Source organism: Schistocerca piceifrons, chromosome 5 (genome assembly GCF_021461385.2).
Source record: "Schistocerca piceifrons isolate TAMUIC-IGC-003096 chromosome 5, iqSchPice1.1, whole genome shotgun sequence".
Lineage (NCBI taxonomy): Eukaryota > Metazoa > Arthropoda > Insecta > Orthoptera > Acrididae > Schistocerca > Schistocerca piceifrons.
Window position 1 is genome coordinate 195,004,295 of NC_060142.1, and position 72,089 is coordinate 195,076,383.

Genomic DNA, 72,089 nt, shown 5'->3' on the forward strand with positions numbered 1-72,089 from the left:
CAATAATTTACAATCATGAAAATATATCAGACTGATTAATAGCCCACGGATTAATACAATGATAAAAGTGTATCAGTACAATAAAAGTTCTACAAATTCTTCTTGGAAAGAAACTTTTAGATGTCCAATCCAAAATTGAAGTATACCCAGGAAATAAGCACCATATAAGAAAATCTTTGTAATACCATATAGCGGAGCTTCCCGAGGCAAGCTAGAAATGTAGCCCGAAAAAGTGATGTTAAATACTCCATCCTCAATGGTAAAAGAGTCAGTGAGAAAATGAAATTAACAGGTCTTAAATCTCCAACTATTTGGCCTGTTCAAAAACCAACAGTACATACAAGGAGTAGCATTAATAACTATTCAGTCGGCCGAGCCATACTTACGTGAAAACGTTTAAGTAAATAAATCTAGTAACTACTATGTTGCCAAATTAGTCGGTATATATTTCAAAGATTTGCATAAACTAGAAATAAAGTAAATTTAAAAGATAGTTTCAGTAGGCGCCCAAAAATTAAGACACAAATAATTATAAATATATCGACGTGCTGTTCAGCCCTTTGTCGGTAAGGTAAAGTGCTGCAGGACCGGACCACCTGCACAAGGCTGGCCTTTCCGTCGGGCTGTGGACTTGGCTCTGATTCTGGAGGCTACAACTGTCTACCAACCAGACAGATTTTACCCAAGTCCCACCGAAAGAAACAAATAGTAGCCTAATTAACAAACAAAACAGAGATTAGTGTAGCAAATGGGCCCGGCTTCTGCTATTGCCCGAACGCCACCGCACGACAACAAAAACAAGTAAATAATTCTTCTGCGAGTAAACTTAAAAAGATGGTTCAAATGGCTCTGAGAACTATAGGACTTGACATCTATGGTCATCACTCCCATAGAACTTAGAACTACTTAAACGTAATTAACCTAAGGACATTATACAACACCCAGTCATCATGAGGCAGAGAAAATCTCTGACCCAGCCGGGAATCGAACCCGGGAACCCGGGCGCGGGAAGCGAGAACGCTACCGCACGACCACGAGCTGCGGACGCGAGTTAACTTAGTCAAATCAATTTAACTGTAGGGCGGTCAAAATCTAAACATAGTTCGTAATGCAGTTACCGTGCAGGAAGTTCGACTGACAGTGACAAATTATACCAATGGCAAACAAATAACCGCAACGCGGAGGCGAGTACTAAACCCCAACCTAACGCGTTCGAATTATAACATTACAGCCACGTACGAGACAGTAGTAACAATACCCTAAATAACGTCCTCACTGGGACAGAATAATTAAGATCAAAAGGCCCCATAGTTACAACCAATAAAAAACGCTGTAAAACTTGGTAGCATAAACACTCAGTAAGACAGTAGATGACATTGGACCCTCCAGTAATAGTACATGCAGGACGAGGCTCGTGGTGTGAACCTATATAAGTGCGGGAAGTCGCAAATCCGACACCGTCAAGTAGGCCACTAGAAAGTTAAGACCGAACTTGGCAAATAACAGTCAGACGGGAGTATTAAATAAAGAAACAAATTTAACAGTTCTTTAGGAGTGCACACATATAACTTTCCAGTCTAGAGGAAGAAGCGGGATCAATAACCAGAAGTCTGATACGGAACCGAACGTAACCCTCGAACGATCAATCAGAAACCTGCTGAGCTAACCTAAGGACATTATACAACACTCAGTCATCATGAGGCAGAGAAAATCCCTGACCCAGCCGGGAATCGAACCCGGGAACCCGGGCGCCGGAAGCGAGAACGCTACCGCACAACCGCGAGCTGCGGACGCGAGTTAACTTAGTCAAATCAATTTAACTGTAGGGCGGTCAAAATCTAAACATAGTTCGTAATGCAGTTACCGTGCAGGAAGTTCGACTGACAATGACAAATTATACCAATGGCAAACAAATAACCGCAACGCGGAGGCGAGTACTAAACCCCAACCTAACGCGTTCGAATTATAACATTACAGCCACGTACGAGACAGTAGTAACAATACCCTAAATAACGTCCTCACTGGGACAGAATAATTAAGATCAAAAGGCCCCATAGTTACAACCAATAAAAAACGCTGTAAAACTTGGTAGCATAAACACTCAGTAAGACAGTAGATGACATTGGACCCTCCAGTAATAGTACATGCAGGACGAGGCTCGTGGTGTGAACCTATATAAGTGCGGGAAGTCGCAAATCCGACGCCGTCAAGTAGGCCACTAGAAAGTTAAGACCGAACTTGGCAAATAACAGTCAGACTGGAGTATTAAATAAAGAAACAAATTTAACAGTTCTATAGGAGTGCACACATATAACTTTCCAGTCTAGAGGAAGAAGCGGGATCAATAACCAGAAGTCTGATACGGAACCGAACGTAACCCTCGAACGATCAATCAGAAACCTGCTGAGCTAAACAGCCACACTCCTGGCACGGGAAATGGTAATTATTGCTATGGTTACTGACAATGCTTGGCTCACTCGCATCTAATAAACCTAATCGGAAGTTCATCATACACATCCGTACATAGATCCAGGAAGGACAACATGGAGCAAAACCTTAAGACTACAACTGGAAAACAATACTTTTAACGGTGCGTTCACAAGGGCTCTTTCAACGGCGAACTCGCATAGACGAGGGGCGTACCGTCCGGTGCAACTACGGGACCACATTCACGCAGCGGAATTGCCTACGTGGGACAACGGACATCCCAACTTGACCCCAATACGAACGCCGAGCCAGAGCAGCCACAAACCAAATCACAGTTGAGTTCTATAACATACACACATCATCAGTTAGTTTCTTTGGGGATGAAAATAACAATGATTCACCGCACAGATGAACACATAACCAAGTGACACACCATAACCTGCACATATATAACGAGTAGCTTACAAGAATTTACTAGCAATAAAGCTGCGTACCGTTATATACATATGAAAAATTTATATATCTACGAATATACGGAGAATACAATTTGAACTCTAGTGCTTATAACTTTAAATGACAACTAGCCTACTCTTATTTTCATACTATCGGTGAGAATATCAGTAAATAAGCACATGTAACTTTTAGACAGTAGAGAAAATTTAAGGCTCCTTGTAATAAACTTACGGCTTAGTGATTAAAACCAGTTTCTGATTACAGCTCAACTAAAAACAGGTTATGTTATAATACGAGGGTCGTCCACAAAGTAAGTTCCGTTTGGTTTCATAAAACAAACGTGTACAGATACAGAAAAAATATTTATTGTACAAAGATCTATAACTGTTAAACCACTTTTCTACATAGCTTCCGAAATTTTGTACGCACTTGCCATAGCGTGGAACAAGTTTTGGATGCCTTCTTCATAGAAGGTTGCCGCCTGCGTATTCAACCATGTGGTAACATGTTCTTTCAGCCCGTCATCATCATGATCGTGAGATTTGGGGAATTTCCATATCAAGGGCACTATGTGTAAACTTACGGTTGTGCTTAATCTTCTCATCAACTGTGTTAACCGGTTCGTCAGTAACCACAGATGGGCGTCCACTTCATTCTTCATCGTGCACTTGATCACGTCCTTCATTAAACGGTCTTACCCATCTTCTAACCATTGAATCACTCATAGCATTTTGTCCGTAAACCTCGCAGATTTACCGATGAATTTCCTTTGGTTAAACTTTCTTAGCATTTAGAAAACGTATCACAGATCTGATTTCACACGCGGTGGCATTTTCAATTACGACTGACATTATAAAGAAGCACTACAAAGCACACGTCGGTAGCAGCGATCTGAAAATGGCGTACGTGTCTTCTCCTAGAATCAGACTTAACTGCCGCGCATGCTCGGAACTGCGATCTTAGTGCTGCCACGGATAGAGATAGAAACGGAACTTACTTTGTGGACGACCCTCGTATAAAATATTCCCCTAAAGTGAGACAGGGTACACTCCACGGTTTGGTAGACGATAACAACTTAGGAACTCAAACTTTCCAAAAATAAATAAACATTAACACTGAGTAGTTGAGCTAGTACCAGATAACCAAAGCGAGAAGCCTGACGGGAAACGGATAATTAGCGAGCTCCATTGCGTACTGATTTCAAACAGAACTGCCAAAGACGGCCACGAGCAGCAGTACAATACCAGCGAGCCGTTGTGGCCGGGAACACTCCCTCAACATGAAACTTCTTGGGAGATCAAAACTGTGGGCTATACCGAGACACTCCGCTCCAGAGCGAAAATTTCAATCTGTAGATCAGTCAATATTCCGAGTTACAGCTTCACGTCCGCGGCTGGTACCAGAAGAAGACCAGTACGGGTTAGTTAGCAATCCCCGTCGAGTCGTGTTGAACTGCCCATCCTCCAGCATAAGACGGCCAACTAACGCCACACAGCCTCGACTCGGTCCGGAAAGCCAGCGAGCTTCAACGTGCCATACTCAACGGCTGTCAGCGTGGTATACTCTTTACACGCTCAGTATCAGCGATTCAAGCACTCCCTGCTCATCCCTTCCCTCGTCGAATTCTGAACCAAAACCGGCATTGGAGGCGAGACCGCGAAGATGGGACAAACCAAAGATATCAAACAAGAATCGACCGCGGCTCACCATGAACCAGCATTTGCTGGCACTGGTGCTACGCTCAGAGCAGGCACACTATTCGTCTCGCCCCGAGCGAACTGTCTCTTCTTCCTAGTCTAACTCTCACCGCCACCGATCTCCGTCCGAAGCACGCCCTCCTAAGGCAAAGATATTCTCACAGAGACCATGGCGCTACCTATCGATTGCGCAACGGCTCAACTACCTTCAACTGTATGGATTTATAATATGTGGGTATGAAACGTCCCTTTAGAAAAATTAAGAATGACTGTGCTGGTAAACTTCTACGTTATTTGATTTTCAAACAGCTGAGCAAAACTCAACGTACTCAGACAGTTTTCTCTTCAATTATACTGATATTTACTAAACCGACACACAATATTTTAGTGCAATACAATCTGACTTTCAATAATCCCTACAAAAGAACGGCCCTAACAATAACCTATACCTGTCATGAATCACTTACCTCACAAAAATCTTCGTTACTCGAACCACTGCAGTACAGCGAGCACCAATACTGCACGCTAAATAAAAGATTCTAACTACTGAAGGCACTAACTATTGATAGGCATAGTTAGCCAATGAACGATTTTGATAGAGAACAAAAAATTTATTTACCTTAATAATGTTCAAAACTCATCGTATATATAATTCATGACATCTCACCTCCAACTGCCCAACGCTACAGGCTGTTCACATCCAACTGCCCTACACTACACTAGCCAATATTCCAACAATGAATTCAACCAGCCACAGACTGCACACAGCGCAGTCAGCGATATTCATGCAGAGCACTACGTGGCATTACCAACATAAAACCCTAAACAGCCTAATTACAACTAGGACGAATTTCAGTCTCAGAGTGAAATATTCCTTGTAATTGCGAAATGTGTCTGTACCAATACGCCGTTTTTCTCTTCAAATGAGCTTTGTATCGCTTACCGCGAAGTGTGTGCAAATTATAACTACGTCCCTAATTTTGTGTTGTGTACTAAGGTCATTGAAGCTATCACTGTCATCGATGTATTACTTTCAGTCTTCAGTTTTCAACACTAAGGCCATACCAACTGATACAAGCAAAGTATTTCTCTTATGGGGTCTATTGTTTTAATCATTTGTGTCAAGCGAAATAAGACTTAGACTTTAACGACACCCCATAATCCGTGGTAATTCGATACACATGATAAGATCTATTGGAAGGGAATCGTATAGCGGTAAGTTGCGCCCCGCGGAAAATTTTGGAAAGAATCGTCAGCTTGATTCAGTACAATTGTGAAGAATTGTCGTATGTGTATATCGGGAGAGTTAGTGGTGAAGACAAAATAGTTAGTACGCCAGTTGTGAATGTAAGGACGGCTACGCAAGTTTTTTTACGCTTACCCGTGAATATGTAGCATACCATACAAAGCTACGACAACATTCAAAACTGAACAACTGCGTGTTAAAATTTTATATTTGCAAAAATTACTTCTTTCGGTAAGATAGCTTTCTGAATGAGCTGTCATCAGTGTGGATAAAATTGTATCACGGTTACGCTACTCAAAGAATTCTTACCACTTTCATAACGCACACACAAACCTCACACATAAAAAGTCATAGCGTGGTAAGCATATATGAAGAGAGTAAAGCTTATGAATGACGTAATATTAGCAGTTTATTACTTTGATTGGAGGATTTGCTTTAGCGATATTGCTATGATTACAACTCCAGGAAGTAGATTTAAACATTAATTCATGAAGGAAGGAAAACACGATTATGATGATCAACGTTATTTGACCTTTACGCTTTTCCTGTAAACCGTTAATCATTTTCAAAGGTAACAAACAGTTTGTATGTTGATTTCCTCCCGGATAATACTTGAGGTTGACGGCGCGCTGCACAAAGAGAGCTTTTCCTCATCTCCGCGTTCCTTTGTTACAGAGCGCCTTTGTTCAAATCAAAGCGGCGGATTCAAAAGGTCAGACCTGGTGTGTTGTAGAGTAAACGGTCTGAAGCGCGCAGTGTGACTGCATAAACGAGAACATTCTCTTTCGCGAGCTGTGTCTGCCGCCGCTTAAGGATGTCGACATATGGTAAGTCTTAGAAAACATGGCGGGCGAATCAAATGTTGCCTCTTCCCTATCCCATCCGAAGCCTTCCCTTTTTAAATACGCTTGCCCGTAGCGGAATTAGTCAGTCAGTCCTTGCGTTTCGGAGAGGTAAAGGGACAAGTTGTTACCTGTACGGGGAGTCATGGTAACTAGGAGGAAATCTGTATTGAATTTGCTCGACTTAGTATCGAAATTCGAAGTTCTGGATGCAAAATTATCTTTAGCTATGTAGTTTCGAGTAAGAAACTGTGGTATTAAACTAAACTGTAGGGAGTGAAAATATTTTGGAAGGAAGAACAATGGCGAAACTGTTAAGAATCGTGATATACTACAAGGAAATAATCTAGTGGTTTAGTTCCTTTATATTCTTACGAGTTTTCTGCAACTTATTAAAAATATGCACGACTGTTAGGAGGAAGAAAGGAATTTACAATTGCAACACAATCTCGGGTGACCATAGAGCAATTTACAGACTTCCTCCTGCATTTTGTTTTATGCTCTAAGCTCGTGATTAACGGCACGTCCTTCCTTCCCTTTTCTTCATATATTAAAAATCTTTCACCATTGTAATTAGATTCATACAAACTTTTTACATCTTAGTAGGAAAGTTCTGTACTTTAGAGGTGGCTCACTGGAACATGCTGCGCGTGTCCTTCAAGGACAAAATCATAAAATTACCAGTTTTCAACACGGCTGTTACTCAGCATCCGTATGCTACACTCATGCTTATAAATAAAGGATAATTGTAGAATGTGGTGCCACACAACGTGGCACTACACAAAACTGGCGCTAACAGCAAAGGCACATAGAGAATGCACACGGCACAGATCTGAAGTCCACGGTATTGGTGATAAGTTGAGAAAACCGTCCCGGAACACAAGTGCTACAAAATGCCACTGTTTCCTGCGCATGTACCCCGACATCAATATGGGATATGATCACCGTGCAAAAGTATACAGGCCGCACAATGGCTTGGCATACTCTGGATCAGGTGGTCGAGCAGCTGCTGGGGTACAGCCTCCCATTCTTGCACCAGTGCCTGTCGGAGCTCCTGAAGTGCCGTTGGGGTTTGAAGACGTGCAGCAATACATCGACCGAGAGCATCCCACACGTGCTCGATGGGGTCTAGGTCTGGAGGACAGGCAGGCCACTCCATTCGCCTGATATCTTCTATTTCAAGGTACTCCTCCACGATGGCAACTCGGTGGTGCCGTGCGTTATCATCCATCAGGAGGAAGGTGGGACGCACTACACCCCTGAAAAGGTGGACATACTGGGGCAAAATGACGTCCCGTTACACCTGACCTTTTACAGTTTCTCTGTCAAAGACTTGCAGGGGTGTACGTACACCAATCATAATCCCACCCCACACCATCAAACCACGACCTCCATACTGGTCCCTTTCGAAGACATTAAGGGGTTGGTATCTGGTTCCTTGTTCACGCCAGATGAAAACCCGGCTAGAATCACTGTTCAGACTTTACCTGGACTCGTCCGTGAACGTAACCTGGGACCACTGTTCCAATGACCACGTACTGTGTTGTTGACACCAGGCTTTACGGGCTCTCCTGTGACCAGGGGTCAGTGGAATGCACCTTGCAGGTCTCCGGGCGAATAAACCATATCTGTTCAGTCGTCTGTAGACTGTGTGTCTGGAGACAGCTGTTCCAGTGGCTGCGATAAGGTCCCGAGCAAGGCTACCTGAAGTACTCCGTAGCCGTCTGCAGGTACTGATGGTGAGAGATCGGTCTTCTTGTGGTGTTGTACATTGTGGACGTCCCGTATTGTAGCGCCTGGACAATGTTCCTGTCTGCTGAAATCGTTGCCATAATCTTGAGGTCACACGTTGTGGCATACAGAGTGCCTGTGGTACGATCTACTGTGTTTGACCAGCCTCCAGTCGCCCTATTAGTCTGCCCTTCATAACGTCATTAATATGTGTTCTTTGAGCCATTTTCAACACACAGTTACCATTAGCACGTCTGAAAACGTCTGCACACTTACTCGATGCACTGTACTCTGACATGCACCAACACACCTCTGCATATGTGGACTGCTGCCAGTGCCACCGTATGACGACCGCACGTCAAATGGTCATACCGCGAGGTGATTTAAACCCGCAAACCGCCCACCAGAGCGTAGTTTCACCATGTATCAGCATTATCCTTAATTTATGAGCATGAAAGTAATTTCAACGTAGGACTGTACAGTCAATCGGTTGCGCGTAACCGGTAGGCACATTGACCTTGGTTCCGACACCTACTAGGACTGTGTTCATCAGAATGAAACCTTGCCTAGCATTGCCAAAAAGTAATGATCAGAATTTAGAGCAGCTATACTCAAGTCAAAAGTGAAATAAGACGTTCTAGCCTTTGCCGGGTGTGCCGAGTTGGAAACAACATCAGACTGATTCGCCCATATTTAAGGAAGATTTATAAATAACTTTGTTGAGCCGAGCCGCGAATCGGTAGGTCGCGTCACGCTGAAAGTGTGTTCATCTTTGGCCAGAGGGCGTGACTGACAAGACTGTTTGGGCACTCCAGATGGGGGTCGCTCTGATTTTGAAGTTCGAACATCAAACAGTGAGGTTCGCTCTGGTAGCAGAGCTGGAAGTGGGTCACTGTTTCGTTAGAGTGTCTTCGTATCCATGGGTCTGTCATTCATGACCAGTGTCCTCTCTAGTGCACAGAGGCAGTTCTGGCCAGGGCGACTTGGACGGATATAAGTGGGATCAGCTGAGTGGAGCAAGTCACTTGGAGTTTATCGCTGTAATAGCGTTCTGGCGGCAGCAACTCGTTCTGGTGGGCAGCAGCTATCAGCGAAGGAGTTCTACCACTGGGGATAAGGCGGCTCTTATGCTGAAGTTGGCCAGCACCCCCTATAGAGAGGGTGCTGATTCGGCCCGTGAGCAGCCTGTAGCTCGCGCGGGATTCGGTGGTCGATCCGCAGTAAACAGTTTTCGTACAAAGCGCTGGGCGAGTTCATTCGTTTGTTTGGAAGGGGAGGCCGGTCAGCGATGACAGAAACGAGGCGCGTGCCCTGCAATATTTCTCAAACGATTTTCAGAAACTATTCGGTAAACAAACTTAATTTTTGCTTTACTTATATGTCAGGTTGATGATGATGTGCCCGTCATTTCGTTAATATTCACAGTTATTGTGATAATTACGTGAAAGTAAGATACTGCGCGAAATTCGGAAAAGTGTGTCATGAATAATAGAGGCCGTTATGATTTTTGAGTTTGGTGCATATTACATAATACGTTATTGCATATGAAATGTAGCTAACATTTTGAATTTTTTTTTTGAACTTGGGTAGAGAGGTATGTTTCAGTTACCAATCTCAAGAAAATTGATCTAATGTAGCACATTAATTGGCGATAGCGCCGAACCAGCGATAAATCCAGAGTCAAATATCCTCAACATTCCTCATATTTCATAAACTGTTTCAGATATGGAAATGAGATTTTGTCAAATAATAGCATGCAAAGACGAGAGTATTTTACGATATCGTTAGTATGTGAAACTTCATTATCTACCGTTTTATTACAACAATAACAAACTTTTTGGGTGAAATAAAGTTATTTTTAAGGGCCATCGATAGCTGGTTAAACGAGAAATGCTAAGGGTTTTGGAACAACATATGTGAAGACATTTAAGGTTTTTTCTTTCTTTTTTTTACCACGATGTACTTTTTACTTTTTCGAAAGCTAGTGACTTTACCTTTGCTCTGTTCGTCACTTAGTAAACTTAATAAATCAGTTTCAGAATTCTCTCTCAAACGCGTCTTCACAACATGTTAGTGGGGTGAGACAGTGTAAACTCTGCTGTGTTTAGGCAAAAGAAGCAGATTTTGACATGGCAACCGGAGGAATGTGTAGGTTTTACTCAAAATTTGCCACCTATGACACATCTACGAGAGTTAGAAATGGTAATGGTTAACAAGCCAGGCGAAAATAGATGCTGCATTTTTGACGGAATTCTTTTTAGATACTAACGAAAGAAGAGGTGACAGTAGATCTTTTTGAATGGTCACCAGTCGACTGCGCATCTAGTCGCTGCAGCATTTTGCGCGCACTGTACTTGTTATGGGTGGGAACGTTTCGGAACTTTCCTTGTGGTTAAGCTCGCTGTGTCACACATACTAGCCTTAAGTCAAGACAATTTGTTGTGTGATCAGTTATTTCTGTCATTTCAGTGGCTTTAACCAATGATTCTATGTATTCTGCTCCCTGTGTTGCTGACTGTTGTAGCCGGCCGCAGTGGCCGTGCGGTTAAAGGCGCTGCAGCCTGGAACCGCGAGACCGCTACGGTCGCAGGTTCGAATCCTGCCTCGGGCATGGATGTTTGTGATGTCCTTAGGTTAGTTAGGTTTAACTAGTTCTAAGTTCTAGGGGAGTTATGACCTCAGCAGTTGAGTCCCATAGTGCTCAGAGCCATTTTTTTGCTGACTGTTGTAAGTTTGGTTTTCCGCCACCGAAAAAGCAGATTTTAATTGTGTTGCGGTGCTACCCATCCTCTCTTAATGCGTTTCTGGTTTCCGTAATTAAGATTCTTTAAAACCATCCCCTTCAGATTTTGTGGTTCATAATAGGGCCCTTTGGCGCATTCCATGCATTTTCCCGCTTGTGCTTAGTTTCAATGGACTATTTAATCTGTGCGAATTGTGAAAACTGGACAAGCAAATTCCTCTCTGTCTGCTGACGGGAGCTTACGTCCTTACTTGAAACTTATTTACGTAACGAATGGCGTTCAGTGCCTGTTTACCAGGCCTGCTGAAGGGAAGAATAGCTGTGCAATTATCGCAACATATTGATTATGGATGAAACAAGGACAACGGTAAGCAACTGGAGAAGACATATTACAAATTTATGAATTCTCTCATCTAGAAATCTATATTTCGTAACCGTTGCTTCGGGCGGAGATCGGAGGCGCGAGGGCAGTGACAGTGATACCAGACAGGAGAAAAGAGTTCGTTCGGTGTGAGGCGGCGGAGTTGGAACCTGGCTTAACTTAGTACGATCTGTTAAAATAAAGTTCACTACAAGAACGATGTTTAGTCTCCCTTTGACCCTGTCCTTACTGCCACGGACAGCCTGATGCGGGTACTGCGTGCAGAATGGTACAAATGGTCAGAACCTCCATGAAATTAAGAGATCTTTAATCTCATAGTCTTTGGCCAGTTCAAAAAGAAATACCGCATTCAACTAGTAAGACTAAGAACCATTCAAATGGCTTAGCCACATTTGCATAAACACATTTAATTAAATAAATGTAGTAATTACTGAATTGGTAAATTAGCCCGATAATATTTCAAAAATTTACACGACCTAGAAATAAGAAAAAAATTAAAAGGAGCTGTAGTAGGCATGCAGTAGTTCAAACACAAATCAAATCGACTTGTTTTACAGCCTGTTCTTGGCAAGACGTGGACTCGAAAAGATTAATTGGTGCAGGACCACCTGCACGCAGCTAGCCGTTCGGTTGAGCGCGGACCTGGCTCCGCTTCCGGAGGGTGCGCTTGCTCTATCAGGCTGTAAATTTCACCCAAGTTCCACCAAATGAAATTCGAGCAGTGACCTAATTAAAAGGGAAATGTAGTATAGGAACTGGACCTAGCCTCTACTATTGACAGAAAGCCTTCACGATAGTAACAAGTAAATAATTTATCATTGAGTTAACGGAGTAAAATCTATGAAACATGTAAGGCAGCCAAAATCTAAACACAGTTCCTAATGGAGTGACCAAGTAGGATGTTAGACTACGAACCACCAATTCCCAAACTCGCACCGCGTGGGCGACTGATATGTAAGTAACCGCCTCGCGGCGCGGAGTCCAGAAGCCGAAAATTGCAGCCACTTATCAGACAGTAGTAACAAACGCTAAATAAAGTCCTCACTAAGAGAGGCGTGAAAATTAAGATTAAGAGGCCCCAACCCTGCAAATAATATAAAACGTAGTTAATCTTCCTAGCATAAACACCCATTAAAACATGAGACGGAACTGTGTGCTCTAAGGCGGTGCAGTCATGGACTGTGCGGTTGGTCCCGGCGGAGGTTCGAGCCCTCCCTCGGGCATGGGTGTGTGTGTTTGTCCTTAGGATAATTTAGGTTCATTAGTGTGTAAGCTTAGGGACTGATGACCTTAGCAGTTAAGTCTCATAAGATTTCACGCACATTTGAACATTTGTGCGCTCTAGTAATAGTACATGCAGGACTTGGCACATTAAATGAACCCAGTTAATATGCAAATCGCTCCGCCACTAATCCTTCGCTATGCAGCAGACAACTAGCAACTTGAGACCGAACATGGCAAATAACACTCATACTGGAGCATTAAATAAACATTAAATAAACAAACAAATTTAACAGTTTTATACGAGTACACACACAACTGTCCAGCCTAGAGTGAGAAGTGGGATCAATAACTGGAAGTCTGACATGGAACCGGATGTGAACATCGATCAGACAACCAGAAAACTACCGAACTAAACATTGCAGTAATGGTACGGAAACTGGCAATTGTAGCTACAGTTATTGCCGATGCTTGTCTCTCTCGCATCCGATAAACCACACCGGAAGCTCACCAGACCTTTCCGTACAACGACCTAGGAAGGACAGCGTGGAAAGGACACATAATTTCAACACAGTGCCAGTTTGCCGTCCGCCAACAGGTCCGGTCGGCTGCTGAAGCACACAGTGCGCTGCTTCCCTCGATACGTGGCCCACCCGTCCAAACGTTTGCAGCCAGTCGCAACCAAGGTAATTATGGCTTGCAGTCGAAAAAGGTGTCTCTTCCTGGTATCGCTGCCAGGCGCAGAACTTGTGAATGTTAACTGTTGAACTTTCCGTTCAAATGGTTCAAATGGTTCTGAGCACTATGCGACTTAACTTCTGAGGTGATCAGTCTCCTAGAACTTAGAACTAATTAAACCTAACTGACCTAGGGACATCACACACATCCATGCCCGAGGCAGGATTCGAACCTGCGACCGTAGCGGTCGCTCGGTTCCATACTGTAGCGCCTAGAACCGCACGGCCAATCCTGCCGGCTACCTGAACTTTTACCGCCATCAACGTCCGCACACTACTTGCCTCGCCACCAGGATTGAACTCGGCCTCCTTACCCCGTGCGAAGTTTTATCAACCCTGTCTCACTGTCATCCCCCTCGTGCCCCCATTCGTCCACGAACCAATCTCTCCTAAGGCAAGGATGTTCTACTAGAGACCTATCTATTGCGCAATAGTTCTTTCTCCGCCCCACCCTCCCCGCCCCCGTGAATCAAAATGAGCGGGGGAGGGGGTGGGGGGTGTGGGGGGGGGGTTGGAACAGATACCAAAGACTTAACCCACACTAATATGGTCCTCTCTTTTCCTCATCCCTAATCATCCTGACGTGACCGGACTGGGAACATCTGTCCTGCTATTGGGTCCCACAAAAAGGGGTTCCAGTTTACCCCCTACTCCCAAAGTTTTTAATGGAGACTACATCTCAAACCTGCATATTCCCCAGACGCCACCTCCGGTTATGCAGCGCGGCTTCTCTCCTATGGACGCTTTGGATGTTGGCCTTGATCCTGCTCAATTATCTTTGGTTATCTGAGGAGCAAACTCATTGCGTAGCAGGCCATGAATGGACCACATTTTTGCCGCTTGAGAATTGAGGGCATTAGTCAACATAAGAAGGGCAGTGAATGCTCAGTGTGTCTTGTGCCGGGCAGTTTTAACAGCCAGCCAGTTTCAACAAGGTAATGTAAGATGCCTTTTGATTTGGATGGCGATTAACGAAGAGATTAGGCTGCGACAGATTGCAAATGAAGCCTGGGATTGGTGGAGACATGTCTAATAGCAGAAAGGAAGTTCTGATTTTCTCTAGAAACGAAGCAGGGAGCTTTGTCGCTACCAACGACTGTAGAAGGCCAGGGCCAAGAGAAAATCTTATTTAGGTGTTAAATACTTCGCCGCGCCGTATTGGCACTACTAACAGACAGCTGAACCGGGTAAAACCATAGATAGCGACAAATACATGTTGATGTTCTGCTTGGGTGTGGTGGGTTTTGGAAAGGGGGCCGACATAATCGACAAAAATGCGCTCAATGGGAGCCTCTGTCCGAGTGGATTGAAGCAACCTCTTTCGCTCATCCGAATTAGGCTTGGTCACTGTTTAAGGAGGGTCATGTGAGACCCTCACGTATTATACAGGGTGTTACAAAAAGGTACGGCCAAACTTTTAGGAAACATTCCTCACACACAAATAAAGAAAAGATGTTATGTGAACATGTGTCCGGAAACGCTTAATTTCAATGTTAGAGCTTATTTTAGTTTCGTCAGTATATACTGTACTTCTTAGATTCACCGCCAGTTGGCCCAATTGCAGGAAGGTAATGTTGACTTCGGTGCTTGTGTTGACATGCGTCTCATTGCTCTACAGTACTATCATCAAGCACATCAGTACGTAGCATCAACAGGTTAGTGTTCATCACGAACATGGTTTAACAGTCAGTGCAATGTTTACAAATGTGGGGTTGGCAGATGCCCATTTGATGTATGGATTAGCACGGGGCAATAGCCGTGGCGTGGTACGTTTGTATCGAGACAGATTTCCAGAACGAAGGTGTCTCGACAGGAAGGCGTTCGAAGCAATTGATCGGCGTCTTAGGGAGCACGGAACATTGCAGCCTATGACTCGCGTCTGGGAAAGACCTAGAACGACGAGGACACCTGTAATGGACGAGGCAATTCTTCGTGCAGTTGACGATAACCCTAATATTGCTGCTGTACAAGGTAGCGTTGACCACGTCACTGTATGGAGAGTGCTACGTGAGAACCAGTTGTTTCCGTACCATGTACAGCGTGTGCAGGCACTATCAGCAGCTGATTGGCCTCCACGGGTACACTTCTGCGAATGGTTCATCCAACAATGTGTCAATCCTCATTTCAGTGCAAATGTTCTCTTTACGGATGAGGCTTAATTCCAACGTGAACAAACTGTAAATTTTCACAATCAACATGTGTGGGGTGACGAGAATTCGCACGCAATTGTGCAATCACGTCATCAACACAGATTTTCTGTGAACGTTCGGGCAGGCGTTGTTGGTGATGTCTTGATTGAGCCCCATGTTCTTCCACCTACGCTCAATGGAGCACGTTATCATGATTTCATACGGGATACTCTACCTGTGCTGCTAGAACATGTGCCTTTACAAGTACGACACAACATGCGGTTCATGCACGATGGAGCTCCTGCACATTTCAGTCGAAGTGTTCGTACCCTTCTCAACAACAGATTCGGTGACCGATGGATTGGTAGAGGCGGACCAATTCCATGGCCTCCACGCTCTCCTGACCTCAAGCCTCTTGACTTTCATTTATGGGGGCATTTGAAAGCTCTGGTCTACGCAACCCCGGTACCAAACGTAGAGACTCTTCGTGCTCGTATTGTGGACGGCTGTGATACGATACGCCATTCTCCAGGGCTGCATCAGCGCATCAGGGATTCCATGCGACGGAGGGTGGATGCATGTATCCTCGCTAACGGAGGACATTTTGAACATTTCCTGTAACAAAGTGTTTGAAGTCACGCTGGTACGTTCTGTTGCTGTGTGTTCTCATTCCATGATTAATGTGAGTTGAAGAGAAGTAATAAAATGAGCTCTAACATGGAAAGTAAGCGTTTCCGGACACATGTCCACATAAAATATTTTCTTTGTTTGTGTGTGAGGAATGTTTCCTGAAAGTTTGGCCGTACCTTTTTGTAACACCCTATGTAGAAGATCTTGTATACTCCTATATGCTCCTCCCGCCCTGGCAACCGTGCTGTGAAAATATTTAAAGACAGCTGGAACAAGGACGGTGGGTAGGCAAATCCTAACCGCTTCATCCCGCTGACGCCTGTGCACAATATGTCCTTCAGCAACTCACGACCGGTATCAGCTTACCCAGATTTCAACTGATCTCTAACGGGGCAAACTCCCAATCACCCTGCTGTTGCTGCACGAGGACACTAAACAGCACGGTAATAAGTACAGCATTCACAGAAACCACTACCAGGTCGTCGACACTTAAGGGAGGGCTCTTCTCCTGCTCCTAGAATATACAGCTTAGAGTATTGTCAGCAAAGTTATCATACTCCTTGATATGATGCATATTGAACCGAAAGGCGGAAATACGCACAGCCCATCGCACTATACGACCTGTTTTATGGGGATTGGCTAAAGCACAACTAAGTGCCCGATTGTCCGTTCCAAGGTGAACTCCCGGTATTCCAAGTAAAAGTTGAATCTCTTCAACACAAGAAGAACCGTTCGCAGTTCTAACTCGTAAATTGGGTTTCTCGCTGGGAGCAGGCATTTCGCTGGCAGCAAGCATCCCGAGGCAAAGGCTGCAGGCCTCCGCCCCTCACCTTGTTGCTGGAGAAGCAAGGCAGCGACCCTAAAGTTGGAGACATCGGTCTGATCCATAAATGGATGGTTAACGTCCAGGAACGCCACAACGTAGCCATTCTCAATGTGATTTTCAGAGAATCAAATGCTGTTTGTAGGCTGTCAGTCCAGACGAAGGGTTTACACTTCCTTGGCAAAAGGTTCTAGGAAGCAGCGAGTTCTGCGAAGTAAATTCGTCATTCAGATAGCACACGACACGCCCTTCTTGGATTTGGGACGACAGACACAATAAATAGTTTGGTCCTTCACTGGTCCATCCTAACCCTTTCTACCGTAACCAAGTGTCCAAGGAAGTGTATCTCAGGCAGGGATAAGGTAACCTTAGATGTAAAAATTTCCCCATTCCAATTGGCAGGCTGTTACAGCAACCGGTTTAACCCTTGGACTGACGTTAATGCATGATAGGGGCCTCAGAAGCCCCCATTGAGATTTCCATAAATATTAGAACTTCTCGACTTTGTTACATTATTTATTTGATATCTTACTGTTATAAAACATATCTGTAGCTACTTTTATTAGAAAAGTAATAAGGAAAAGGTGTGGACAATAGTTTCAATGGAATAAGTTTAAATTAAATGAATACTAATTCTGTTATTATTGTATAATAATAAAATTAACTAAAATAAACTATGAATTGTTCATTGGAGAGGTATAATGGAAATCAGCATTCGTAAAGCATCCAAATACAAAATAGAGAGAAAGAAAATTGAAAGGTTCCTTCTGTTTAGTAATGCATCGTTACCTTTTTGTATCTCTTTTCCTCTGTTTCCTTCTATCTATGCTACAGCATGCCAGACGTGTGTGTTGCCAAGTCGCCTCATTGACACGTACTTGCCCACTTGATCCATTGCTCCGAAGGATTGAATTTAAGGTGCCGGCCCGACGTTTAGTTAAGTGATCTGATGATTGTTATGTTAATATTGTGCAACGGATAACGCGGGGGAGGGCTCAGACAACCAAGTGGGCAAGTCAGTAAAGGCCACGCTCTTTAATGATCTAAAAGGACACCGCTTTGTTGGTAACATTGCTCTCTATACAGGACTGGGGTTTGTAATCATTAAATTTATGACATTGCTCTCGACACAAGACTGGGGTTTGTAATGACCACTAAATCCATGACATCAAGTTTGTAGGACATTTAATGTCTAGATCCCCAGAAACAAAGTTTATATGAGATTTATTATCTATATTCCCCAAAACTTTAAAAATTTAATAATTGCAGGAAACAAAGTCAAGTCAAATAACTTCTAGTTTAGTCTCGCACTGAAGGTGCTTAAACTAACAGGCATCTCGTTTCTACTTAACCACTGGGAAAGAGGATGGGACTACGTTGCTGCCCTTGTGGTTCGTCTGCTGGGACCGTGATCGAAATTCGCACCCAAGATTACTACTAGGACCGAATAACAAAAATTCTCTTTGGCCAAAAAACGGGGGAACAAAGCAGACACAAACATCACCCACATTCACAAAAGAAAGCAATTTCTTAAAAAATAAAAATCCTGTGAAATACGGCACAACCAAATAAACAGTTAACAGGACACGTAAGCATCCTGACCTGAACTAATTTCCAAGAACGAACTGGTAGGTCGCTGGTAGTGCAATTCGACACTACGTGGGTGACCGATACCAACAGCTACATTCTTAGTACTCACCCCTGTGTTCGTTCTTGCTTTCCATACTATACAACCATTCACACGCTCAACCTGTTCTTTATCAAAGTAGTTAGGACGTGCTGCTTGCAAATGGGGGTTAAAAAGGAACCGTGAACAAAGTTTATGAGATGGTCTAGAAAAATTTTACGTCATACTCTTAGAACCTTAAGTATGTGACACACGCATTTCCTACCACGTTTCACACGGAATCTTCATCCAAATTACTCATCAGCCGTTACGACCACGTGTTAACTAGGTGGGTTGAGCCCCAGGTTATTTTAACATTGCAAAAAACGCTGCTTCTAAAATTGAAACTATACGATTCTTTTTTTAGAGCTATTGCTGCTCTCGTGTGCTGAAGGCACCAAGTGATTGCAGCACTATAAATGGATAACGCGAGACGCCCCATGCTCGCCTCTGAAAAAGAAACCCTAACTGAAAACTATAATTGTAAAGGCAAAATTTCTCAAAACATGAATGAATGGCCGTAACGGCACGCTAACTATTTCAGTCCTGAAAAAGAGCTGATTAGTAACAGTGTAAAACATAATACCTTATACCACGGTGAAATTGGCGGCAAAGACGGAGATCGCCCTCGATTCCGCCCGCTCAGAGCAGCCGCTACCCCAAGAGTGACTATCATGGCGGCTCTCAACGGTCGTTCCCTTACATGGAGGGGAGGGGGACCTGTTACCAACCCCGGACTACCCCCTGGCAAACAGGTGTATCATCTCTGTCTTTACTCCAGGCTTAGGTTGGCACTAACCGACCTACAGGGTGACCACATCTCAGCTTTGGTGCTACCAGCAGACGAACTCTTAATACAAACCCCAAACTTAATCAACCCAAGGCAACGTAGTGGGATTATGGAAAGAAAGTTCATTTATTTAATTATGAATTGAATTAAATAAACAGGTAGTCCACTTCTTCGCTCGAGGTATGACACAATTTAAACTTAAAAAAATGTTGAAAGTATATTCAATATAATGTAACAAAAAACTAATTGTAATGGGTTGGAACAAACGGTTCCCTCTCAAAATGGCTAAGTTGCATTTACCATGGGCACACCAAAACTGATATTAAAATAAACTATGAATTGTACATTGGAGAGGTACAACGCAATTCAGTATGCATAAAGTATTCAAATTCTAACTAGAAAGAAAGGAAATGGTTCATTTGCATATAATATGGGCACCTCAAAACTAAGACACACAGCATATTATACAAACACTGGAAATAATCTTCACAAACACGCACATTATGTTCATTGCTTACATTGTTAGAACATTCTGAACAACACTGACCAATTTTCCTTTCCAGTTCAAGTGGGCACAAAAAGCATCTTCTTCTCGGTCTTTTCCTTTGGTGGTTGACATTCATTTCGTGGCTCCATTTGACGCCACATCTATCCAATGCTTGTATGACATTTCTTTGTAAATGTCGAGTTTTAACTCCGGACTCCGTATGTGGACAGGTAAGTTGTAGGGCTAAGTCTTTCAAAGCCTCCTTTTACTTGAGTTTCAATTGTGATATTCAGGACGTTGTTTTGTCAGAAAGGATTTATAGCTGCTGTATCCATTACATTAGCCCATAATACAAACGGCCATCTCCTTGTCTCTCATTTGCAAGTGTATATACGTAACCTTTGATCAAGAGAATCTACACCTGATTTTGTTTTGTTATGAAATAGAATCATTTCTGGTTTCTTCCTTTTATGAGTATCATCAACATTGGCGGCGTGATGCTTGGAACTTAGTAGCACCACACACTTATTTTTCTTTTGTACTTAGTTAACAATAGTCAAATCATCTCTGAATCCAAATGTTGAAGATAAAACCTCTCGTGTCTTACTTGGTTTAATTTCAGGTGGAATTTGTGGTTTGTTATGGCGAGGATTGCCGACTACTGTAATTTTGTCCTTCAATAAATCTTGAAACAAGGAAACACTGGTAAAGTACTTGAGCGTCTTTGCCAGAGTCTGTACCACATGAGCTGCAACATTAGTTTCACGAGGGCGATCTGGAGTTTTTCCTGGGTAAAACAGCTCATGTATAGCATATGATGTCAAAGAGTGGCAAAGCCAGAATATCTCTATTCCATATTTTCCTGGTTTGCTTGGAATGAACTGTAGAAATTTACAACGCAGCCTGAAAGACACTAGCTATTGATTTATTGTGCAGCTCTCTCCTGGATGAAACCTTTGCCTGCAGGTGCTTATGAATAGTTCCCACACATTGCGAAAAGATGCCATATTATCATCATGTCTCCTAGAACACGGACAGAGTCTGTGTCGACTGACCACCAAGAGCTGTTGCAGGACGACTGATTCACGGATCTGGTTATATGGCTCCTTCCGTGTATAACGATTTTACGACTATGACGAGTGGGACCTGAAGATGGCATCAATGTAATGCCGAAACTGGTAGCACATAGAGGTTCATAAAATAAAATAAACGTCTACAAATCATACGGCTGTTGATAAATTATTGCATCAAGATCTACAATGAGTAGTAAGTCCGTTTTTGCTGTCGCTGGATTTTGACCCGTGTAACTATTGCCAGTATAAAAACGTCCAAGGTACTAATATTCACAAACTGCGAGAAAAGCGCTCACTAAATCATGAGATTACATCAGGCCTGAAAGGCCCCCTTTATGCATTATGCTCACAGCTTTAAGAAAACAGCGATATCATAAAGTCGTTGCGACATTAGATGCAACTTTATTGTGTTTATTAATCTACTTTTAAGGATTCCATTAAGTAAGGTCCAATTATATGTGGTTTTAATTTTATTAAAAGGATGATTAATTCACTCCATGGCCTGAAATGTCTCCATCTAAATTCAAAGGGTTAAAAGTGTTTCAGAACGGAAACAGTCTCATAAAGCCAACCGGATACATAATTCATCCGTCGTGAAACATTTAAACCGTGAAGTGGATCCTGACAACACTAGCGAGCTCCGCCGTTGCCGTACAAGACGCTAGTCAGCTCCGCCGTGGCAGTACTGGTATGCTCTACAAACGCTTGATGGTTTAAATGTTTCATGAGGGATGGATTACGTGTCTAGTTAATTGGTATCTATTTTCCATATTATGTGGTTTTATGACTGATGGATTACGTATCGAGCTACTTTTACACAATCTGATGATGCCCCAAAAGGGCGAAACTCGTCACTGACACGAAATAAATTCGCAACGGAGGCTGTTTTGATTTTGTAACCTTACATGGTTTGACAGTAAGAACCGCTTCCCTCAATCTCTCAAGAACATGATCTAGATGCTTCAAATGGTCGTCAAAGGCGATAGTTATAGACACATTTAAACTTGAGATCACGAAGCACGGAATCAAGCCACTAGAAAAGAACCACTGCGCTGGTAGACTAACAAAAAGGAATCCGGACAATTTCCTATAAGTTTCAATCGGTACAGAAAACTGTGGCCGCCGCAGACCCTTCGACCACAGGAACGTGGTAGCAGGCCTGATTCAAATCAAAATGCGAAAAATAACGAGCACCCAAAAATCAAGAAAAACAGTCTGCAAATGTGGAAGGGGACCGGGTTCCAAGATTACCTTTTGATTAAAAACACGGTATTCCACAACCGGTAGACGTCCAGCTCCCTTATTCTTCGCGACCAAAGACGTATGCGAGGAGTACGGCGAGGTGCAGGGCCGTATCAGCCCCTCCGCGAGCATTTTGGTAAAAAAATTCGCGCAGCAGCTTTATTTTTGGCGGTGGCTGACCGGAATTTGATATTCAATACGGTTGGTATGATCTAATCTGTCAGTCAAGGCCTCGGGGAAACTGCCTACTCAACATGTCTTGCAAGCCCTGAGCCTGTCTGGGGAGGCACGTTCGCCACATCGAGGTCAGTATCACTAATATGGTTACTACATGGGTTCGAACAAACGGAACTTCACTTCGGGGTGGGAGCCAAAATGAAATCGGTGACCGTAATCCAACACGAGACCAGTTCGACTAACAAAATCACATCCCAGTGGCAGGTCGGTACTGAGACCCACAGCCACCGAGGCTTCTACAGGCCAGGAAACCTCACAGTCCGACATAACACGCGTACACGGCCAATGAGGGGAAGACCTTCACCATCAACGGTCCTACGGGTTATACATTGGCGAGCTTCGAAATGTGCCGTTATCTGGAATACCACCAACGTCTCGTTAGCGAAACACTACTACCCGAGTCCAACAAAGCACACAAGGGCTCATGATTAAGATAAGAGCAAACGAAAAGGAGAGAATTGTTGGTCACCCCTTTAAGTTTATTATACTGACACGACAATACTGACCCGGTAGTACGACGGGTCCTTTCCTGGCGTCACCTGGTAAACGATGTTTGCCGCTGGGTTTGCTATGGATGGAAAAATGTCGCTGCCAACCACGGAAGATAGCAACGATGATTAAGGGCCGGCACCATGTTAGCGGAACCTGCTCATGGAGTGGGGCTCGCAAAAGCTTAAGATTATGCACTCTCGCAAACTCTTTTCTGTCGGCTTGCTTAACCCCCTCCACAACAGTAACCACACTATTCAAGTCGCGATTGGTCACGGGTCTCTCAGGAAACAGTATCCAATAAATTTCTTCGGGCTTACTTCCTTGCAAGTTAGCCTTTACTTCAGACAGCTGTAGGTGAAAAGCTTTGGCTGCCGTACATACTTCATGAATATAGTGGATTAAATCTTCATCACTCTTCTGAACCAAATAAGATAATAGTTGACTAGCCTGTTCTTTACCCTAACGGACAAATGCTCCCTCAGAACCTGCACAAGCAGCTCTTTTAATAACTCCCTTTTATCTAAAACCGCGGCTACCATTTTGGCCAACGACCCCTGACATAAACGATATATCAGCTAGTAAATGGTTTAGCACAACATTTTGAAAACCTGAACTTGCTCTTCTAGTTTAACGGGAAACCATAAAAAACTAACTTCTACTGCGCATCAACAGCGAGGCGTTCTATGCCACGCAACACACTCAGATCCGGCGGGATGTTTCTCTATGGCATCAGTTGTGGGCGACGGTTGAAATTCCTGATGTTCGGCAAATTCGATTTCCCTGGACCTACTGACCCCTTGATTGCTCTCTCACACTGATACCAACTGCAAATTGACCGTCCTGTTATAAAGCCTTTCAATCTCAATTTTTAGCTGAAGATCAGTGACCACCGTCGCTAAATCTTCAACCCGCCTTAACTAATGCGCAATTTGGGCCTGCATTCGGCACACATGGGCACGGGAAGGGACACTACTGTTTAGGAACTGAAGCTTAGAGAGGGAAGCGGCACAATACTCGAGGGCGACGCCGAGGTGTCCTCTCCTGTCCTCACCTGGACTGCCGTTCCTACAGTCGCACGAAGTCCTGCCAATAATTCGGAATCATTACCATCTTCGGTTAATACACGGATTAAAGACTCATACTTTAGCTGTTCCTTCTTCAAACAACCTACTCAGACCACAACTCTAGACTCAATGTGGAACGGAATATATCTGCAACCCAAATTTCAAAAGAACAGCAATTTTGCCTCAGCAGGAAATATCCAAAATAGAGTATTGAACTATAACTTAATATACTAAAACAAATGATGCTCAGTAGATTTCAGTCCTTCTCTTTAAAGTCAACCACACTCTGCTACTGGAGTAGTATGCAGTACCCGCGTCAGACTGTCTGTGGTAGCAAGGACACCGCTAAAGGAACAATGACCATCATTCATTATAACAGGAAATATTAAGTTAGATACATGAAACAAAAATGGAGAAAATGCTTCCAGTTAACGGAATAATGTACAATCATAAAACTGTAACGGATTGATTAACATCAAACGGATCAAATACAATAATAAAAAACGTAACAGTAAAATGAAAGAGTTAAAAATCTTTATCGAAGAAATTTTGAGATTTAAAATCCACAATAAAAGTATACTCCACGTATATAAGTGCAGCATAAGAGAATAACTATACCGGCTAAAAGTGGAGGAGCGCAGGGCACGCAAGAGAAATAATCACACACAGCTGATATTAAATAATGGGTCCAGCGTGGTACAATTGTCAGTGAGGACCTTTATGAAATTAACACCTCTTAAATCTCCTAATGTTTGGACAGTAAAAAAACTACAGCGCATAGAACGCGTAAAGTTATAACGATTCAGTTCGAACCACACTTGCACAAACACATTTAAGTAAATAATCTAGTAACTACTCAATTGGAAAATTACCAAGACAATATTTCAGAAATTTATATGAGCTAGAAATTAAAATGTTAAAAGGAAAATTGCAGTAAGAGAGCCATATTAAGAGACAAATAAACACACCGACGTGTTATACAACACTACGGTTACCGGCAATGTTCTGCACTCTCGCACCCAATAAATCAAATTGGAAGCTTACCAGACATATCCCTACAACGATACAGGAAGGACAGCTTGGAGCCGACACATAACTTCAACACAGCAATGGTCGCAGACCATCTCCAGGTCCTGCCTGTTGGTCGCTGAAGCGCGCAAAGCACTCCTCCCTAGGATACGCGGCCCGCACGTCCGAAGGTTTGCAGCTGGCCGCAACTGAGGTAATAGTGGTTAACAATCCAGGAACCCGCCTCAGTGTCTCTTCCTGATATCGCTGCTACCCTCAGGGCCAGTAACTGTTAACTGCCGAACTCGTACTAGCCATCAACTGCTGGCTCATTACTCACCTGGCCGTCAGGATTAAACTCTGCCACCTCACCCAGAGCGGACTGCTTGACCTTCGCGGTCTCAGTGCCACTGCCCTCGCGTCTCCGATATCCACTCGAACCGCGCCTCCTAAGCCAAAGATAATCTACTACAGACCGTGGAGCGACGTATCGATTGCGCAACAGCTCAGATACTAGCAGAGGAGGAATGAAACGAATTGTTCATACGATATCAAATATTGACGTAGGACTCAAAACGTTTATGAAACGGCACGCTAGAGCAGGACGTTGAAACGTTTTTGAAACGGCACGCTAGAGCAGGACGTTGAGTGCAAGTAAACATAGTCTGTGAAGAAGCTGTACAACAGAAAATTATTTCAAACGTTAAGTTAATAACTTAAATAGCGAAGGTGACCCATAAAACTCCTAGGGATACTGATAACAACGGACATGAAAATAAATTTAGTGTACATATGTACATATTCGAGGCCACTGATGATGTCTTGCAGAAAATAAAGGCGAAACGCGTATGGCACTAAAATTGTGTTTTATTCAGTTGTTGTCAGACGGTCCATAAGTAAAAATTATTAACATACCGTAATATTACACGCAACTGAGGAAGACAGGACTATAAAAGTTGAAGAAGTCAATACAGCTATGTCAAGAATTCCCTGTCAACGTGTACAACAGGTTCAAGAAAATACATCTGAGACTCCATACGGCGATACAGCATACAAAATTCAACAAAACATGCAAAAAGAACGATTTAATTCCAAGTTACATTAATGTAAAGGTTAAAAACAGCTCTACAGTGGCACAAAAGTCGAAATCATTTGCAGAACGATATTGGTTACTACATGAAATTAAGATGCTCTATTCGAGAAAACAGCACCTAAACATGATGCTCTATGAGACTCATCTAGAATCCCCAAAAAACGTAGGAAACGCCGCAGTTTTCATGGCAATAGTAGAAAAAACTGAACACAACACATACACAGCAATGAAACATTTACAAACCAAACATAAACAGAAGATAATTAAACTAACAGTAAAAAAGACGCAAAAACACATTTACATTTTAAATGTGAAACCACATGAACACCAACACACATTCCATCAACGCTTAGTTAACCTAACAGAGACAGAACTGCACGAAAACGAAAAAAATGCTCTTGGAAAATGTTTGAAACACTGCACCAATAGCAAAGTGAACAATCAATACATAGAAAATCTCATAGTAGAAACCGAACACATCCTTACACGTGAAGAATAACAAAATAATTGTGAAATAACATAGGACTGACAAGAGAACTAGTAAAAGAAGAAATAAAAGGCATAATAAAACAAATACAGCAGACACACAATAAGAACAACCAAACAGAAGCAGCTACTATGAAAAGGTTAAAACAAAAGTTAACAGACAATAACGTATTAATAACAAGAGCAGACACGGGAAATGTAACAGTACTCATGGATAAAGAGCAATACATCACAAAAACCAAGGAATACATAAACACCAACGCCATACAAAAACTGAAGTCAGATCCAACTACACGATTCCAGGCGAATGTGAAACGAACACTGAAAAACATTGAACACACACTCACAGACAAACAGAAATACTACTTAACACAGAAAAACCCACAAGTTCTGACACTCCGCAGTCAACCGAAAGTACATAAGGACGGAATGCCAATGAGAGCTGTTATCAACTTCAAGAAAGCCCCAACATACCACATAGCCAAACACCTCCAAAGGTTAGTTACAAAACACTATAAAGTAGAAAACAACAGAACAGTAATAAACACACGAAACCTAATAGAAAACATACAGAACATACAGGTACCACACACAGCATCACTGATTTCATTCGATATAGAAAATATGTATACCTCCATTCCTATCACAGAAACAATAGAAATCATAGAAAAAAATCTCTCATCCACAGCAACCTCACTACAGATGCGATAAAAGAAATAACTTATACGCTCAGACTGACAACTAAGCAAAACTACTTTCAGTTTGAGAAAGAATATTATCTACAATCTGATGGACTGCCCATGGGATCCCCAATATCAGGAACACTAGCAAACATTTTCATCAGTCACCTAGAAAATCGGATATTTGATAAGATAACCACAAATGATAGTTTCAAAATCATCTATTGGTACAGATACGTGGATGACATTATTTCTCTGATAGATGAGCCAAGTGAAAAAATAGATGAACTCCATTCAGAAATAAACAAAGCTTAACAGAACATAAAATTCACACTTGAAAAAGAAAAAGAAAATCAAATAAATTTTCTTGACATTACAATTAAAAAAGAAAATGGTAAACATACATTTAACATCTTTAGAAAACCAACAGCCACAGTCACAATAATACATTCCACATCCAACCACCCCCCACAGCCAGAAACTTGCAGCACTAAGACACATGTTACATAGATTAAACAGAATCCCACTCAGCAAGAGAAACTATGAACAAGAAATGAGTACAATCATACAAATAGCTAGGAACAATGGGTATGACACACATGTGGTACACAAGCTCAATCAAAAAATAAAAACACAAATAAAAAACAAACACAACAGTTCCACAATACAAAAGAACTCACAAGCAGTAAACTTACAAACACACTCAACAAGCACAAACAATGACAACACCACACAGAAAAGAATCAGATGGTACACCATGACCTACACACATAAACTAACACACAGAGTTGCAAACATCCTAAAGAGTCAGGGCTTCAAAATAGCGTATAAGCCTGGGCAAACCCTTCAATCACACCTAAGCCAGCCAGCTACCAAGAGAGACAAATTCCAACAATCAGGAATATATAAACTTGAATGTCAAAGTTGTGATGCAGTATACATAGGCATGACATGCAGGAATTTTCAAACAAGATACAAAGAACATATCAGATGTTGGAAGTATGAAACAAACCATTCTACATTTGCAGAGCATTTAAAACACTACAACCATCATCCTGCAAACATGGAACAAGAAATGAAAATAATGAGAATAAGCAACCATGACAAACATCTTATACAAATGCAAGAAAACTTCCACATCCAGAAAGCAATAGCAGAAAACAAACATGTGATAAATGAACAAACACACATCAGCACAGGCTCCCTACTACACTTAGTAAAGGAAATGATAAGATAAAAAAAAATAAAACTCTTCCCCCCGTCACCTGGACACACACACACACACACACACACACACACACACACACACGCACAGAACAAAAAAATATATATCACACCAAAACACACACACACACACACACACACACACACACACACACACACACAAACGCACTCACAAATGCATACACGAACAGACCACAGATACGTCAATAGTTACACTCATAAGTTTGGCAATAACATTCGATCTTTGGCAAAAACATTTGACAGTCGGCAACAGAAACCAAAACATTGCTTTAAAACAAGCGTTCAGTGCATAGTGTTGTGGAATGGGGAAAAAAACCGCAAATTGGCGTTGATAAGAAGAAGAACAACACCAAAAATGCAACAGGAGCGTAATATGTAGGAAATTGTCTACGCAACCTGTAAGTACAGTTCAAAACATTACTACTTAATAGAAATACCAACCACCAGAACTGTTTATAACCTATAGGCACAATGACAAAAATGTAAATAAAATAGCTAACATATGTACATATTCCAGGCCACTGATGATGCCGTGCTGAAAATAAAGGCGAAACGCGTATGGCACTAAAATTGTGTTTTATTCAGTTGCTGTCAGACGGTCCATAAGAAAAATTATTAATATACCGTAACATTACACGCAACTGAGGAAGACAGGACTATAAAAGTTGTTGTTGTTGTTGTGGTCTTCAGTCCTGAGACTGGTTTGATGCAGCTCTCCATGTTACTCTATACTGTGCAAGCTTTTTCATCTCCCAGTACCTACTGCAACCTACATCCTTTTGAATCTGCTTAGTGTATTCATCTCTTGGTCTCCCTCTACGATTTTTACCCTCCACGCTGCCCTCCAATACTAAATTGGTGATCCTTTGATGCCTCAGAACATGTCCTACCAACCGATCCCTTCTTCTGGTCAAGTTGTGCCACAAACTTCTCTTCTCCCCAATCCTATTCAATACTTCCTCATTAGTTATGTGATCTACCCATCTAATCTTCAGCATTCTTCTGTAGCACCACATTTCGAAAGCTTCTATTCTCTTCTTGTCCAAACTAATTACCGTCCATGTTTCACTTCCATACATGGCTACACTCCATACGAATACTTTCAGAAATGACTTCCTGACACTTAAATCAATACTGGATGTTAACAAATTTCTCTTCTTCAGAAACGCTTTCCTTGCCATTGCCAGCCTACATTTTATATCCTCTCTACTTCGACCATCATCAGTTATTTTGCTCCCCAAATAGCAAAACTCCTTTACTACTTTAAGTGCCTCATTTCCTAATCTAATTCCCTCAGCATCACCCGACTTAATTAGACTACATTCCATTATCCTTGTTTTGCTTTTGTTGATGTTCATCTTATATCCTCCTTTCAAGACACTGTCCATTCCATTCAACTGCTCTTCCAAGTCCTTTGCTGTCTCTGACAGAATTGCAATGTCATCGGCGAACCTCAAAGTTTTTATTTCTTCTCCATGAATTTTAATACCTACTCCGAATTTTTCTTTTGTTTCCTTTACTGCTTGCTCAATATACAGATTGAACAACATCGGGGAGAGGCTACAACCCTGTCTTACTCCCTTCCCAACCACTGCTTCCCTTTCATGTCCCTCGACTCTTATAACTGCCATCTGGTTTCTGTACAAATTGTAAATAGCCTTTCGCTCCCTGTATTTTACCCCTGCCACCTTTAGAATTTGAAAGAGGGTATTCCAGTCAACATTGTCAAAAGCTTTCTCTAAGTCTACAAATGCTAGAAACGTAGGTTTGCCTTTCCTTAATCTTTCTTCTAAGATAAGTCGTAAGGTCAGTATTGCCTCACGTGTTCCAGTGTTTCTACGGAATCCAAACTGATCTTCCCTGAGGTTGGCTTCTACAAGTTTTTCCATTCGTCTGTAAAGAATTCGTGTTAGTATTTTGCAGCTGTGACTTATTAAGCTGATAGTTCGTTAATTTTCACATCTGTCAACACCTGCTTTCTTTGGGATTGGAATTATTATATTCTTCTTGAAGTCTGAGGGTATTTCACCTGGCTCATACATCTTCCTCACCAGATGGTAGAGTTTTGTCAGGACTGGCTCTCTCACGGCCGTCAGTAGTTCCTATGGAATATTGTCTGCTCCGGGGGCTTTGTTTCGACTCAGGCTATAAAAGTTGAAGATGTAAATGAAATCGCATTTCCATGAATTACCATTTTAAGAGAACAATCTTTGAATAGCAAAGGATAACAATTAAGGTGGAAGTCGTAATGACCTGGAATACAAAACCAACCCAAAAACCTTTATATACTATTTTGATATCTTAAAGGCAATTCCTAAAACAAAATGCAGAAACGAGTCAAGACAACATTAGCAGTTTGCGATCAAGAGCGTCTGTTCAAGTAATATTAATAATAATAATTTAGGTACAGGTGAGGCCCACTGTGAACGTAAAGTTTATTTTAAATTTTAAACACTCTGCAGTCAGCAAATGCCGTACTACATACTAAAAGCAAATGGATTTAGCAAAATGATTTGACATCAACAGCCGTGAATACTTGAGTGAAATACTAATCATTGATATAATGAAGAAAGTTATAAACTGTGAGCACTACTAGCTATTATAGCAAAAGAGCACCTCCCAGGACGGCAGCAAAATTAAATCAGAGCCACCTTGAGGTAAACGAATTAATTTAAACTCTCATTGAAATAACAGTTAAAACGGTGCTGCCCACAGCCAGCACTTCAGACACTGAACACCGCAGCTGAAGCCCACTGGGGCAGCAGAGGCAGGCAGACCAACTAGAAGTGCGGTAATAGCACAAGAGAGGAACATTCTGAAATGCAGTAGAGCAGTAAACAACATACTGTAAACTGCATACATGAAATTAACTGGCCAGCTGTTTTACGAAGACGAAATATATCTCTGTCGACTGGTTTATGGAGCATAGAGAACTTCGAGGTGCCCCTTGTTCAAGTTTTTAGTATTTATTTAGCTGTGAACTTAGTTCTACTCAGAGGCACCCAGGACAATACAGTGCTCGCTTCCGGGCTCTCTTGAATTCAATACAGTAACAATTATGAAACTATCATTTTCTCTCCCGTAACAAACAGCTTTAATCCTAACATCACTGAAACAAGGAAACACAAGCACCAACGAATGGAACAAGGTTAGCGAGCGAAAGAAGTGTAATGGCAATAAATTATCTACAGCAATTACTCGAGCATGTCACTCCTTGACAATATAAAAACGTGATGCGTGTACACAGAAACTAAAAAGCCACACCACTGAGCTAACACTGTCAATAGTAATTTTAATTACCCCCACGATCGCCACTTGTAGCGAAACTGCTCAAAGCAGACAGAGGTAACCCAACACAGGAAGGAGCGCATACACACCCCACAGTATATCAGGCGAGCCACAGGACAAATCGCTCACAAACTAGAAAGATAACCAGCATGTCCACGATCCAGCACTTGTTTATCAAATTCGGAACTGCCGACTATAGATGGTAATGGGCGCTCGCAATGAAATTCGCAGTTCTGAGGCGGATTCCCAAGTTTGCTTCATCCTCAAATGGTTGGAAGGCTGACAGTTTGAATTCAAAATGGCGTCTCGTTGCCAACAACACACACCGTGCCAGGACGATGAATTCACTAGTTGTTCAATTATATACAGTTCTGCCAAAAAGACCCGATTACGCTGCGAGCGTCTATACATTGTCCTTAGCGGCGCCTCCATGCCCCTTTCTGCAAGGCTTCTTTTGATTACACAACAACCGGTCAGAGACATTCGCTGTGATTGGTTACTGTCAATATAAGTGAGAGGCTCGGATACAGAATCCACATGAATCAGCCCTTTCACCTGCATGTATCCCGTTGAAGGTATAATTCAAGACGTTCTACAAATCTTAACTTTTGGATACGAAGAAATTAATACTTTTCTGTTTGTTTTTGTGTTAGTTTAAGTGAATAGTGTCAGGTTTATCTCTCATTCGACATATGCTTCCTTGTTATGGAATATTTGACACGGAAGAAATTCCTTTGTACTCGATTTCTTAACATGCTTCGATCCTTGCTGAAGATGTTTCTCCTTATGCAAACTATCTGCAGTACTTGTAATGAAGAACGGATATTATGTAAGTATGTAGTTAGCTTGTGAGGGAAGTTACAAATGTATCGGTAAATGACGAAGTCGAAATTATTGGGGTCCAGATCGAAAGCGGGCGTATGTGTCTGCTATCGGATGCTCTTTGGTTGACCTTACGTGTGCGGGTTAGTTGTCATAAGTCACGTTTTAATGTATACGTTCTGGAGTATGCATGTACTAATGTCTGTTTTTAAAGTTAGTTTCATTACGGAGTAGTTTCCTTAGTGTCGACACAGTCTCATTAAGAATTGTCGAATATTCAGTGAAGTTTAAGTGCAACGTGAAAATATGGTGCCAAATATGTTTGCTAAGAACTGGAGTCAGTTTCATTATCAAGGATCAATAAAATGTGGAGAGTCAGTGGATGTACTTAACTCAATGTAATAAGTATTCAGAAAATCAAAATAGAGCTCTTTCTTTTGGTCAGCTCCCCCCCCCCCCCCCCACACACACACACACACATACACACATCAGCAAGACGAAGCTCGAAGAACGATTCAGTTTGGGATCCCATAATTTAACACGGAGTCACTTTCTACCAGACAGGACCATCATATAACACATACATAATTATTTCTCGCTCTTTACTGAAACTTACATATCCTTTTGTTTTTTCACTAAAAATATTTCTCTTATTTATTTATCTGACAACGATCCTTCTCTTCCTTTTATATTTTTCTTTTATGTTCATTCGTCTTTCGTTTTTTGGAATCATTACCAAATAGTGTGTATTCTATTCAAAACCGTATTTGACTAGATCCAACATAAAAAAAATAGCCGTTATTTTACTTTTTTATAGTAATATACTCAGCAAACTGTATTAGCCATTTAGTCGTTAAATTTTGCTGAATTGGAGTCCCGCTGTAGAGCCTAACTAACTACAACGCATTACTTGACTTATATATGTTATGCCCTTGAAGACCGTAACTTCGTATCCATTTCCCTGTTGTTTTCTCTTTACGTTGTGCCCAAATTTCCCTCATTCGTGTGCTGTGTTTCTGCTTCCGTTCTTCAATGCACCTTAAGACCTGTGTTCTCTTCGGCTTCTACTTTTTCCTGTTCGGCCAGTGTTTCTTTATTCTCTGGCTGTGTTCTTATCGTCTCTGTTTGGTCCATTTCGTTCGTTTGTTGTGTGGTGTATCTTGTAGTTTGTTTCTTCTGATCAGGTTCCTAAAGAGTGTTTTGTTTTGTATTGCTTCCTGTCTGATTTTGAGTTGTTGCATGTCATTTCTTACTTCATTCATCCATTTGTTGTTTTTGCTTGTGCTAACCCAGTCCAAGACCTGTCTCGTTATCCTATGTGGTGCCATCCTGCAGAGGTGTCCGTAAAACTGTAGTCTTCGTTTCCTCATTTGGTCTTTTATTTTCTCTGTGTGTTCATATAGTTCTTCAGCTGGCCTCTTTATCCATAACCCGTCTTTTCGCATAGCCCCGAATATTTTTTTGAGTATTTTTCGTTCCGTCATCTTTGTTTAATTCGTGTCAATCCGTGTACTACTGTGGCCTCGGCTGCGTACAGTGATTCTGGTGGCTCCACTGTCTCATACTTTCGTAGCTTGGCCTTTCGTGAGATAGCTTTCTTATTGTAGTGATTCCAAGTCTGTTCGCAGGCCTTCACTACTTTCTCTCTTCTCTCTTCATTAGATACCTTATTTCTTCCTGTAATCTGTATTGTTTCACCTAGGTACTTGCAATTTTCTGTTCTGTGTATTGTCCCATATTTTGTGTGGTGATTGGAGTTTTGGGTTGCTCATGAACTGTGTTATCTTGTATGATATCTATAGTCCCGTCTTGGCTGCGATTTCGTGTAGTTCCTCTATGCCTCTTATTGTTTCTGATTCTAGTACCGTCACGATGGCTAAATCGCCTGCCAAAGCTAGGCACTTCACTGTTGCTTTTCCTAATAGGACTCCTTTCTGTCTTTTCCCATACCTTCACTGTTTTGTGCAGTACTATGTGGAACAGCAATGGCGAGAGGCCGTCGCCCTGCCTGACTCCTGTTCTGATTTCTAATTGTTCTGAGAGCTCTCCAAAGAACTTCACTATAGATGTTGTGTTTGTTAGTGTTTTCTGTATTATGGTTAGTGTCTTCCTATCTACTCTGTATTCTTTCAGGGTTTTAAAGGGGTTTCTCTGTCTATTGAGTCGTACGCCTTGAAGTCGACGAAGGTGATGGTTCAGCGCACGACCTGTGTTTACGAAACCCAGACTGTTATTCGCCCATCAGGTGGTCTGTTGGCTTCTCTAATCTATTTAGCAGTGATTTCGAAAGTATCTTATATGTGAGAGATAACAGTGGAATGCCCTTATAGTTGTTTAGGTCCGACTTATTCCCTTTTTTGTTTAAAGGGTGTATCAGTGCTATGCGCCATTCTATCGGTATCTCGTCTGTTTATCATACCTGTTTCATGATATTGTGTATGTGTTCTTTGAGATCCTGGTCTTGTGGCTACCAGAATTCCGCTATGACGCCATCCTCTTCTGGTGCTCTACTGTTCTTGAGGTTGACGATGATTGCTCTTACTTCTTCCATCAATGATGGTTCGCTATCTGGGTTTGGTGCTGGTTTCTCTGTGTCCAGTTTGTTTCTTGGTGAATTTCTCGAAGTACTTCACTTAGAGGTTACAGTTGTTCTTGGTATTGGTCTCTAGTGTGCCGTCCAGTCTCCTAAAGCAGAGGTTCGGTGCTCGGTATTTCATGTTGTTTTGTCTGAACATCCTGTGGAAATTCCTCGTGTTGTTCCATGTGAATACTGCTTCCATCTCTTCTAGCTTCTGTTTGTCGTAGTTTCGTTTTTATTTACAGATAATTTTACTTGTTTGTTTCTGTGTTTTGAGAAATTCTTGACAGTTTTCTGGTACCTTGGTGCTACTGAACTTCTTCCACGTGTTGATTCGTCTTTCGATTGCTGTGCTACTGCTAATTTCATGGCCTCCTGAAATTTTCCTGATAGCTGTTCCCAGTTCTGCGGTGTTCCTATCTTAATTTTCTCCAGTATTTTCTCTTGGCTGACCGATATTCTTGGTCTGGTCTAATCATCTTCATTCTGTGTTGTTTCCTCTTAGGCATTAGGCGTGTCTTTATCTGTAGTAGGAGGTAATCCGAGTCAAAGAAGCCCTTTCGTGTGTTGATGTTCTGGATGTCCCTCTGTGCCTCTCTTTGTCTTGTGGTCGATCCGTAATTCTCTCTTGCCATTTGTGAGTTGCCATGTAGGTTTCTTAAAGTTCGTTGACATGACTTTGAGGTCTGGGTCTCGCAGAATTCTATTAGACGCCTCCGGTTTAGGATTGTGTCTCGGTTTGATGAATATCTTCCTGTAATGTGTCTGTATTTTTGTTCTTCTCCTAGTTTTGCGTTGAAGTCTCCTAAATTAATTTTAGTTTGGTGTGCAGGTATTTTCTTGATCGTCTCCTCCAGTCCCGTCCAAAAGTCCTCAATGGCGTCTGAGTCCTTCCTGTTGTGGTCATTTGTTGGTGCGTGTGCGTTTATGATCGTGTATGCCCTGTTTGCTGACTAAATTGTCAGTTTGGTGATTCTTTCGTTAGGCGATGTGACGTCCATTACTGCGTCTGTGATCGTCCTGTGTACTGCGTATCCTGTGCCGTATAGCCTGAGGTACTTCCTGTACGCCGATGGTTTTCCTTTGTATATTCTGTAGTTCCTTGTGCTGAAATGGTCTTCATCTGGGAATCTTGTTTCTTGTAGTGCCCAAATGTTGATCTTGAACCTGTCTAAATATCTGTGAGCTGTTTCATCTGGCCCGTCTTGAGTAGTGTGTTCACGTTGAGCGTTGGGATGTAGTGTTTCTGTATTGTCTTGAGGAAGATTGAGAAGCTCCGATTCTTCTCACGATGTCCGTGAGCCCCTGGAATCCGATGGTCAAGACTGTTCCAGTCTATTGACTGGGGCCCAGGGTAGTGTGATTTTCCTCGTTGTTCCATCATGATGTTTAGTGGTTGGATTTGTGGCGTATTGCCGAGAACAGCCTCCAGATCAGGAGGTTGTTGAGACCGCCATTAACATGTGATACAGACACCTTTCGTAGCTGCCCATGTGGGAACCGACGCTGCTGGTTGGTTGGTTGATTTCGGGGAGAGGACTAAACAGCGAGCTCATCGATCCCAGCGGATTAGGGGAGGATGGGGAAGGAAATCGCCCGAGGTCTTTCAAAGGAATCATCCCAGCATTTGGCTGAAGTGATTTAGGGAAATCACGGAAAACCTAAACATGTCCAGACGGGGGTTTTAACCGTCGTCCTCTGGAATGCAAGTCTAGTGTGCTAACCACTGTGCCACCTCGTTCAGTGTATGACCAAATGATGAACTCCGCTACCGACGGTCTCATAATAAATCGTTCTGTAACCTTGTACCATCGACATAACAATAGCGTTTTTAGTACTTCTGTAAGGGGCTATAAAATATTTTCTTTTCAAAGACCACACTAACCCCCGAATATGTATCGGTGCTCATATACCCACATCCGAGGCGTGCTCCGTTGCATATGCCCTACATCAACGCCCTCGAACATTTTGATCGCTCCTCATATTTTAGTTTCTTGTAGGAGTAATTCATCCATGAAGGAAATGTATAACACTAGCCTATCGTGACATAAGCTAATGTTACTTTCTGGGAGGATTTGAGTTCTGACCTCGCGTGTGTCTAATGGATGAAGGTATCGGACTATAATACTGAATAGAGTGCAATTAACAGAAAAACTAAACAGGCTTTAATTTTGTGGTTAATGAAATTAGTAAAATTCATATACGAATGAAAAATGAACTGTCACCAGCACAATTAGGCACATTAAATATAAGTTTAAGAAAATTGAATATCAGTTATTGAATTTACTTTCATTAGTATTCCCTTTGAATAGCACACAGGATACAAACGGACACAGGACACTCTGAGCTACGTGTATCAGTATTACCAATTATGCACATATTAGTAATCATAGAATGCAAAATCATATCAAACGCGCACTAATAAGAACGACACTCAATCTTATTGCTTGGATCAGTACTGAAATGTTCCTGCAAGAAGTGCAGAACTAAAATTGGCCAGGAGGGTCTTCCGACTTAACTGACGTTTAAATACCACGATTAAAATAAATAATACCACAATCACACTGTTTGTACTCCCATTTATAGAAATATATCAGATTTCCTTAGCAGTAATAATAGTCCATTTATCTTTTCAATATATGAAGAATATGATGGGGACCCATAAACTGGTATGGTGTCACCCAAGTTCTAAGATTACTTCAGTAGCAAAGACTAATTCAAACAAAATTAACTCATAACTTCACTTGGAATAGTTTATGTGTTTACTTCTCAAGGTAAATTATTCAATACTGAGCTCAATTAACTTCAAAATTTCGTTCATGATAGTAATCAAAGCTAATTAAGTTTCAAATGAATATAACTTATTTGCCTTTTTTCATCACCTGTGAAGCAGCTACTTTAGACAGCAACATTTACAAATTCTGGCACTGAATTTTTGCAAAACGATTCTTTGCAATAATCTGAGAGCACTTTAGCAACATTCTAACTTCAACTCTTGGTAATCCTTGCACATTTGACAAACATAAATAAATCACTAGTTCATTAGAAACAAGAGACTCGGTTTTCTGAACACTTAGGAGCGGATAATGCATAAGTTCATGATCAGGATAAAAGTTATTGTTCTAAACACAGGTTTAAAGCACTTGGATTATTATTAAAATAACTCACACAAATTAACTGGTCCATGCTCTGATACATATCTGCATGCATGAAGTTGATGGAGCAGTGGCGAAGTAGTGGTGGCAAGCGATGTGGCGGCTAACTGCACTCACGACTCTTGATGTTTGAATGTTCTATACAATTTCTTCTTGGCGACGGATTTAAAATGTGTTAGAGCCATTCCTTATTGCCGAGAGTACCATGCTACAGCCAAATCCACATCAGAGGCAAAACAGCTTCCAATTGCCTCCTTTGGCACCGTCGATGTGTACCGGGCAACGGCTCGTCACTGACTTCGTATTGTTCCCACCAAGGAGCCGCCCAGTTCGACCGCCAAAACCACCTCTTACATCGCGTCGAGCCACTTTCGTTTCGGAGGCATTTCCTTACATCTTTTACATTTTGCAATACAAGTGCCCTAAGCATGAGCCAGCTTCCATTATACAATGTTTTTCTTCTAAATATACACCTATTATGAAATTTCATTATTTTCAACATCATTTAGCTTTCTCCATATATACATTACAATACTTTAAATTTCCTGTCGCAAATTAATGACCTTAATCGACAAAGAATACACACTTCGTAATTACAGATACAAAGTTGCATAACCTAAACCTACTTCTAATCGATATAGGTGTTACAAGTGGTTTGCAAAACTTTTGTAAGACAGAGTCTCGAATATTGCTAATCAATCTGTAATTCTTACGAGCTTACGTTGTTAGAAGAGATGGAGAATATACAACGAAGAGCGACCCTTTATATAACATTACGATGATACTCAACGAACATAACTGGCAGACGCTACACGAGATGCATTGTGTATCATGGGGTGGTTTACAACTGAAATATCCAGACTGTACCATTGAAGAACAGTCTGTCAATATATTTCTTACTCCTACATACGTCGCGATGAGAAAAACGAAAAAGTTGTAGCTCAGCCGTGTTCCGTTGAAAATCGCTCTTCCCAAGTAACAATCATGTGGAGCAGAGAGGAGGGCAGGTAGCAGTGGTACGAGGAGTACCCACAGTCACCCTACTGTCTTTGTAAGACTTTTGTTCCAGTTTTCGTATGCTGACGTCTTGTGTGTCAGCCCTCCTCACGCCATCTTCTATTACCTGCAGCAGAGCTACTCAGTCGCTCCTCGAGACCCGGATATTTCTCATGTGAAGTGTTCGCTGCTGTAATAGATGAATCAGAGGCATTAAAATTGCTTTGTAATAGATTATGCCTACTTACATTCACCATTCTATTCATAGAGCCTGGTTTCAACTGAGTGATCTATCAACGTACCAAACGTCCGTTCGAGCTATGTAAAGGGCAATTTGTGAGATACTCTGTCCGGTCTTAAGAACATTCAGTGGACTTGTGTACATCTGGAGGCTACCACAGTAAGTCATTATCACTGACCGAGCAAATTTTGCTCTGAAGCGCTGGTCAAAGAACATTGCATGCTGTAGTCCAAGTTCAGATCAAAACGTGATGACTAGGTGTTGTGTGATGTCCTTAGGTTGGTTAGGTTTAAGTAGTTCTAAGTTCTAGGGGACTGATGACCATGGCTGTTAAGTCCCATAGTGCTCAGAGCCATTTGAACCATCAAATCAAAACCTAACATCGGCTCACATAATCATCTGCATAGGTAACTGTTGCACATAAACACTAACAAAGGCGTAACAGATGGCGACAGACGCATCCATATAGGTTATGTGCAGAATGGCAAAGTCTCCTACGTAGAAATTGCTTCCTTGGCAAAGTATTCACGTAAACCGATTCAATTACAGCGTGGTTCCTTTCATTAACGCATAGTGATTCCACTGCATAGCAGAATATAGAGGTGTCGAATTGGGTGGAAACTCTTCCCAGGAATATTTTATGTTAGAACAATAAATCTAAAAGTCAACGTATGGAATTATCAGTCTGGTGTTTTTGCGGGATATCTACCAACCTACGAAGCTAAAGTGAGATTCAGAGCTCAGAACGTCACAGACGCTTGTGGTCCGCACAGATTTACCTGTTACTGGGAGTGAGGGACAACAATCTATGATGAGTGAAATTTACTACCCGGAAATGTCTTACATCCCCGAGGCACCGAGGTCTCATTAAATGTTCGGAATACTGATATCATCCCTGACGTATAATTACCATCTGATGCCTAGAGTCCATCTCCAGCGAGAAGAGCCATCTGTCATGTACAGTCGTTTATACGCACAAATTGTGAAGGGGTAGCACAGCTTTTGCCATAGAATTCACAGCGAATGGTTTCACTCATGACTAACAGTCCTTTTTTAATATGACGTTATCAAAATAACACTTCGTTAGTTACTTTTGTTAGCGACAGCCGGCAATCGCTATACTTCTCACTTTGTGTTGCTTTCTCTTTTTTTTTTTTTTTTTTTTTTTTTTTGCTTACTTTATGTCCAGTACCTTTTGAGCAAATTTTACTGGTGTTTATATTAGTATTATTATTGCCACCTTTTATGTATTTTTATGTTTTACTTGTTTTACCATGAAATTCACTATCTGTAATCGCTCATTGTTAATAGAAAGACGCTAATGGCCATGTTATCGGGAATCCTAACCAACACATCATTATCATAATCCCAAAGATTATTATACTCATTCTCATCAACTTGAACATGACTGATCGACAATTCATACAGCAAACACTTTTTAAATACAGTTGTTAAAATCATAAAATATAAAATTGAATGAAAAGTCCGATAGTCACTACCTGTATTTATTCTAATCAATTATAGACCCACAGAATCCGTTTCGCAACTTTTAATTAACGTCTTTTGGTGTACATAAATGTATGTCATATGGTATGGGGCGTAGTTACAGAGTGCCGCAACTAGTCGAAGTTCTCAGCCCTCCTCAAGTCATAAACAACTATCCTCATTTGATAAAAAAATACATGAAGCTTTTTTATCAGAGGAGGTCTGAGAAATTCGTCCAGCAACGCCAACAGTTACTATGTTGCATTCTGTAAGTACTCCGCACACAATATAACAGCATTTACACACACCAGAAGATGCAATTTGAAACCGGTTGTGTGGGTCTACAACTGATTTGAAAAAAAAATACTACTACAGTGGACTATTGAACTATTCGTTCAGTTTTATATTTAATAATTTTAATACTTCCATTAAAAAGCCGTTCACTGTACGAATAAGGCAGCCCATCATCTATAGCTATTTTAGCTGATTAAATTTACCGAAGCAGCTAACACAATAACAACCCTCTCGCTTAACAAATGGAACATTGAAAGTAGGAAAAAGAAGAATTTACCGTGGTTCAGACACAAGCTCTATATTTTTGTATTAGTTATCGTTTGAAGATCGATTCTTAATGACTATTTCTACAAGTATTACCAAATAGTTTGCATCAGTTAACTTACCATAAATCTGAAATAGCTTTTTGATGAGTGAATAATTAATCTATGATTTTACTACTTGATCTATGATTTTACCGTCTGGGCAGGCCCAGTTAAAATACGAAATAAAAATAGTTTAACCCTAAAAAGCTATTTAAGTCTAAAAAATTTCCGATACCCGTATTAGCTGTTAATGATTCCTCCATTACAGGATCATACACTATGGGTTTCGTGATGATTTAATCGCGTACTTAGGTGTATATATCTATGAAAGATAATAATGGTAGAAAATAAGGCAATGAAACCAGAAAAATAAAGGAACAAATACTCAGATAACTAATATAGCACTTGTTCATTAAAAATACACGGTCTGCTAACGTTCGTATTGCGTTAGAATCATCAGAACCGCTTAAATACTCTGGTTATGAAATAACATCCAAATTCTCAATGGATAGTAGGCGCAGACGGTGTACATAGGCAGTGGGAGCCGCGGACGTGGGCCTACAAAGGCGTTGAAAAAAGTCCACGAAAGACAATTGTAGGCTTACACAATGAAACGGCATTTCTGTGGAAAATATAGAGACTCACTAGTAATGACAAATCAACAGATGATTGCAAAAGCAACGTGATGGAGACATGACTATGCCTGAAGTGGGAAGGCTAGGCGACCTAGCATCCCAGCTGACATAGTTTCAGTAACACTATGTCACTGAAACTGCCGGCGCGTAGTGTGCCCGAGGGAAGCAGCCAACCGGATGTATGGAAATATACAGCCAGACGGTGCAAGGAAGGACACGTGATAAAAACGATTACGTGCCTACCGAAGGCTGGGAACAGTGTCAAAATAAATTAAAGAGGACAAAGACAGTGAGTAATGTAACAAATACGGAGAGAGAATTACGAGACGCGCTGTGAGAACCACTAAGACAAGTTAAAAGTACCACACAGGAATTTCCTTTGATAAAAGGTTAGTAACATAAAAAGATTATAGAGTGGCCATTAAAATGGTTAAAAGTGCAAGAAAAAAGAAAAAGAACCGTTAGGGAAATATACTAAAAGGAGGCAAGTAACTGTTCCATAGTCATAAAATAATACTGGGCATAGAAAATACTGTACAAATACATACACAGTTGGGTTGCCGAAGGAACATAAACTTGATGTATTAAAACATGAGGAATATAAAATTACAGCGTAATTTTATGTTACTCGTCTTTTATTGGGGGAACTTTGTGTTCCTTGAAGTTTTATATTACTGGTGTTTTCTCCTTCACGAAGTTGATGTTCCCTTCGACGGCTCACCTATGTGGGAGTAATTTTATATTAGAAAGTGATTTTATGTCACACGGTAATAGCTCAACATACATCTTGTGTGGCATGTATCAGTTATGTTCATACCATAGAAATTGCTAGGTGTAAATACACTATGGTTGTGCATCTGGTTAAAAAATGGCTCTTAGCACTATGGGACTTAACATCTGAGGCCATAAGTGCCCTAGAACTTAGAACTACTGAAAACTAACTAACCTAAGGACATCACTCACATCCATGCCCAAGACAGGATTCGAACCTGCGACCGTAGCGGTTGCACGGCTCCAGACTGAAGCGCCTAGAACCGCTGGGCCACTCCAGCCGGCCACATCTTGCATATTATTGTAATGATTCGACTTTCTTGTGCACATTTTATGCTCTTCTTATAACAGATTTGTTTAAAGCATCGTGTTGTTTTTATGGATCTGAAAATGTCAGTTTACGCTGCGTCAGTTTACACTGCGTTTTCCATAGCTAACACTTGGTTCAAGAATCATAAAAGAAGGTTGTATACCTGGAAGAATCCTGGAGATACTAAAAGGTATTAGATAGATTATATAATGGTAAGACAGAGATTTAGGAACCAGGTTTTAAATTGTAAGACATTTCCAGGGGCAGATGTGGATTCTGACCACAATCTATTGGTTATGAACTGCAGATTGAAACTGAAAAAACTGCAAAAAGGTGGGAATTTAAGGAGATGGGACCTGGATAAACTGAAAGAACCATAGGTTGTAGAGAGTTTCAGGGAGAGCATAATTGAACAATTGACAGGAATGGGGGAAAGAAATACAGTAGAAATACAGTAGAAGAAGAAATACAGTAGAAGAAGAAGAATGGGTAGCTCTGAGGGATGAAGTAGTGAAGGCAGCAGAGGATCAAGTAGGTAAAAAGACGAGGGCTAATAGAAATCCTTGGGTAACAGAAGAAATATTGAATTTAATTGATGAAAGGAGAAAATATAATGAAGCAGGCAAAAAGGAATACAAACGTCTCAAAAATGAGATCGACAGGAAGTGCAAAATGGCTTAGCAGGGACGGCTAGACGCCAAAGGTAAGGATGTAGAGGCTTGTCTCACTAGGGGTAAGATAGATACTGCCTACAGGAAAATTAAAGAGACCTTTGGAGAGAAGAGAACCACTTGTATCAATATCAAGAGCTCAGATGGCAACCCAGTTCTAAGCAAAGAAGGGAAGGCAGGAAGGTGGAAGCAGTATATAGAGGGTTTATACAAGGGCGATATATTTGAGGACAATATTATGGAAATGGAAGAGGATGTAGATGAAGATGAAATGGGAGATAAGATACTGCGTGAAGAGTTTGGCAGAGCACTGAAAGACCTGAGTCGGATCAAGGCCCCGGGAGTAGACAACATTCCATTAGAACTACTGATGGCCTTGGGAGAGCCACTCATGACAAAACTCTACCATCTGGACAGCAAGATGTATGAGACAGGCGAAATACCCACAGACTTCAAGAAGAATATAATAATTCCAATCCCAAAGAAAGCAGGTGTTGACAGATGTGAAAATTACCGTACTATCAGTTTAATAAGTCAAAGCTGCAAATTACTAACGCGAATTCTTTACAGACGAATGGAAAAACTGGTAGAAGCGAACCTCGGGGAAGATCAGTTTGGATTCCGTAGAAATGTTGGAACACGTGAGGCAATACTAACCTTACGACTTATCTTAGAAGAAAGATTAAGAAAAGGCAAACCTACGTTTCTAGCATTTGTAGACTTAGAGAAAGCTTTTGACAACGTTAACTGGAATACTCTCTTTCAAATTCTGAATGTGGCAGGGATAAAATACAGGGAGCGAAAGGCTATTTACAATTTGTACAGAAACCAGATGGCAGTTATAAGAGTCGAGGGGCATGAAAGGGAAGCAGTGGTTGGGAAAGGACTGAGACAGGGTTGTAGCCTCTCCCCGATGTTATTCAATCTGTATATTGAGCAAGCAGTAAAGGAAACAAAAGAAAAATTCGGAGTAGGTATTAAAATTCATGGAGAAAAAGTAAAAACTTTGAGGTTCGCCGATGACATTGTAATTCTGTCAGAGACAGCAAAGGACTTGGAAGAGCAGTTGAACGGAATGGACAGTGTCTTGAAAGGAGGATATAAAATGAACATCAACAAAAGCAAAACGAGGATAATGGAATGTAGTCAAATTAAATCGGGTGATGCTGAGGGGATTAGATTAGGAAATGAGACACTTAAAGTAGTAAAGGAGTTTTGCTATTTAGGGAGCAAAATAACTGATGATGGTCGAATTAGAGAGGATATATAATGTAGACTGGCAATGGCAAGGAAATCGTTTCTGGAGAAGAGAAATTTGTTAACATCGAGTATAGATTTAAGTGTCAGGAAGTCGTTTCTGAAAGTATTTGTATGGAGTGTAGCCATGTATGGAAGTGAAACATGGACGATAAATAGTTTGGACAAGAAGAGAATAGAAGCTTTCGAAATGTGGTGCTACAGAAGAATGCTGAAGATAAGGTGGATAGATCACGTAACTAATGAGGAGGTGTTGAATAGGATTGGGGAGAAGAGAAGTTTGTGGCACAACTTGACCAGAAGAAGGGATCGGTTGGTAGGACATGTTTTGAGGCATCAAGAGATCTCAAATTTAGAATTGGAGGGCAGCGTGGAGGGTAAAAATCATAGAGGGAGACCAAGAGATCAATACACTAAACAGATTCAGAAGGATGTAGGTTTCAGTAGGTTCTGGGAGATGAAGAAGCTTGCACACGTTCGTCTACACGCACAATGGTTTGATAGACAGACCGAAGGCGCGATGCAGTGTGGTGTAATGCGAGACGAGAGACAGACGAGAGCGGGGTGTGGAGCTGTCTCTGTGTCGATCAGACGGCACCTCAGCCTCACCCACTGGCGAAATATGCAGAACATCAATTACGTCAGCAGCCAGATCGGCAGCTGGTTGTCTGAATGGTTACTGCGAGAGAAGACACGCGCCTGGCGTAAGATTGCCACCATGGACGACGAAAGTTATTGCACAGCAGTTATATGATTGAAAACCATACCAATAAAGATACATAATGGGCAGTGGCATCACCTGCAAGAGAGAGAGAAACGAAGCGATGAAACATCTATAAATACCCAGTCTGAGGATGTAATGATACATTGGATATTGATGACAAAAGTAATATTTTCTAAATGTCTTAACCGGTATTATCGAATAAAGTGTCCACTGACAGAGACTGAAGGCCTTACCGGAAAGCAAAACTGAGTTATGAGGTAGAAAGTTGATTCGAAGAGTTAAATACCCAAATTAGGACAAAGTAAATTCCAAACGTGATGTGTTTAGCAATATTAGGCACCAGGTTACAACCATTATCAACAGAGTTTATATTCTCCTTAGATTTAAAATGACTAATAAAAAACAATGCTAATGTCGACCATTTTACGAAATAAGATGTAAATAACCTAAAAACGAAGCACTCCAAATCTAATATCACTACAGGAATGCAGGTGAAATTCTAGTCCCTAATTTATGTGAAACAGGTAACGCCAAATATAATTGAATTTTTATTGGTATGAAGATGTCACGAAACGACTAAGAGTCATTAGGCTCGACTTAATAATAAAAAGACAATCATTTATATATGGTCCACTTATATTAATGTAGCCACACTCCTGTGTTGCGTGTCATCGAGTAGTAAACACCCACAGACGGCAGGTGGCAGCACTAGTAGCAGAGGGTTATATAGCATGGCGGGGAGATAGGAGAAACTGCGCAGTCGTTGTCGTACTGTGGAAACGGAGCGATGTATCTGACGTCAAGAAGGACAAGGGTTAAAACATTTCCGAAACAGCTAGGTTCATGAACTGTTCGCGTGCCGCCGTTATTAAGACGTACCGTGCATGACAGAACAGCGTTACCCAAATCGGCACCCAGACACCTGTCATGCCTCACTGACTGTAAACCACAGAGGAGAACGACGGCTGCGGAAGTGTGTACGGGAGAATATACCTGCAACTGTTGAGCAAGTGACTCCACACGTGGACCAAGGGGCTACCAGCAGTGTCTCCTCAACGACCGTTCAGCGAAGGTCGCTGCCTGCAGGAAGTGCCCGGTTCATGCACTCAAGCTGACAGCAGTTCGTCGGCGTCGAAGGCTGGACGTCCGCTGACTGGCGATAGGCGGCATTTTCGGATAAAATCACGTCGTTTTATTGGCCATCGGAAATATAGCTATTGGCGTGTATGACATGAAACGTCTGAGAGGGAACATCCTGCAACAATCGTAAGAAGGGTATAGGGCGGAAGGCATTGTATGGGTAATCTTGTCATTCTGGAATGCACAATGGAGCAACACAACTACCCCTGGGAGACCATGTCCATTACTACAGGATATATGTTTTTCTTGGCAAGATGGCATCTACCAGCTGTGTACGTGCGTGTGTCGAAGAGGAGAAGGATGAGTTTACTGTAATCACCTGATCACTAACCACCCATCCCCCGAATTTAAACCCAATCGCGAATCTCTGGGACCAACTCGTTCGGATTATTCACTCAATGGATCCTCAGTCGAGAAACCGAGCGCAGCTATCCACGAAATTGATCGAAATGGCTCCACATCGCTGTCGGTATCTTCCAGAACGCCACTGACTCTTTCCCTCCACCTCTCTTAGAGCCCGGTGCTGCAAAATGTGGTTATTCAGGCGTTTAAGAGGTGGTAACGTCTCAAAGGAATCAGCGCCCAGATGAGACTCATCTAAAATCTTTGTATTCGTAGTTCTCTGTAGTAATATCTACAGTATGCTGGATGTAATTTTGTGGGCTTTTATAACAACAGTTCTACACAATATACAGACAGCGCTCATCTTGGCGTGCGCTCAAGTGCAGTATCTCGGTGTTTGCATTTGTCGCGGTATTAGTTTAGGTAGATACAGAATATCTGCGGGTGGTCTGGAACTTACAGAAATTCTCGACAGCTGCCTTAGTAGCCGCTGACCAGCTCAGTTCTGTTCAACATAATTTCTGAATAGGTTTACGGACTGCAAGTCTTAATGGCTGCGTGACGTTAAAAACCTGTGAAACTTGCGCATCAGTTTGTGCACTTTAACTCTGAACCTAAGCATCATATTTAACGATTTGTGAAATTTCTACGTGGTTTCGTAGACTTGCAAAAGTTATCCAAAACCTAATTAGAATTTAACTTTTGGGCTGTAGTGTGGTGAGCTTGGTTTCAGCTCTTCCTATATGGAGCATGCGAATTACACTGTCACCAAATGTAAATGTCGTGTGACTAGGGCCTCCCGTTGGGTAGACCTTTCGCCGGGTGCAAGTCTTTCGATTTGACGCCACTTCGGTGACTTGAACCTCGATGAGGACGAAATGATGATGACTAGGACAACACAATACCCAGTCCCAGAGTGGAAAAAATCCCCGACCCAACGGGGAATCGAACTTAGGATTGACGTTCTATCACGCTGACCACTCAGCTACCGGGGCCGGACACAATGTCACCATATTTATAGTATTATATAAGGATTCAGTAAATACTTTTGTTACAGAAGAGTGTCCAGATTTTGTTAAGGAAAATTATTCAATTCACCAGCGATAATCCAGTCTGCGTTTTAGGCATGAGAACATAACAGTAGTAATGATAATGCAACAGCTCTGTCTTCTTTCCCTAGGCGCCTACGAAAACCAAAAACTTTAATAACTGGTGACACACCTTGAAACTTAACAACACGGTGCCTAATAGGTTTTTCGCATTACTAATTCTGTGACCATAATGTAACTGTCACGAAATTTCTGTTATGCATACATTTCATTATTTTATTAATATCGTCATATCATTAAATGCAAGAGAGTCCAGGGAAGTAATTAAAAAAGAGTATTGCAATTATGATGTAGTAAAAACGTTGGGGTACTCAGGGAAGTCTGGTTTTGTATAGAGCAAAGAATACTTTGAAGGAAGGAGTATTGTCACTGGGCGCCAAAGTGCAGAGTCGGGTAGAAGTAATCGGCGGAAAGCTGCTAGTGACAATTGCTCAGGCGCAGATGCGGTGTGCGGGAATGTAAGGAATATACTGCAAGAATTTCAGTATATGGTCAAGCATATTATGTGGCTGTAAGTGGGCACACAATGTTCTCATCAAGAGGAATTAAAACTAGAGAAGAGTACTGTGGAGCATAACGTGTGATATGGAACGACGTTAAAGAAGAGCCTGTTGCCACACATTGTCGACGAATAATGTCTTACATCGCACCAGCAGCGACTTATCAAAGTAAGATCTGACCACTTTTAGATTACATAAGGCCGACCAGCGTAGTAGTTTTTCTTAAACGAATAAAAAAGGTTTAGTGCAGCAACTGTTATAGTGTAAATCAATTTTTCCTCGTTTATTTACCTAGCAGGGTCTTGTTGAAGCACCATTATTTATTCCGAGAATATCATCAGTGAAAGAATAGTGAAGTATTGATAGTGGTGCGCTTATTTAATTTCAATAAGTAAAGTAACGAATGGCAATTTACAAAACTGAGGTCCATGCGCAACTATCATTTAACTGCAATGAATAATGTTGCTTGGTGGAACAACTAGTTAAAGAATAATGACTAACAGTAATAAGAATAAAAGCATAATTTAAAGGAACGGTGACAAAATATTACTCCAGAGTGATACATTTCTTAGTATGTACTGCACAGATTACTCACATTTGCAAATTACATAACGGTATAGTGTAAAATTGCCTATTCTTCGCTAAATGAAACATTACGAACTTTCCAGAAATAACTTACAGTAATACGAAACAAATATTTATAAAAATCTGTATTTCTAAGACCAGGAACAGTTACCATTACAATGAGTAATGCAAAGCTAGTCATTACGCGAACTGTTTTGCAAACAGTTAACCTTTACGTACGTATGTTCAGTAATAATTACCTTGCTGGTTTTTTTTTTTTTTTTTTTTTTTTTGTTAATTTTAATTCAAGGTGTACACTGTGTTTTTACATCTGAGCTCGAGTCAGTGCTTCTGATTCCGTTTCCACCTGATTACTATGCAGTGATTAGTTCGTATTAAAGTTCAGTATTTTTCGATTACATGGTTCATAAGAAATGCGGATTATTTACTTCTAATTTCGCTTATTTACTTCTAATTTCACTATTTCTTATTAGTTTCTCAAAATTTCTTGAGATACCTATCGTATAGAAGTATTCGCGCTATAACGATTCGGTTATATCTGCAATTATCGAGATTTCCATTATTCTTCGGAATAGATGCTTTCCCAAACGACAGGGAATATTAGGACCACGTGTCATCTACAAAACTTAATTAGCCAGAAGTGTAGGTCCGTTATATCTTAATTAAGCCGTTTAACACTAAGTATTTGTGTGAAGAAACAGTTAGTACGGCGCAAAATCTGTCATCGCCGAGCCTTGTACCTGCACCGGACACTGAATGGTATTCGATAAAATAGTAGTACAGGCAACGACGGTATTCCTTTTGGACTCTCTTTTTAATACGAACGTGTAGACATGCGCAGCGAAACTCTTGGTTAACGGCGACAATACATATCAGAGCTAGAAATTGCATGAAATCCTCTCAGTGAGAGAGTGCGCCTAAGTCCACGGGGAACGGCAACCCGTCAGACAGCTGGGTTTGGCAGATACACCATCGAAGGTGCTGACCGTGCTACTGGGAAGAGCTAACCAAGAACCTAGAGCATAAAGGAAATATATGCAACGCGCCAAGTATTGGTAAAGTATGTGTCGATCATCGTCTTCGCCTGAAGACAAGCAACGTATATTCAGTCGAAATATCATGGCGAAGGGAATGCGACACCTACTGTAATTCCCAGAAGTTAATCAATTATTTAACAAATAGCTGGAAAATATGACAACACGCAACTAAGGTTAGTGCGTTCGGGCCCTTTCTCACTAGGAAACAGGCTTCCGCAATGAGTCTATATTACAATTTGTGAATCACGTGAGGATTACATAAATTATAATTATAATCGTAATTGTGATAGTAGGCCGGCCGCGGTGGTCTCGCGGTTCTAGGCGCGCAGTCCGGAACCGTCCGACTGCTACGGTCGCAGGTTCGAATCCTGCCTCGGGCTAGGATGTGTGTGATGTCCTTAAGTCAGTTAGGATTAAGTAGTTCTAAGTTCTAGGGACTGATGACCACAGCTGTTAAGTCCCATAGTGCTCAGAGCCATTTGAACCATTTGAAAATTATTAGGTTAGGTGCAAGGAAGAAAACAGAAAGGGATGAGAGGATTATGGATAGTTTACAATGACAGATGCTGATACCGTTTAGGACAAATAGCTGGGAGAGCAGACGGGAAAGCTACGCCGATGGTAACTGATACAGCTTTAGTAACATCTACTTTTTTAGTCATTTAGTCCTCAGTTGCATATAATGTTACAGTGTGTTGATATATATAATACTGATAACACTAAACAAAACATGACATCAAAACAAGTGTTCAGTGCTGTGAATCTGAAAACAATAATTTTCAAATGACAGTTATAAGAAGAAGAGCAACACTAAAAAAGAAACAGCACTACATGTAGAGAAACACCCATGGAAACTGCCACTGAAGATGCCTTGCAAAAAATAATGGCCAAACGCTTGTGGCACAAAAACTGTGTATCATTCTGTTGTAATTAGCCAGTGCAGAAGTAAAAATAGTCAACTTACCTTAATGATGAAGCTTTATTTCCTCTTGATGGCAGTATGCTTTTGGATGAAACGTAGACTACAGGGAAATTTGCTTCACAGTCGTAAGGCTTAAATTCATAAGGAGATGGAGTAGCATGCAATTTTATCCAAATGAACAGCCAATGTACTGGACGTATCCAATCTGTTACTGCTGATATGGAATGTTAACAGTTATTTGATAAGTGAGGAGAGCCACTGAAAGCTCCACAAGGAAACCTGTAAAGTAACCAGAGATTGTCAAAATGGCTAACCTACTGGGTAACATCCAGCCTAAGTGATAATATTAATGGCTGACATGATCGAAGATGCAAATGTTTCACAAATGTATTACGCAAGCATACGTTACTAGCTCGTCTGGATGTTTATGCTCAGCTACATTACAGTAGTAAAGGTTTGGAAGGACTCAAGATTAGACTTTCTTGAATTTAAAATGAAGATATTTTTCTATTTGTTTGCCTGCATGCTTTCCACGTTTGATAATCACCTTTGTACTGCACAGGTAGCCCATGGTTAAAATAGGTGGCGTCCAAGAAATATTTTGGATATCGTTCAACCATTTGTTCGTTATATTCCGAAGACGGCAAGAGCTGACAAGTGCGAGAATTATCGCACAATCAGCTTAGCAGCTGATGCATCGAAGCTGCTTACAAGAATAATATACAGAAGAATGCAAAAGAAAATCGAGAATGCTTTAGGTGACGATCAGTTTGGCTTTAGGAAAAGTAAAGGGACGACAGAGGCAATTCTGACGTTACGGCTAATAATGGAAGCAAGGCTAAAGAAAAATCAAGACACTTTCATAGGATTTGTCGACCTGGAAAAAGCGCTCGACAATATAAAATGGTGCAAGCTGTTCGAGATTCTGAAAAAAGTAGGGGTAAGCTATAGGGAGAGACGGGTCATATACAGTATGTACAACAACCAAGAGGGAATAATAAGAGTGGACGATCAAGAACCAAGTGCTCGTATTGAGAAGGGGGTAAGACAAGGCTGTAGCCTTTCACCCCTACTCTTCAATCTGTACATCGAGGAAACAATGATGGATATAAAAGAAAGGTTCAGGAGTGGAATTAAAATACAAGGTGAAAGGATATCAATGATACGATTCGCTGATGAGTGAAAGTGAAGAAGAATTAAATGATTTGCTGAACGGAATGAACCGTCTAATGAGTACACAGTATGGTTTGAGAGTAAATCGGAGAAAGACGAAGGTAATGAGAAGTAGTAGAAATGAGAACAGCGAGAAACTTAACATCAGGATTGATGGTCACGAAGTCAATGAAGTTGAGGAATTCTGCTACCTAGGCAGTAAACCAATGATGGACGGAGCAAGGAGGACATCAAAAGCAGACTCGCTATGGCAAAAAAGGCATTTCTGGCCAAGAGAAGTCTACTAGTATCAAATACCGGCCTTAATTTGAGGAAGAAATTTCTGAGGATGTACGTCTGGAGTACAGCATTGTGTGGTAGTGAAACATGGACTGTGGGAAAACCGGAACAGAAGGGAATCGAAGCATTTGAGATGTGGTGCTATAGACGAATGTTGAAAATTAGGTGGACTGATAAGGTAAGGAATGCGGAGGTTCTACGCAGAATCGGAGAGGAAAGGAATATGTGGAAAACACTGATAAGGAGAAGGGACAGGATGATAGGACATCTGCTAAGACATGAGGGAATGACTTCCATGGTACTAGAGGGAGCTGTAGAGGGCCAAAACTGTAGAGGAAGACAGAGATTGGAATACGTCAAGCAAATAATTGAGGACGTAGGTTGCAAGTGCTACTCTGAGGTGAAGAGGTTAGCACAGGAAAGGAACTTGTGGCGGGCCGCATCAAACCAGTCAGTAGACTGATGACCAAAAAAAAAAAAAAAAAAAAGAGTCGGGATATACCATGAACGGCAAGCTTTGGGTACACACTGACAAGCCTTGTCCAAAGAAGAACTGAAAAATCTGTAGCCGCCTGAGACGCAGTCACTAAATCACTTGGCCTGCTGAAGCATAACACGTTCATCTATCTATACATTTGCACGAAGAAGTTGTAACTCCATTCGCGATATAGAAGTCAACTCTGGAAAGTAATAATAATTTCATTTCATGGTCTCCCGATTTTTCCCGAGCCACAGAGAAGTGTGGAACGTTGACAAAAAGCTCTTAATTAAAAGTAAATCAGCTTCCTGACATCCCTGAACCGCGGCTTTGTTCCCTGATACCTCTCAAGCACTGCGTCAGGCGCACACGCTTCTCGACATCAAAGAAGTTCCACCACTTCCGTCGGTTCCTGCAGGTGTTTCACAGTGGAGAGAACCGTTATATTTGCAGTCTGTGTTACAGGGAGCTGAATTCTCTCGCCTCTATTTTTCAACTCTCTTTATGCGAAAAGCTTCTTTGCGGCATATCTGATTTCGCTGGGGAAATCTCGGTCCCCGGAAGGCCTTTGTGCGAACAGGTGAGCTGTTGGCACCGAAAAGCGACCTAATGGGCGCCCAGTGACCCGCTGCGCCGACTCTGAATCTTATTTACAAGTTCGCCGGCGAGGTCGCGTCAATCCTGTAGAGAAGTCGATTCCGCGCGGGGAAAGGGGATCCGGGACGCGTATCTCCGTTAAGTTTCTATGTAATGTTCTTTAAGAATCTAACCTGAAAAGCTACCACTGTGCACTGCTCCCTGGTATCATGTTGACTTTTATATATTTATAAACAAATAAATTATGTTGAATATATAGTCAATTTTAAATGACGGAAAATCCTTCTTCTAGTACACAGTCATTGTCACTAGTCAGTGTGATTGTTGATCTTTTTCGCTGTTTTTAGTTTAAAAAAAAAAATACAACTTACTGCGTTTCTGTCACAGCCCTCTTCCGGCTCGTATGCAAAATGACGATACACTGTACGGTTCTCATTTACACTTGTATCATGGACTGGTCTAGGAACATGAAATATCACAACCAACATCGGAGCTCAATTGCAGGCGACATAGAAGACAGATGCAATTTGCTATTCATAAACTGATGCAGACTGTCTCTGAGTACAGTTCACAGATACCAAGCAAGTAAGTAATGGCATTCAAAGGAAAATGCCCACGTATATCGAAACTTACTATTGATGATAAAGCTGTAGAACAAGCTTTTCATTTTGGATGGGTAGTTCGGTTGATAGTCCCTAAGATAATCTAACAACATTTAAAACTTTAGGATGCATTCTGTAATTGGAACATTAAATGCTAAAAATCAAATAAAAACAGTCTCGATCGCGGCTTCAGATTTTTTATTCGTTAGCAACCGGTTTTGGCCCTTCCCTCAGACCGTCATCAGGCTTTTCCCCGAGATTATGGCTGCTGATGCCGACAGACGGAGCGAGTTGACCGACAATCAAGCTTCTACGGATCTCGCTTCATCTGCGACACCAGAAGCCAAAATGGTGGGGAAAAGCCTCAAGCTTGTCTGAGGAAAGGGCCAAAACCCGTTGCTAACAAATCCATAATCTGAAAACGCGGACGAGACTGTTTTCACATGATTTTTAACAACAATAGTTCGTTGTGAACTGGTACTACGAGTAATGAGGTAGCTCTTCGTTTCAAAACCGATTCTTTTAGCTATTAAGGGAATAAGGCCTCAAATAAAAGAAAAAAAGTGCAGCGAGATATATAAAATAATTTAATCTTCTGTACCAATCCATTCCAGATACAAGAGATTTAAATGCCTTTGACTGGGATCTAAATTGACAGGGAACGGGAAAATGAGATTAAGTGGTAACGTACCAGGGTAGTTTCATCGTTTCATCTCAACACAATTCAGATGAGTTGACATAACCAGTCCACTGGAACCTGTCAATAGCAATAAGAATTAGTTAGGTTAACAAGTGATACAGAATTATAGCAGAGAGAGAAATACGATTTTAAAACAAATACATCATTAACACACCAATAAGTTAAGATGTTGTAAATGGTCCCACCACTGTGTTGACAAAATATTAATCAGCATTATCAACATTTAAAGCCGACAGACAGGAAAATAAACACGCACGTGAAATATTTATTGGGACTGGCAGGAAAGATAAATGTTCAATGTCCATTGTCGGGTGTGCTCCGAAGCAAGTTCAGTTCATAGTTCTCACCTAGTAATTCTTCTTCTGTGATCGTCCTTGCCTAATGGAGTCATAGCCTTAAATGTCGTGTGCCGCACTTAATACCCTTAGGTCATCTCCCTTCTCAAGGCACTCCACTATGTTAATAGCCAGGCCTGGATTGATGGAACGCCTAGAAGTAAAAGGACGCAATGACGAATGTGCTGACTCGGCCATAACATACGGTCACTGCAGTCACTGGTCACTGGCAATGTACCACGCTTAGCTCATTACCGGTGATAATGCCACACGTCTCACCAAGATACGACTGCTTTGGCAAGGTGGAGCGATTTTCGCAAAAGTCGGCATAGGGAAAGCTGCACTGCCTCTCCCCTCCTCCCCGCCCCCGCCCCCACCACCCAATCACCATGTGGGCACGGAAGGAAAACACGTTCTCGCCAGCCAAGAAATATACTCTCACATCATGTCGATCCCACGCAGTGACATGCGTCCCAGTTAAACTATCAATAAGACAAAAGAGCAAAATTAAATAGATCGATATGACAAAATAAAAGTGGTCTCCAGTTAAACACGAGGCCAAAGTTGCAGCCTCACACATTTCCAGCTGTTAGATGTAAGGAATTTTTCCACTTCCCTAGGTACTTCATATTCAGACAGTAGCTGGTATTATTACATACTACATTAATCATTGCTTTAATTAATCTCCTCGTCTGACCTATTTCCTTCTTCATCCAGTAAGATAATGAAACATCATCTGCCCTTAGTTTACATAAAACCTCTATTGCTCTATGAAAGTTCCAAATATCTCAATTGATCTGCTTACCTTATTCTTCTAATGACACAGTTTACTATGAACAATTTTCTTCCCGTGGTCTCATATCTGCATCTCTCGTTTCCCTCTGCTGCTTCATGTTTCCTGTATCAGATGTAAAGACTTTACTTCTGGTGATGTGAAACTGAAACTGACGAAGGTGAGCTGAATTGCTAGTCAGAACAGGTTTATTTAGGGTACAATAGCAGAAATCCGTAAGAACTATTGACGGTTTCAACAATGAAGTCATAATCACACAGCCGGATGTTAAACTCTCGTCTTGTAGTTGATTATCCTCCTGTTGTACATCACATTCTGTAATATTTCGCAAGATGACTCATATACCCTGGTATTTTCTCACTTGTGACTTCAGACAAAGCCTTTTAGTACTAAATGACAATCGTTTACGCTGTGTCATCAATTATCTAATAAGAAATTAAAGTAAATATTTAGTATTGAACAGTACAACTAATCGTAATAACTTCGAAATATATTACCGTGTGATGAGCTGTAGGGAAGAAGCGTCAGATTTGTCGATGCAGCAAACCATGCTATTTCGGCTTTATTGTCAAGTATCTGCACAAGTGTACGGATGAGATGAGAGTGACGGTGGTGAGTGTAAAAAGAAACCTGTATCTCATTTTTAGAACAACGGAGTATATACAGTCATTAAATGGAGACCCCCATACCAGATGACACAGTAATAGAGGGCGCTCTAGAATGGAGAATGTGTGGTTCAACAGGTTTGGTTCGTCGGGAAATGTTATGTTTAACGGAATACGACACAAGAAAAATTTTGTGTACGGTTTAAAAAAGGTCCTTAGGCCGAGGGATTGCTTTAAATTCTAAAAATCTTAAATAACGCGTCCGTGAGTCTTTCGTTGTTAGTATGTTACCTTTCATTACAAATTATTGCTGTAAATCATTCTTGAAATGTGTTTTTGTGCACACCGAAATCATTTTAACAGAAAATAATGTATCAGTAATGTATTTGCTAGATTTTTGTGTACACTGAGGTGAAAGAGTACATTCTTAAGCTTCAATAGTAGGATAAGGGTATTCGATAATTCTGGACTTTCACGTGGAGGCCACCATATTTGCGGTAGTTGGGAATGATGAGTTTTTTCTTCAGCAGCATCGTGCACTATCACATTAACACCGATGGAAGCAAAACTGTTCTACAGTATTCGAGGACACTAGCAGAAATTGTAAGATATTGCGGTGAATGTGATGTTCAGGATTATGATACAAAGTTCTTTCGGGATTGCATGCAGTCGAGTCCCAGCGCGGAACAAATATTCATTGCCTTCATTCCATTATACGGCTGATGTTTGTCCATATTCGCAACTGTAAACACACTACTGGCCTTTAAAATTGCTACACCAAGTAGAAATCCAGATAATAAACGGGTATTCATTGGACAAATACACTCCTGGAAATTGAAATAAGAACACCGTGAATTCATTGTCCCAGGAAGGGGAAACTTTATTGACACATTCCTGGGGTCAGATACATCACATGATCACACTGACAGAACCACAGGCACATAGACACAGGCAACAGAGCATGCACAATGTCGGCACTAGTACAGTGTATATCCACCTTTCGCAGCAATGCAGGCTGCTATTCTCCCATGGAGACGATCGTAGAGATGCTGGATGTAGTCCTGTGGAACGGCTTGCCATGCCATTTCCACCTGGCGCCTCAGTTGGACCAGCGTTCGTGCTGGACGTGCAGACCGCGTGAGACGACGCTTCATCCAGTCCCAAACATGCTCAATGGGGGACAGATCCGGAGATCTTGCTGGCCAAGGTAGTTGACTTACACCTTCTAGAGCACGTTGGGTGGCACGGGATACATGCGGACGTGCATTGTCCTGTTGGAACAGCAAGTTCCCTTGCCGGTCTAGGAATGGTAGAACGATGGGTTCGATGACGGTTTGGATGTACCGTGCACTATTCAGTGTCCCCTCGACGATCACCAGTGGTGTACGGCCAGTGTAGGAGATCACTCCCCACACCATGATGCCGGGTGTTGGCCCTGTGTGCCTCGGTCGTATGCAGTCCTGATTGTGGCGCTCACCTGCACGGCGCCAAACACGCATACGACCATCATTGGCACCGAGGCAGAAGCGACTCTCATCGCTGAAGACGACACGTCTCCATTCGTCCCTCCATTCACGCCTGTCGCGACACCACTGGAGGCGGGCTGCACGATGTTAGGGCGTGAGCAGAAGACGGCCTAACGGTGTGCGGGACCGTAGCCCAGCTTCATGGAGACGGTTGCGAATGGTCCTCGCCGATACCCCAGGAGCAACAGTGTCCCTAATTTGCTGGGAAGTGGCGGTGCGGTCCCCTACGGCACTGCGTAGGATCCTACGGTCTTGGCGTGCATCCGTGCGTCGCTGCGGTCCGGTCCCAGGTCGACGGGCACGTGCACCTTCCGCCGACCACTGGCGACAACATCGATGTACTGTGGAGACCTCACGCCCCACGTGTTGAGCAATTCGGCGGTACGTCCACCCGGCCTCCCGCATGCCCACTATACGCCCTCGCTCAAAGTCCGTCAACTGCACATACGGTTCACGTCCACGCTGTCGCGGCATGCTACCAGTGTTAAAGACTGCGATGGAGCTCCGTATGCCACGGCAAACTGGCTGACACTGACGGCGGCGGTGCACAAATGCTGCGTAGCTAGCGCCATTCGACGGCCAACACCGCGGTTCCTGGTGTGTCCGCTGTGCCGTGCGTGTGATCATTGTTTGTACAGCCCTCTCGCAGTGTCCGGAGCAAGTATGGTGGGTCTGACACACCGGTGTCAATGTGTTATTTTTTCCATTTCCAGGAGTGTATATTATACTAGAACTGACATGAGATTACATTTTCGCGCAATTTGGGTGCTGAGAAATCAGTATCCAGAACAACCACCTCTGGCCGTAATAACGGACTTGATGCGCCTGGGCATTGAGTCAAACAGAGCTTGGATGGCATGTACAGGTACACCTGCTCATGCAGCTTCAACACGATACCACAGTTCATGAAGAGTAGTGACTGGCGTACTGTGACGAGCCAGTTGCTCGGCCACCATTGATCTGACTTTTTCAGTTGATGAGAGATCTGGAGAATGGGCTGGCCAAGGCAGCAGTCGACCATTTTCTGTGTCCAGAAAGGCTAGTACGGGATCTGCAACATACGGTCGTGCATTATCCTGCTGAAACGTAGGGTTTCGCTGGGGGTCGTAACAAATCTGTAATGTAACGCCCACTGTTCAATGTGCCGTCAATGCGACCAAGAGGTGACCAAGACGTTTAACCAATGGCACCCCATACCTTCACGCCGGATGTTATGCCAATATGGCGATGACGAATACACACTTCCAATGTGCGTTCACCGTGATGTCACCAAACACGGTTGCGACCATCATGATGCTGTAAATAGAACCTGAATTCGTCCGAAAAAAAGACGTTTCGCCTATCATGCACCCAGGTTCGTCGTTGAGTACACCATCACAGGCGCTCCTCTCTGTGATGCAGCGTCAAGGCTAACCACAGCCATGGTCTCCGAGCTGATAGTCCATACTGCTGCAAACGTAGTCGAACTGTTAGTGCAGATAGTTGTTGTCTTGCCAACGGCCCCATCTGTTGACTTAGGGATCCAGACGTGGCTGCACGATCCGTTACAGCCGTGAGAATAAGATGCCTGTCATCTCTACTGCTAGTGATACGAGGCCGTTGGGATCCAGCACGGCCTTCCGTATTACCATCCTGAACCCAACGATTCCATATTCTGCTAACAGTCATTCGATCTCGACCAACGGCAGAAGCGATGTCGCGATACGATAAACCACAATCGCGATAGGCTACAATCCGACCTATATCAAAGTCAGAAACGTGATGGTACGCATTTCTCCTCCTTACACGAGGCATCACAACAACGTTTCACTAGGCAACGCCGGTCAGCAGCTGTTTGTAAATGAGAAATCGGTTGGGAACATTCATCATGTCAGCACGTTATAGGTGCCGCCACCGGCGCCAACCTTGTGTGAATGCTCTGAAAAGCTGATCATTTGCGTATCACATCATCTTCTTCCTGTCGCTTAAACTTCGCGTCTGTAGCACTTCATCTTCGTGGTGTAGCAATTTTAATGGCCAGTAGTGTACATTTCATGGATAGAATGGAAGCGATTCGGATTGTCACATGTTCTTCTGATTGGACACATATTTTTGTTGAGTAGAAAAGAGTGTAGTACACGCAGGACAGCGTATCCAGTAACGCACAATACTTCCTGGTACATACTTCGGTTCAATGACCGTGTTCATGTGAAGGTATGTGAGCTAGAGACGGACGTGTCCAGAATTTTCTGCTGTTTATGTTGTTTGTGATACAAGAGGTTTTTTCGTATGGCGTTCGTAGATGTTTTTAGTTCTATACGTTTAAATGCTGCATACGACATTAAAGCGATTAGGAAGATATTGTAAATTTCCGAGCTAAGGAATTTCAAAGATAGTAAAATCGAATATATTTTTAAAAGTAATTATATAACGTGGATCGGTAAGCAATTCTTAGTCGGTGTTGAACCAACTCGTATCTTGAAACCGAAGCAGGTCTGCTACCACTGAACATGCAAATAATGCAAATGAACTGAGTATCTTCCATGTGTTAACAATTTTACCGTCCTCAATGTGGAAATTTCCAGAATGAGATTTTCACTCTGCAGCGGAGTGTGCGCTGATATGAAACTTCCTGGCAGATTAAAACTGTGTGCCCGACCGAGACTCGAACTCGGGACCTTTGCTTTTCGCGGGCAAGTGCTCTACCAACTGAGCTACCGAAGCACGACTCACGCCCGGTACTCACAGCTTTACTTCTGCCAGTACCTCGTCTCCTACCTTCCAAACTTTACAGAAGCTCTCCTGCGAAACTTGCAGAACTAGCACTCCTGAAAGAAAGGATATAGCGGAGACATGGCTTAGCCACAGCCTGGGGGATGTTTCCAGAATGAGATTTTCACTCTGCAGCGGAGTGTGCGCTGATATGAAACTTCCTGGCAGATTAAAACTGTGTGCCCGACCGAGACTCGAACTCGGGACCTTTGCCTTTCGCGGGCAAGTGCTCTACCAACAGAGCTACCGAAGCACGACTCACGCCCGGTACTCACAGCTTTACTTCTGCCAGTACCTCGTCTCCTACCTTCCAAACTTTACAGAAGCTCTCCTGCGAAACTTGCAGAACTAGCACTCCTGAAAGAAAGGATATTGCGGAGACATGGCTTAGCCACAGCCTGGGGGATGTTTCCAGAATGAGATTTTCACTCTGCAGCGGAGTGTGCGCTGATATGAAACTTCCTGGCAGATTAAAACTGTGTGCCCCACCGAGACTCGAACTCGGGACCTTTGCCTTTCGCGGGCAAGTACTCTACCAACTGAGCTACCGAAGCACGACTCACGCCCGGTACTCACAGCTTTACTTCTGCCATTACCTCGTCTCCTACCTTCCAAACTTTACAGAAGCTCTCCTGCGAACTTGCAGAACTAGCACTCCTGAAAGAAAGGATATTGCGGAGACATGGCTTAGCCACAGCCTGGGGGATGTTTCCAGAATGAGATTTTCACTCTGCAGCGGAGTGTGCGCTGATATGAAACTTCCTGGCAGATTAAAACTGTGTGCCCGACCGAGACTCGAACTCGGGACCTTTGCCTTTCGCGGGCAAGTGCTCTACCAACTGAGCTACCGAAGCACGACTCACGCCCGGTACTCACAGCTTTACTTCTGCCAGTACCTCGTCTCCTACCTTCCAAACTTTACAAAAGCTCTCCTGCAAAGGTCCCGAGTTCGAGTCTCGGTCGGGCACACAGTTTTAATCTGCCAGGAAGTTTCATATCAGCGCACACTCCGCTGCAGAGTGAAAATCTCATTCTGGAAACATCTCCCAGGCTGTGGCTAAGCCATGTCTCCGCAATATCCTTTCTTTCAGGAGTGCTAGTTCTGCAAGTTTCGCAGGAGAGCTTCTGTAAAGTTTGGAAGGTAGGAGACGAGGTACTGGCAGAAGTAAAGCTGTGAGTACCGGCCGTGAGTCGTGCTTCGGTAGCTCAGTTGGTAGAGCACTTGCCCGCGAAAGGCAAAGGTCCCGAGTTCGAGTCTCGGTCGGGCACACAGTTTTAATCTGCCAGGAAGTTTCATATCAGCGCACACTCCGCTGCAGAGTGAAAATCTCATTCTGGAAACATCCCCCAGGCTGTGGCTAAGCCATGTCTCCGCAATATCCTTGCTTTCAGGAGTGCTAGTTCTGCAAGTTTCGCAGGAGAGCTTCTGTAAAGTTTGGAAGGTAGGAGACGAGGTACTGGCAGAAGTAAAGCTGTGAGTACAGGGCGTGAGTCGCGCTTCGGTAGCTCAGTTGGTAGAGCACTTGCCCGCGAAAGGCAAAGGTCCCGAGTTCGAGTCTCGGTCGGGCACACAGTTTTAATCTGCCAGGAAGTTTCATGTGGAAATTTGTTTAATTTTCAATAATTTCTATTTCAAATTGTGTTTAGCTCGTAACTGTTTTTTTTTATAAATACTTTTACTAAACACAGTTTCGCTTACTGATTATTGGGATGCCGTAGAGTAATAACGTAACAGATAGATTGTTAGAAAAGTGTTGGCCAGATTTTCTCGACTGCAGCACTTTAATGCTAGAAGGACCAGCATTAGAGAACAAAGAGTGAGGGGCACTACCGGTCATTTAGACCAGTGATGCTTATCTTTCTTTTTTCGTTTTCCCTTGTTTATTTAAATGAGTGCGGTATCTTCAGGTGTCTCTAGCGTATCATACATAGCCTACAGATGTGTTATACTTATATTGTTCTATAGATAACTGCATACAAGAAAGAAAAAATGATCGAATTACCCGGTACATCATAAAGACAATACTCACTAGCTAAACTACTGCAAATAAACACTAAACTATAAAATAACTTTTTTTTATGTCTGTGACTTGTCCCGTGCCGTTTCTGCCGAGAACATCCTCGTTAAGTATCTTATCAGTTCATCTAATTTTCAACATTCTTCTGTAAAAAGATATCTCTAATGCTTCTATTCGCTTCTGCCACATGTTTTCCCACAGCCAATGTCTCACTATCATGCAGTGCTGTGCTCCAAACGTACATTCTCTGAATTTATTACTCAGATTAAGACTTACGTTTTTACTAGTAGACTTATCTTGGCCAGGAACGTCCTTACGCTATTTGTTAAATATTAAACAATGCTCACCGGTCAAATTAACCAGTGCAGTCCTTCTAGTGCTCAGTTGCAAGAGAATACTTATTACAGTGGACATGACTTTGTTGTACCTTGCGACAATTTCTACATTCGGAAAAATCTTGTAGAGTAAATTTTGTAATTTCAGAAAGAGTCCTAATCAATAATCTAAAAAAACTGAATAAAGTACATCAAATGTGCATTACAAAGCTCGCTGGATGGGAAAGTCCATAAAGTGTGCAGGGTACAACACTTTCTCCTACTGTAAATAAAACTATACTGGCAGATTCCCCTCAAGGAGCTAGAAGAAACGTGAGAAGTTATCATAGTGGCATTTACATAAAGTTCGTTATTGTGACTGTCCTCACACTGAGCCCCATCAGGTAACTAACATCTGTCTTTCAATTTATCTGTTTAGGGTCCATGCTCAGGGAGTCTTTTTATTTTCATGAATTGTGTAGAGATAACATGGACCCCACTGTACTACGTGAATTTGGTTCCATTTTTTAAGTCGAATATAGTACTTAGGCATTATCGTAAGACATATTTAACTTCTCTCGTACAGACATTTATAAAAGGTAAACTTAATTTATTTTATCATACTGTTCCTGGTCATTCTGAGCAAGTCGATGAGGTAGCCAAATCATGTTTCCTAAATTTCATAGAAAGTCTCAAGATTTGCACGTATAAATGTGGACTTTTGGGACAGTGTGTGTGTGTGTGTGTATGTGTGTGTGTGTGTGTGTGTGTGTGTGTGTGTATGTGTGTGGAGACACTGGAGGGGAGGGTGGTGGAGTGATAAGCGAACACTTGTAAATAGGTGATTTACCGTATTCGCTTGCAGATTGACATTCGTGAAATACGAAATGTGCCGGTAGTCTAGCGTCCCGCTAGGGGCACAGCGACCACGGTAGGGGGCGCAATATGAGCTTCGGTGTGGTGAGCAGTGACCCCGCACTAAAACACGGCTTAACGAGGTAGCCGTAACGAGGTTAGCGGGACCGGTGTTTTGACGCGTACCTAGGGGTCGGGTGCACACCCTTTACGACCTTTGCCTGCCACGTTACACTACACTATACCACACTGCGAGCACCCACCACCGTCGTGGTGCACATGGGGGCTGTATACGTCAAACTCACGGCTTCAAATCAAAGTCTATGCGCCTACGATCTTCTCGACCATGCGACGTATAAATAAGATTGACAGCTTTTCAAGGAGAATTTCACTGGTGGGCCCTTAGCTGATAGTGTATGTTTTTAAAACAGCGGCTACAGTGTTTTCTGTTTATTTGTTTACCTTATGTTCTTGCTACTACTTTTGGTGTTGTAGTCGTATTTAAAGCAGTAATTCTTTCCGTTAGCCAAGTCATAAAGCAGGGATCCAGCATCACCACTGGATGTATGCAAACCAAAATTGCAGATTTTTACAGGACTCATTGCCATGACCCCGAAATTACGTACATTTGAAAGTGGAAGCCTGATCATTAGGGCCTTAATGCGATGTTAACGCCCCATAAACGGTGGAGTTTGTTGATTTATTTTGTGTATTAAATCCTTCGTAATATTCCCACATCACAGTTAAGGTCCTCACATGACATCGCAGAACCTTGGTGATGAATATGTGTCATCAAATTGTACACTGGCATTATAGAAATGCTGTAGGACAGTACAAGGTGTTTATTACTAACTTTTCCATTTATACCAGTCTTTCGGTCTGCCAACAAGTTACAGTGGCTGCCATTAAATCGATCTATTGAATTTTTGTTTTACCAATTAGCATACTTTTACCTTCACAGATCTGCATCAACACCTAAATACACGCTCCCGAGCCACCATATGGCGAATGGCGGAGGGTACCACGTACCATCACTAGTCACTTCCTTTCCTGTTCCACTCTCAAATACAGTGTTGGAAAGACGACTGTCTGTGTGTCTCTATACGAGCCTTCTTCTCTCTTCTCTTCGTGGTTCTTAATTCGAATGCACGTTAGCGGCAGTAGAATCGTTCTGCACTCAGCTTCAAACGCCGGCAGCGCGTGGTAGCCGCTTGGTCTGGGGCGTCTTGCACGGTTCACGTGGCTTGCCCCCGTCGGAGGCTCGAGGTCCTCCCTGTGGCATGGGTATGTACGTTGTCCTTAGCGTACGTTAGTTTACGTTAGATTAGGTAGTGTGTAAGTTCAAGGACCGATTACCTCAGCAGTTTGGTCCCTAGGTAGTGTGTAAGTTCAACGACCGATTACCTCAGCAGTTTGGTCCCATAAGACGTTACCACAAATTTGCAATTTCAAACGCCGGTCCCCTAACTTTTCTCAATAACGTTTGGCGAGAAGAACATCCATTCCCCTCTGAGAGTCCCATTTCAGTACACGTAGCATGTCAGTAATACTCGCGCACTGATCGAACGTACCTGTAACAAACCTATCAGCATGCCTCTGAATGCGTTTCGATGACTCAATTTGATCCCACTTGTTGGAGATCCAAAACACTGGAGCAGTACTCAAAAATAGCTCGCACTAATGTTCTATACACGGTCTCTCTCACAGCTGAGGTACATATTCCTAAAATTCTCCCAATAAACCGAAGTTGACTATTCGTCTTATCTGCTACCGTCCAAACGCGATAGATCCATTTCGTGTCGGTTTGCGATGTTACCCCTAGATATGTAATCGACTAATGATGTATTCGAACAGTTTGGGATTTGCTTTCCTTCTCATCTGCATTAACATACTTTTTTACATTTAAACCCGTACACTACAGCGTCATCACCAAACAGCTGCAAATTGCTGCTCACTTTGTCCGTCATATCACTAACTTGAAGCGACGTAGATGACGCTGGTTCAAGTGTTTTAATATAACAGACATGGGGCCGCAAACGTCGGGAAAAACCTCAAAAGCGAATGGTAAATGTTGAAATTGTGACGTCAACAGATGACGTACCTCACCACACTTTCAGTGGTTGGGCTTGTCAATCCTACCGATGCCGATACGGGACAGTGCTCTACATCTCTCCATGGGTTACTCTTTCCGGAACACCTTTTGTAAATGCGATCTGTTATAAGTTACAAAATTATTGTCCTCATGGGATCCAAGCAAAGGCTGTCCTTATTTTGTACTTCTCAGGCCGTTGTGGCCGAGCGGTTCTTGGTGCTTCAGTCCGGAACCGCGCTGCTGCTACAGTCTCAGGTTCGAATCCTGTCCCGGGCATGGATGTGTGTGATGTCCTTAGGTTAGTTATGTTTAAGTAATTCTAAGTCTAGGGACTGATGACCTCAGATGTTAAGTCCTATAGTGCTTAGAGCCTTATTTTGTATTTTTTCGCTTTTGTCCCTTCTTTTCTTGTTTACAGACTTTATTTAGTAAAAAAACTAAGGTCATTTACTGGTAGCGACTCAATTCAGAAGCTTATACTCATTTACTTGTGACGCAATACACTACTTTCTTGTTGTACTGTACTTTGCAATACATCAACGGAGACTGGGAGACCGACAAATATAACAATAAATATTACCTCATTGTAATCCCATTATTGTCTAACACAATGCAAAAGATTCTTCCTGCTACACACAGAACTGGAACCCTGAGCCTCACGCACGGAAGTCTCCCACGTAGGGTAAGAGCCACAGTGAAGTGAATACTTGACTTGGACTTGGATGATCAGGTGCGACAGACCAATAGTCTCACCCACTGTGTGTGTGCGCTGAGGTACGTCATATGGTGAGGTCGCAAACCAACATTACATGTTCAACATTTGTCATCCACTCTTGGGGTACTTCATGACGTTTGAGGCCCCATCTGCCTTATACTCGTATTAAATCACTTGCCTCAGCATCATCTACATCGCTTCAGGGCTTCCAAACGTTAACACGAGTCACCCAGTACAGAAAATAAGAGTGCTCCTACGATACTTCCCTGGGCACTCCTGTCTCTTATGGACACTCACCATCTAGGGCAACATAGTGGTTGCTGTTACGTAAATTACTCTCCGTAAATCACAAATAAGATTCCGTCTGGGATTCAGCTTTAACCTCTTTCACTTACTTCTCTACACAATGGTTGCCTATTAGTATGTCCTCCATACGAGGGTCCGTGCGGCAGTCAACCGATGGTATTGTTGTAATGCCACCCCAGACAACTTAGTGAGTAACCGGATGCAATCCTTCAACCTGCTTATCGATTTTCAGTAGCATCGGACCTATCTCGGGTACTCGGCAAGTCATTTTGGTAAGATATGACGGTGGAAAGTGTTGTATACTTCGCTCAGCGATCTTTTCAGAGACGCACGAATTTCTACTGTCTTTTGCCTGTCAACACTTCCGCGCTCTTTCTTGTACGGAGAGTGGAACAATTTCTGCTTCTTCAGCATTTTACAAGTTTCTTTAATAAACGATTGTCAGTTCTTTTTTAATCCTAGTCCACTTACACGGCAAATACATCTCCAAAGCGCGATTTACCGTAAATTTAAGGTTTTCCCAAAATTACTTCACGTCCGTCGTTTTGGATTTTAATTACTTCCATTCATTGTCTAAGTGGTATGTTAGCAGCTGCTTACATTCTCTTTCAAGTAAAAATACTGTACTAGTTTTCCTCACGGATTTATTGATTTTTCTAATCATTGTCGCTATGATGACTACATGATGACTAATCCTTGTCTCTATACTGACAAAGTTGATAAGTTCTAAAGTATTTTCAGTGCGTGTGGGCTGCCGAATAACCTGCTCAAGACAATTTTTGGAAAACGTATTCACAAATATTTCGTAAGGTATTTCTTAAGGTATCTATATGTACCACGTCCAGTGAATCCATGCTCAGTCGCTACCAACTGATAATCCATGATTTGTGTATTTCAGAGCTACTGAGTATATACTTTTTTGGATGATTCTACAGCTGTTATGGCAAAATCAGGTAGCCAGTAAATTCCGAAAATTAACTTGAGTTCTCCTAGGTCTATTACTCGCGTCCTGATAATTTCACAGTTTGAGTTATCTTCGATCTCGATCAACAAACTACTTTTGTCGACTGCGATTCAGACTTCACCTCCAATGGCACCTAATTTGCCCCTTCGATATACTTTCCACGCCTCAGTATATATTTCGGAGCTTACTGCTTCGTGTTTCAGCGAGCTCTAGGTTACCTGACCAATTTCAGAGCGGTGACTTTCCTGGAGAGCAGTAATTTAATAGTTCCTTCTCACTGTCTTCTGTGATAATTTCGTCAGCAGGTATATTATTTGCATATGTCGCACAAAAATTGAATGCTGATGCTAATCTTATAAGAGAAATCATTCATATTTCGGTCGACAGATTTTTAGAAACAATTACAAGGAAAACCGAAATTAACAAGGGTTATTGGATCCAAAGATTATTCCCTGACAATGGCTGGAGTCCGGTTATATTTCAGCATATTACCTTTCAATACATTTCCACTTGATCTGTTCACATGCTGAGTAGACGTCGTAGAAACTATTTCATATCTTGCAGCAGCTTTCCCAACCGTGCCTCCTATGTCATGTGGCATCTGTTCATCCATGTCGCGAAGGACTTTTGAGTTTACATTTGAGTTTTGAAAACTGGTTGATCACATTTCACCTTACAACGACCAAACCCTCAAGTGAAATAACGTATCAGCTTTTTCCGCCTACTATCATTTCAGAATTTATGATTTTACCTTAATCATTTACTTATTTTCTTTGAGTGTAGGTGAATAACAATTCTGTGCCAAACCTTGGGTAATTCTTTTCATTCATTGGCCTTCACAGACAATAATTACATCTAAAATAAGCGAGTCTCATTCTTACCATTATCGGAGGGACAAACTGTTATTGGACTCTGGAAGCGTAGCACTTTTGTTTCTCCCTCAACGTGCGGCTCACTGCGGCATACAAGCGTGTGATGAGTTGCATCAACGCTTTTCAAATTGTGACTTAACAATCTCTTGCTTAGGTGAACCACATTGTTTCTACGCCTTTGCTTCAAGTTTTGGGAAGTATTTTTGTCTTCGCGGTGGTGGGTTTTATCAATGTTTTTATAGACTTGGATTGCCCTGACCGTCCTTTTCTTCTTACGTTATGACTTCCACTTTTATTTTCAACTACACACAGATTGTTGCATGTTAGGCACTACACTGTGTAATATTTTTCGCTCCTTGAAAGTTTTCCATTCCAACTCATACTGTATGTCAATTAATGTGTACTTTCTTTTATCGAGTAACAATATTTCAATTCATACAGTTTCTAACTTTTAACACCCTTCAATAACGCGCCATTTAAAATGGCCAGTTCCTATTCTTACAAGATTCAACTGAGAATGTAGGTTTTTCAGTGGATGCTGCGATCTAAAAGCAGAAAATACGATGAAGACTTACTAGGAAATTCGTTATCTAAAGATACTTTGGATTTTTCACCGACGTTTCTGTCGGTATCTTGACAGTATTCCTCGTTAAATATGCCTGAGGGGAAAAAATCACAACACCAGGAAGTAGTTAATGCAGAGTAATTAAATTTCGGGAAAACCTTTGCCTAGGTAACATATTTAAATGATTAACATTGCAAGATAATAGAATACTGCAATAGCGAGACAAGCTACAGGAAATGTGAAATACTGGTACATTAATAACCGGTGTAACCACCAGAATGTTGAATGCAAGCATGCGGACTTGCATGCGTTGTGTTGTGCAGGTGCCGGATGTCAGTTTTTGGGATGGAGTTTCATGACTGCTGGAGTTGGTCTGTCAGTACAGGGACGAATAATGCTGTACGTGGATGATACTGGAATTGTCGTCCGACGATGTGCAATATGTGTTCGACTGGAGGTAGATCTAATGATCGACCGGGCCAAGGCAACATGTCTACACTCTGTAGAGCATTTTGGGTTACGACAGCGATATGTGGGCGAGCGTTATCCTGTCGGAAAGTACCCTCACGAATGCTGTTCATAAATGGCAGCACAACAGAGCGAATCACCAGACTGACGTACAACTTTGTAGTCATGGCGGGCACATTCGATAAAAAAAAATTACGGGGCAGAGACATCATAGATTTTGTTACTGCACAGTTATTCCCGAAAAAGCGGCAAACAATCAGGAGAGCATTTTTGCCATGAAAATTTTTCATTACTCCCTGAAGTTTAGTACGATTTATTCACTTCAATGGTGAAGGACGGGTAGGAATTTTCCGTTATTGAGATACGTGACAAGGCTAAATTCGTGATAAAGTGTGCTGTTGAATTAAAACAACACAGCTCCTAGATCGCTGGCATTAACTAGACTTGATGATACTCTTTCGATCTTGGCTGTTCAGATGTTCTCACTGGGATAACTGGGCTTATGTTTCGACTTCATATTTTTAGATCCATGTTTCATCATCAGTGATAACAAGTTTCAACAGCAAACTTATCATAAACTTCATTCAGCAACTTCTAAGCAACGTTCATTCGATACTAAATTTGGTCGAAATTCAGTCACGTCGGAACATATATTCCTACTACGCGTTAGCGACTAAAACATCCGTAAAAATACCTGAAGGGACCCATATAATAGACCATCCTCGTCGTCAACCTCTCTGGCAGTTATTTATTGTTTACCATTATCCACGTTCTTCAATATTTTTGACGTAGTGCATCAGCGTGTTCCAAGAGCTCGATATTAATAACTTCTGCTCACCCACTTTGTAATGTACATGCTACTTTCTATCTCTAATTTTAATCAAGTATTCGCTGAGAGTCGCTACTTCAACTTTCCCAAAGCAGTGTTGGACTTTATTTCACTCTTAAAGGAGTAAATAAACAATAAATTAAGATATATGAGGCAAGAGTGACAAAATAACAACAGGACCGATGAGACTGTTTGACGTACACAGTCCTCATAATATAAATGAAACTACACGAATTTATTTATCAACCCTCTTAAATTTTCCGAAACTGTCTAATCAATTCCGAACAAAAGTATGAGAATATTTTTGTCGAAGATCACTTATGTAAATGCATAGTTTTTCTCACTACATCTGTTAGCCTCAAAATACCTACTATAAATATGATTCTTATATAACATGTCACTCAATCTGTATATTGAGCAAGCTGTAAAGGAAACATAGGAAAAATTTGGAGTAGGAATTA